The sequence below is a fragment of the Eucyclogobius newberryi genome, unplaced genomic scaffold (assembly GCF_026437365.1).
Source record: "Eucyclogobius newberryi isolate DKJ021-1_F unplaced genomic scaffold, fEucNew1.0.hap1 SCAF_10, whole genome shotgun sequence".
Lineage (NCBI taxonomy): Eukaryota > Metazoa > Chordata > Actinopteri > Gobiiformes > Gobiidae > Eucyclogobius > Eucyclogobius newberryi.
Window position 1 is genome coordinate 22,191,828 of NW_027315724.1, and position 62,026 is coordinate 22,253,853.

At 42.0% G+C, this 62,026-nt stretch overlaps 4 protein-coding genes across 9 annotated transcripts; all 4 read right to left on the reverse strand.

Moving 5' to 3' along the window:
• Positions 1-578: 578 nt before the first annotated feature.
• arhgef12a (Rho guanine nucleotide exchange factor (GEF) 12a) lies at positions 579-26,146 on the reverse strand. 4 transcript variants are annotated; one of them, XM_072463004.1, is made up of 41 exons: positions 25,994-26,146; positions 14,693-14,713; positions 13,811-13,902; positions 12,850-12,915; positions 11,201-11,299; positions 10,221-10,270; positions 10,037-10,094; positions 9,776-9,948; positions 9,621-9,698; positions 9,368-9,487; positions 9,014-9,121; positions 8,767-8,898; positions 8,565-8,666; positions 8,343-8,453; positions 8,156-8,254; positions 8,030-8,072; positions 7,679-7,784; positions 7,461-7,598; positions 7,354-7,386; positions 6,838-6,952; positions 6,655-6,757; positions 6,380-6,571; positions 6,170-6,308; positions 6,055-6,087; positions 5,821-5,966; positions 5,582-5,728; positions 5,384-5,469; positions 4,908-5,033; positions 4,708-4,822; positions 3,923-4,023; positions 3,758-3,835; positions 3,578-3,653; positions 3,325-3,492; positions 3,111-3,198; positions 2,953-3,030; positions 2,783-2,877; positions 2,492-2,686; positions 2,176-2,406; positions 1,836-2,053; positions 1,702-1,768; positions 579-1,630 (listed from the first exon to the last, which is right to left on the reverse strand). In XM_072463004.1, the coding sequence occupies exons 1-41, from the start codon at positions 26,023-26,025 to the stop codon at positions 1,620-1,622; spliced, it is 4,269 nt and encodes a 1,422-aa protein (XP_072319105.1). In that variant the 5' UTR covers positions 26,026-26,146; the 3' UTR covers positions 579-1,619. The 4 variants fall into 4 exon arrangements, with proteins under 4 accessions (XP_072319105.1, XP_072319097.1, XP_072319089.1 ...); XM_072462996.1 differs by having other exon boundaries at positions 995-1,630; positions 1,836-2,056; positions 12,850-12,912; positions 25,994-26,145; XM_072462988.1 differs by having other exon boundaries at positions 995-1,630; positions 1,836-2,056; positions 25,994-26,145.
• Positions 26,147-28,621: 2,475 nt separating this feature from the next.
• On the reverse strand, positions 28,622-29,876 carry tlcd5a (TLC domain containing 5a). The gene is made up of 3 exons (XM_072463025.1): positions 29,709-29,876; positions 29,428-29,631; positions 28,622-29,231 (listed from the first exon to the last, which is right to left on the reverse strand). The coding sequence occupies exons 2-3, from the start codon at positions 29,621-29,623 to the stop codon at positions 28,711-28,713; spliced, it is 717 nt and encodes a 238-aa protein (XP_072319126.1). The 5' UTR covers positions 29,624-29,631; positions 29,709-29,876; the 3' UTR covers positions 28,622-28,710.
• A 1,566-nt stretch (positions 29,877-31,442) lies between these two features.
• On the reverse strand, positions 31,443-41,840 carry oafa (OAF homolog a (Drosophila)). Its single transcript, XM_072463038.1, has 4 exons — positions 41,253-41,840; positions 33,814-33,948; positions 33,557-33,737; positions 31,443-32,759 (listed from the first exon to the last, which is right to left on the reverse strand). The coding sequence occupies exons 1-4, from the start codon at positions 41,484-41,486 to the stop codon at positions 32,485-32,487; spliced, it is 825 nt and encodes a 274-aa protein (XP_072319139.1). The 5' UTR covers positions 41,487-41,840; the 3' UTR covers positions 31,443-32,484.
• A 10,781-nt stretch (positions 41,841-52,621) lies between these two features.
• Positions 52,622-60,353, reverse strand: pde9ac (phosphodiesterase 9ac). 3 transcript variants are annotated; one of them, XM_072463055.1, is made up of 20 exons: positions 60,072-60,353; positions 59,766-59,916; positions 57,214-57,284; positions 57,055-57,132; positions 56,614-56,657; positions 56,496-56,550; positions 56,249-56,319; positions 56,077-56,164; positions 55,928-56,006; positions 55,775-55,849; positions 55,624-55,710; positions 55,435-55,539; positions 55,273-55,355; positions 54,869-55,025; positions 54,670-54,783; positions 54,425-54,529; positions 54,214-54,342; positions 54,054-54,149; positions 53,312-53,386; positions 52,622-52,942 (listed from the first exon to the last, which is right to left on the reverse strand). In XM_072463055.1, exons 2-19 carry the CDS (start codon positions 59,832-59,834, stop codon positions 53,342-53,344), a joined length of 1,551 nt encoding a protein of 516 aa, XP_072319156.1. In that variant the 5' UTR covers positions 59,835-59,916; positions 60,072-60,353; the 3' UTR covers positions 52,622-52,942; positions 53,312-53,341. The 3 variants fall into 3 exon arrangements, with proteins under 3 accessions (XP_072319156.1, XP_072319150.1, XP_072319165.1); XM_072463049.1 differs by having other exon boundaries at positions 53,312-53,392; XM_072463064.1 differs by lacking the exon at positions 53,312-53,386 and having other exon boundaries at positions 60,072-60,352.
• Positions 60,354-62,026: the final 1,673 nt, after the last annotated feature.

The following is a 62,026-nucleotide window of genomic DNA, read 5'->3' on the forward strand; positions in this document are numbered from 1 at the left end:
ATTTAAATGTATGATGGACAACCGCTGGCAAAGGAGAGAGGCAAAAAGCACTGCAGATTTATGACGCACAGCTACTTTAAATCCTGCAGTTTTATTACCAAATACATAATGTGTACTCTTAATTAAGGAGCACATTATTTACTGTGTTGGACAAGAACAAACACTCGTGATGAAGGAATTTCTGCAATCATTCTGAATAATGTCAAGATTGTGAAACTAGGGAATTTTCTGATTTTCATTACAAGGGCATTTAACAGCAACATCGACCTGTTCTACTCGTATATCCAAACTGGAACATTCTTATGCCAGTAAAAGGGAGACTGAAGAACTGGCGGCTCCATCTTGGGTCAAGCATTTAGGCGTCCTTGAAGATTTTCACATAAACTTATAATAACTGCCCTTCAATCATTTTTCCATTAACAAACTAGCCATTCAATAAGTGCCGAGCATTTAAGTGATTTAATTGTGTTTTACTGCTGCTGGAATGTGAGAGTGATGATCCGGAGGACCTGTGATAAATCTTATTCCGAGTGTCTCAAGGGAAGAAAAAAAAACAAGAACATTTTCCAACATATTTATTAAATTCCAACTTGATCATTATACAGTATATGTTGAACTTCATGACATTATTAGAATATCAAGCAGTCGGATCAGCGTCGCAGACAGAAGCAAAAAGCAGCAGCGTTTCTGTCAGGAGCAGATATACTCTTGTAGCGAGCGGTGGGTGGGGGGGGCAGAGAGGGGCAGGTTACTGGAGGCAGGCTGAGGAACGCATGACATACAGAGTGAAAGGAGAGAGAGGATAAATAAGCGAGCCACTGGGCTGAGCTGGCGGAGAGAGGGTGACACCCAGATATGTCCTCACACGGGGTGGGGGGGAAAGAGAAGGACAATTACACGCAAAGGATGACGGGAGGAAATGAAACGGGACCAGGTCTGAGCTCGCAGACTCTTCTCAAGACTCTTCATTCTAGTGAGCGCCGCACCCACGATTCATAACGACTCGTGGGCTCGAGCGCGGTGGGTGTCGACGCGTTAAGAGCTCTGTCGCCAGCGTGTTTTCTGGCCTCTAAAGTCTCGGTATATTCCTGCTATTTGTACACCATCCCATAGGACAGGAAAAGCAGCCAAAAATGCTAACACCGTGGGCTAAAGCATTCAAGCAATATGGGAAAAACACTTAAAAAATGAAAAGAAAAAAATAAATACATCTTGGGATAAAAAAAAAAAATCTTAATACATTATCTTAAAATTTCCTTTTCTTGTCTTGTGTTCATATATATATTTTCTTAAACACACAGCTTTGTACATTTTGGTATAAGTTCTTTCTTCAAGGGAGTTTGGAGGGAAGGGCAGAGGGGTAAAGGTTCGGGACAGTCCCACTTCCCTGATTGCCTTGTGCTGAAGGAGCGAAGAACCAGCGTCCGAACGGTGGTCCCTCTTCTCAATAGTTTCTACTCGCACGCGTGTCTCTCGGTCACCGTGGCGACCGCGATGGAAACAAGGGGCTCAGCGGTGAGAGGACGAGCTCAACCGAGGTCCAAAAAAGTCCAGGACACATGAAGCAGTAACGGACTACAAAGTCAATATTTCCTCTTTGGGATCAGCTGGAACGTGGACTATCTTTTATCTGAAAGAGGAAATGGCCCGGTCAGTCCGAGGCGCAACATTCAGTTTGTTAAATGAAAGGTTTAATGTTACCTTTGTTTCCGTCTGTATCAGCAGTGGACCTTCGCTGTATTAAGTCGTTGTACTTTGCTTCAACCTCCTAAAAACATATTTAAAAATCAGTTCTAAGTCAAAACTGAGGAGGGGTAAATTAGTCCGGCTGTTACCTTAAGGTAGTTGAGGTTAGTCTGAAGATTTCTTAGGTGAGACAGGACTTGTCTACTAAAAGAAGAGAGGCTGCCGGCCTGGGACGCGGAGGAAAACCTTAAATTGATGCCAGAATCAGCCGTGCACCCCCTCAGTGGCTTCCCTGCAGTTGATGCCAAGATGTCATCGTCTGTGTTGCTCTCCCCTGGGCCAACATAGCCTTCAAGGACCAAATATCCTGCTATGAGAATCACAAAAAGACACTTTCTACTAAATCTGCAGAGGCAGTTCCAGAACAGCGGGACGCAGCCGCAAAGCACAGTGGGAAGCAAACTTCACTGAGCTGTCGGCGACACTCACCATAATCTTCAGGAGAATCGAAGAAGCCAGTGTCTCCGGAGCCCAGGTCCTGAGTGGGGTCATCACTGCTCTTCTTTTCAGCGCCATTGTGCACAATCCCTCGAGCGCGGCTGTCCACAGATGTCCTCAAAGACGTCGTCCTGAGGATCCGAGCTCCTGACGAGCGCTTGGTTCTCTCACAAGCTTCTTGGGACATGAGCTGTGTCACCAACACCTGCTTTAAAGCCGCCACTGCAAGAAACAGAATAAATATGAGAAAGACTAATATTTTTCTTTATTTTTCAAATGAAATTATTATATGACCATATGATCTTACGTGTTTTCAGTGCTTCGTCAGCTTTAGAAGGAAAAGGATTAAACAAGTCTCCTTCTTGGCTTTCCTCCGACACTTGGAAATGAAGGTCTGTGTCCTCAAATCCTTCTTCTTCCTCAGTCTTTGCTACTTCAAATGGATTATTCTCAGAAAAGGAACTCTGAACAGCACTCCCAGTCAACGGGCTGCTCTCTTTTTCTAAGGATGAAGAGACGTTGGAAGAAATAATGACTCAAATTGAGAGTGGATCAGAGTCTTTCTAAGCAACACAAAGGCAATAATGATGTAGTTTACCTGTGGACTGAGTGCTTCCGGTAGATGTGCGGTCTGCATCTCTGCCTAGTCTGGAAACACCTGCTGGAATGATTTCGACGCCATCTCGCTCCCCACTGAGACGAAGCAAAGCGATGATCAGAACCACATGGCTTTTATTCATTCATGTGAGTGTAATAAGAGTCACATACTCTGCCTGGGGTAAAGGTATGACGTTATGAGGTTTGACTTTCATGGCTTCAGCTCGTTGGCTGATCAATCGTTGCCACCTTGAAAGAGAAAACACCCAACAGTTAGTCAATACCACATTACACAGTGTTATGGGATGTCACATCATATGTCAATTTACGTTCGCTGGTCGGAGACTGTGGGTGCCATCAGCTCATAAATCTGGGCTCCGTTGTCAGACATTGACAAGACAAAGAAAGACTTATTGTCTGGAAGAAAGAAGGACACATCTTAGTTAACAGGGGACATAAATGATTATTCTTCATTGTATGCGGATGATTCTCATCATGATGATCAACACAAATGCAGAACATTGAGTGCAGTTGTGAACTGACCTGTGGCCACTGAGCGCACCAGCACAGTGCTGAGCTTGATAATGGGACTGAAGATATGTTTAGTATCTGCTGTTCCAGCCAGGTTTTTACTGTGACACTTAAGGATGAGGCGTTCATCTTGTTTTTGCAGCAAAACAAGAATGTCCTCCAGCAGAAGAGTGTACAGCTCTGAAAAGGAACAGAAATGTCACACTGGGCAAGTAAAAACTAAGACTGTAAATGTTTTGTGTTGAATGAAAAACAGGGTTTAAACCTATTGTTTTGTCCTTGTTCACTTTCCAGGACAATGGTCCCTCATGTACCAACATCTTCTTTGTAAGATCCAGGTTCTAGAAAAACAAAACAAGGATAAAATGGCAGTTCACGGATTCCTCTTCTACATGTACTTCAAAGTGCGTACAGTCACAGTATATTGCGATGTAACAGCACTCACCTTTAGCTCCATGATCATGGGGTTGTCTGTTTGCTTTAGCGAGGAGAGATCCAATCTTCTTTGGTAGTCCTCCAATCTCTGAAGAGTGGTAGAAAGTGCTTCATGAAATTACTTAGCAGAGGTTGGGTGACAGAAAGAGTAACAAATATGTAGTAAAAGATATACCTGTTTGTCCTCAGATTCCTTTACAGCCTGGTTGACATGATTGAGAATCTTTCTACAGCAATCTGCCGCCTGCTTCACTTTGTCCTTTTCCGCTGGATTATCTGTAACACATAAATACATTCAAGAAGATGCACAACCCGCTTTAACCAGAGGGGGTTTAAAGCTTCTCCTTTAATATGCACACCATCGTTTACAAAAATGATGATAAAGCAGAGGGTTGTGATCTTAGAATAGCTGGTTATACTTTATTCCTCGTGTGTCTCTCGTCACGAGTCGAAACCCAGTCGAGGGTAAAAAGATGAACCGAGTAATGGCAGGGACATTTCTCCAAATGTGCATTACCACTTCGTGAGGATCATTAGAGTCCTAATTACTTTTAATAACTCTTTATTGCCTGAAACGCTAAAAGTAGCATTAAAAACAGCTTCACCCTTTTGTAGAAACAGTTGCATCATTTAAACCGTTTAGACATCATTTGTAATGGTCCTAAAGGCAAATTAAATACCGTATTTTCTGGACTATATTTTTTCTTAGTTTTGGCCGGGGTGCGACAACTTATACTTATTATTTTCACACTTGCAACCTTATTTCATACTCCAGTGCAACTTATACGTGTTTTTTTCTTCTCCATGATGCATTTTTTGGCTGGTGCGACTTATAGTCTGGAAAATACCGCACTATATATATTGTAAGTGGATGAGCAAGTCATTCACACATCTCTTAATTGTAATAATACCGTTTCATCTTTAAATAACAGTAGAGGGAAGCGCGTTCTTTCACTGCACCTGTGTACTTTGCGATGTTGTCCAGCAGCAGTGGGTACTTGGTGAGCCTCAGCATCTCCACAGGTATAATGTCTTTGAGTTGAAGTCTGCGACACAGCCGGTTACTCTCTGCCTCCTGACGACGGAGAAAAAAATCTGTATTCACGCCCACAACGACATCAAACTCATAATGAATATAGACTAGGTCACGGCAGACGCACCTGGATGAATGAGGTGAAGCGAGAGTCCTTCTTCTGTCGGGTTTTGATGATTTCTAAAGCGAAGGGCTGGTTACTGCAGAAAGTCCCCACGGCCTGCTTGATCTTTTCTTCTTCTCCACTGCTAAACTGTACAATCCAAAGTAAGAGATTTGGTTTAAGGCAAGTAAATCAGCAGGACGCAACATTTACTTCAACACAAGAGCTGCATCTTTACAAAGAATTAAATTAGAAAGACAAAAGAAGGTTAATTCAAGTGAACAATGTGGCTTATTTGCTGTCAGAACGAAAGAAAGTAGATGCAGCATTGAAACTATCTCTCCTACTATATTTTTCAGCAAAGCGCAGCATATTTGGTAAAGTTCAATAACTTGGGAGCACAATATATTTTTCTGCCCCATCAGTCATCTTGAAATCCATTCAATATAAGAAAATGCATGAGAAGGGAAATACAATTTTGGCCTGAAAATTGTACTCACCCAAGAGAGCAAGTCATCTCCTATCTGATCAATTACAGAAGACTCATTTCTCTTCCTAACGGCTGCCATGTGCTCCAGGATCGAAACTGAAATGTAAAGATACAGAATCACTGCAGAATAGTACGGCATCAAACAGACTAACAGTTAATTTGTTTCAGTGAATAGTTAGTTTCAGGTTGCAGCAGTGTGGCAGTGTACCATGCAACTGAAGAATCTCTTCTAGATTGGTAAAGATGTTCTTGATGTCAGCCGGGGGCAAAATGGCCTCCTTGGTAAGTTTTTGATAGAAGACGTGGTCCAGAACCTTCAGCATCCTCACATGTGCACGCTCAGTTTGGAACAATTCTTAAATAACAAACACAAACACAAGATTAGTCATAATTTTGGTAACCAGAAAGAAATAACTGGGTAGATACGGTAATGCTTTTGCTTTTCACCATTGATAACTTCTTGTCTCTTGATTTCATGAGGCCTGAGGCCAGCCAGGACCTCACGTCCCACGAGCTGCTGCCAGTTCAGAGGGTCATGTTCCGAGTCTGTTCCTTGGTCGTCTTCGCTCTGGACATCACCAAGTCCCTCCAGCCTACAGACAAAAACAGCCACGGTCTCATTGTAGCCCCTTTATATTGCTCCATTCGGTCTAAAACATGAGCAGCACCACATATTCTCACCTCCTCAGTGCTTTTGGTGTGCCATCATGTAATCTACAATGATAAAAAGATAAGAAGTATAAAAAAAACACATTACAGATAAAAGGATAACATTTATATTTAAAACAAAGGACACCTGTCACTCTCTCTGTCATCTTCCTGCAGTTGGTCCAGGTTGTACAGGTCAATCTGTGAGGCAGGATAGGTCAACCCATCCAGAGGGTCAGACTGGAGCCCATCGCTCAGCCTCGAGGGACCCGAGGTTGGAGTACCACCTAAGAAGGGTGAACATTATTTAATAGTCCTCATGTTTTGGTCTGAGAGACTAGAACAAAAGAGAACATACTTATGTCGGTGTCTTTGCTCGTGTCCGAAGCGGTGCTACCTGGAGACGAGGTTAAGGCCGAGTGAACGAGCTCGGGGCCCTCGCTCGATTGGCTCACTCGGAGACGCCCACCCTCTGTGTGCTCACTCGCACCGAGAATAGGCTGAGACAACTGCTTCTGAGGCTTGGGGCGGCCGTCCAGAGCTTTCCCCACTGGAATCAGGAATTACCATCGAAATGTTAGAAGAAATGCTTTGTTTCAGTTTCTGCATTCTTGTTCTGGGTTCTGAACTGACCCGAGGCTGCTTCAATGCGACTGGGCCGGCGCTGGGGTCCAAGGATGCTGGGGAATCTTTTCTTCACCTTCTCCTCTCCTTCCTTTTCAGGCTTAATACTTCTCTATAAGACAGAAATATCACACGTTTGAAGTAGATGGAAATTATAATAAAAGGCAATTTTACTTCAAATAAAAAGTATACCTTAATTTTTGGGAGAAAATTTATCCGAACCCATTTGGATTCCAGATTGCGGGGCTCCTTGACCCTCACACCAAGGTGCTTCATGTATGTATAGATAACATACTGCATTGTATTGCTAAAGGCAAACAAACACACTCTCATTGCAAAGTGCCCGTATAGAGACTTGTGCCATATGTCATATTAGCCCTTTTCAGTTTCTCCACGAACCATCTGGACGATACTGCAGCATATGGCATTTCAAACGGCACTATCTCAGTTCTAAATTATTGATTACAAACACAATGCCTAAATGAGGTTTGTAGGGGAGTGTGTTCCAAGAGTTAATCAAAAACCACGGTGGCAATATTCCTCATTAAAATATGCCCTAATTGGCAGACAAATACATCATTTTAATTCAATAATACTCTGGAAGCCATTTGTATACGTATGGAGATAATAAATGGGGCAAACAATCCCTCAAACCCTCTACAAAGTAACTCAATTACACAACAATTATATCAAATTAACATTTCCTACCATTTCTCTTCCTCTGTATTCTGAGTACTTAAACTGCAATCAAAAGAACACAGCTATGAGCATCAAAGCAACACAACACACCAGGATAGTTTGGTCACATTACTTACAGGATATCATCGATCTTTGCGATGATGTTTTCGGCGTACGATCGTTCTCGCTCTTGAGTCACTCGGTCTCTGGTTTTCTCTTGGTCCAATCTCGACAATTCGCTTTCGGCCACCGTCAAACCCATGCTACGTTTCTGCCTGCAATTCCAATGAGGTCAAAAATGATTCACGGCGCGTTCTTTAAAAACAACAGTGATGTGTGTCGTCATTACGTTTACCTGAAATCTTCCAAGTTCCTCTGAATGTCAGGGACTAAGGAGTCTTGTAAGGTTTGAACATGTTGTCTGTTTATTTCCTCGGGGATCAGTTCTGTCCGCCTTCGGTCTGCGGGGGGGGAAAACAACAGTCACTTACACGTTGCCCCGAGTATTTAAAGGATTATGGTAAGTGCTGACTGTGTGCCATTTAAAAAACCACCAGAGCATATGATTTTTAAAACTGTTTCGTGCATGGCTGATCGAGATATTAACCTGAGGGGGATTATGTACAGCAGGATGATGATAATAATAATAATAATATTAATAATAATAAAAAAACACATGCAATAGTAGCAGAAGCCCAGTGCGTACCAAGATCAGAAGATATCGATTCTGGAACTGGGACTTTAAGATTCTGTAAAAAGAAAGAAATGTTGTAAATACATTCCTGCAAACAGCAAAGAAAAGTGCTTGTTTTATGACGAGATCGATGCTTACAGCTCCCCTGTCGATGAAAAAGCTGTGGAGGTCCATAAACACTCGTCTGGTCTCTTTGGAGTTGGTTTGTTTATACAAGTCGGCGTAGAGGTAGCACAGCTGTGTAGTCAAAATCCACGTTAGGAGTTATACGCAGTTTGGCACATTGTACATCTTAAGAATGATTAAAAAAAAATAATAATCTTACAACGGGGGCGGGGTCGAACTGAGAAATGACATGGTGCAAAAACACTGCGAGGTGAGCGGGACAAGACTTGAGCTGCTCGATGCTATTAAAGCTGTTACACTGGCCATTTATCTGTGAGAAAACACAGGATCGATTAGTTTGTTTGCTTATTACGATCCATACAATGTTAAGACAATAACACGGATCAGCTATAGTGTAAATACAAATATGATTTCTCTCTACCTGCTCGTGGTCTGAATCAAAATAGCCATCCTCAGCTCCAATAATCTGTGAGACGAGACGAGAAGACGGGGGACTGCTGACTGTTGTTGGAGACACCGAGTCCTGAGAGACAAAAGAGGATGGTCATTTCACTTCAAAGACAAATATTACTTTCTTCTTTCAATTTCACTGTAATATTTCAGCAAGAGAGAGCAAAATGTACCAAATCAGTAGCGTCTTCTGCCTCGGGGGAGTGGCAGGAGTTGAAGCTGTTGCGTGGTGTGCTCTTTGGACTGGGACAGAAGGGCTCCCTGGGACGCTGTGGCTCTGGAGACCCAGGCCCACACGCTAGAGTCTGGAAAAGACAACAAGGTCCAATAAGCGACATGCACATACACAACAGATTAGAGACAAACATTTTAGATGGAAGAGCCACTCATGAGGGACAGAATTAGGACGTAAGAGCTTACAGGAGTGCTTCTCCACGGCACGTCTGAGCTATGGTCTCCTTTGGAGGTGAATATGTGCTCTGTCTCCAATGTACTAATGTCATCTGCTTCTCCACTTGGAACAGCCTCCTGAAGTTAATGTAAGTATATGAGCAAACAGAAAATGTTTTCATGAAAATATGAATGTATAACCATAAAACAAACTGTATCACAGACACAAAGAGATGTTTCCCACTGCATTAGCATAATCCTCTGAGGAAGATTATTGTTTGTCTGGGACAAAGCCTTTGTCCTCTACATAATCAAACTATTCTGAAATCACTTTTATTCGACACAGTATTTGTAGTCTACATACAAACTTGTCCGGTCATTTACCTGTGTTGTACCAGAGGCTTTGAAGAGCTGACCCTGCAGCTGAGGAATGTGTTTTTTAGCTTCATGGATATCTTTCAGTAGTTTAGGGGAGGGGTTCCTGCTGTACTCTTCCTTCATAGCCTGCAGACAAAACAATGACCGTGTAAAATAGAATTATTAAGATTAATATAGCCCTTTTTCCTAAACTAAAAGGGCCACAGCAAGTGTGTTCAATGAAACTGAAATAGCAAAAAATAATGTTTGTGATGCTAACCTGCAGTTCTTGCTGCTCTTTTGAGAGCATTCGAGGCAAAATGTCACACCTCTGGTTCAAAGGACTGCTATGTTCATCCTGTGGTAAAAATACATGCTGTAAACAATGGTAAATATTAAATGGAATAGTTATGAGGTAAGTGCGGTGAAGAGTACCCATTGTGGCTGTGAATAGGAGTGTCGATCCTGAGGACTGTACGGTCGCTCTGAGGCTGGAGAGTTTGGAGAGGAAATACTGACACCCAACATCTCTGACTCCGCCTCAGAGAGAGGGATCTGAGGGAGCCCCGGAGGGCGCCCCAATACTGTGAGGGCCACATATGAGCCGGCTGCACACACCAGAACAGGTCAGCTCATTATATTCTTTGGCTCTCTTCATTCAAACAGCAATGTGAAAGGATACAAGGTTATACTTACATTTGATAAGTTTTACTACTTCGATATGATTAGAATGTGTAACAAGGGTCCCATTGACCTGAAAAACAAGCACATATTTGTGACGCTTCCTTTTAGACAGGAACAGAGTGTGAGAAGCATGGCTGGCCAAAAGGGGGCAGCATACAGCCTTGGAAATCTCTACAACAGCAGAAAAGGGCAATACCTTAATAATTCTGTCTCCTGTCTGCACACCTGCCCGCATTGCAGCCCCATCTAGCAAAAGTACAAACAAACAAACAAACCTCTGAATGACGTAATAAGCAAGGGAAATACATGGAATATATGGACCATCAGGGAAAAACACACAGGTCAGAGCTGATGTTCAGAAAGTGTGATTTTTCCATTCTAAAGAACACGGGCTGACACACCAGATGTTGCAAAATGACTATTTGAGTTCTATTTTGAAAGACCATAACAGTGGTTATATTACGAGAAGGACCTGTTTCACAGCTCCACCCCAAACAAAAGGATTTAGGCCGTAGACAGGTCATTATAGGATCCCAGTCTAGAAGAAGTCTGCAGTCACAAGCAGAGAATATGAAGCCAATATCAGTGTCTGTCAGCTGTATTTATGTGGTGAACATGCAGTACGATTAAAGACTTGGTGTGCAATATTGTAACTTACGATTTGCTATTTTCCCCTAAAACGCCAGACTAAAATGATCCGCGTTTCAAACTGAAGTTGGTCTTGAATCATTTGGTGTACAAACAATAGGCTGGATTCTTTGTGAAGCTGACCCGCTGCTGTTTTGGCCTCTGATAACTGATCTACTCTGATTTCGTTGGTAAATATAAAGAGCAGTAAAAGCCGGTGTCTGGAGGATGGTCGGATTGACACTAGTTTGGGCATTTGTTGGGTTTTTGACAATTCCTCTTTTATAATTAAAGCAAATTTGACCAGAAATGAGTCCAGTCCTATTAAACTATTTTGAATTTTAGAGTTATTTAGTTTTATTCATTGAAAACAAGAGGGTTACAGCTTTCATTTTATATCCAACATGTTCAGCAGCTTGATAGTTCCCGTTTAGCAGATGGTGGACAAAAAGGAATACATTAAGAAAAAACGGGGCCATTGCATTGTAACAGGTTTGGATCTACTTTGAATAATTCAACTTTTACAGCATCTACTGTTATAACGTTTACCTTCTTTGACGAGTTGCACGAACACTGGGTTGTCGCCGCTGACCGTGAGCCCGAAGCCATTTTCATCTTTCTGAATGATCACACATCGGTGAACCAAACCTGAAATGAAGATACAGGACTATGTTGAACTGTGGCCGCTCTTGTTCTTCCAACACGCACATCGACAGCTTTTCAAAAATATGTTGAACGTCTGATACGGCAGATGTGTCTCATTTAAACTTCAAACTACTGCTTTGTTTGACTCGACAGCATTTTTGTTAACCAGCCCAATGAAGCATAACCTGACTGGATAAGGTGACTAATCTGATGTTGTTTTTGTGTTCAGTGCATTGTCAAGCGGAGGTGAGTGGATCAATCGGCCGGGGTAGACGGGGGATGAGGAGAGCAAAGACCAGAAGCCAATACATGCAGACGGTTAGAGAGGGGCCGAAGGGGGGGAGGGGATTTAGGGAAAGAGCTGGTGGGACGGGGGAGGGGAGCCGGGGAGAGAATTAGGGGCATCAGGGTGACAGATGAAGCCACAGGGGTTCATGAAGTGGTGTGAATTTGCCTCTAAGGAGAAGGATGGCGTTGGGCCCGTTTTAGAATCCGGGAGAGGGCAGGCGATGAACCATGAGCAGTGTTGAAAGAGCCCAGATCAGGTTAATCCATCTACTAAGCTAATGTATAATTCAAAGCTTTCAAAGATCTATAATCAGCCCTCTTTGATATATCCTCTCCGGAAACTGACCTTTAATACTCATTAAATAGTCTTAGACCAGCAATTACGAATGCAGAGAGGTCGTTCGGGTTGGAGTTATTTCCTCACTTTAAAGTTTCTTTAATGAGTTTTTGTTACGGCTTCACCACCCGCTGCAGTCCAAGCAAAACGTATCAGAAAATATTATCTAGATAAACTTTGTTCCAGACGGTGGCTAGAATATCAGCTTTAAAATCTGTGTGACTAAGACGGATGTATCTGTTTGGCCACCGTCAGCAGGTGAAGTAAACAATCGGCCCCTGGGTCAGGTGACATCTCGGGTTGCATCACGTTATTTTTGTTACACCATAGGATTTTAGGCTCAATACAAACAACTATCAATATAAAAGAAGCAGTGATTCCCATATTGTGCATTGTGACCGCACAGGAATCAATTCTTTATGAAACAGATTTACATTTAAGTGACTAAACTTTGATTTCTTTGTTTGAGAGGAGAATGCAATAAAGTTTGCCCGTCACAATAACAAATAAGTGATGCCGTATTTTCCGGAGTATAAGTCGCACCAGCCAAAAAATGCATTATAGAGAAGAAAAAAACATAAAAGTTGCACTGGAGTATGAAATGCGGTTGCAAGTGTGAAAATAACAATTAATATCACACATAAGTTGCTCTGGAGTATAAGTATATAAGCATAAATATAAGTATAAAGTATAAGTCGCACACCGGCCAAAACTATGAAAAAAAGTGCGACATATAGTCCGGAAAATACGGTATATTGCTGCAGGAAAATCTTATAATGAAACCCCCAAAGTATTGGTCATCTTCTGTATATTGAACTTTTGAAATGGTAATTGTTGTCTTTTTAAAAAGTCAGGCCTTTAGTTTGGACGGTCACAGCGGGGTTTTGAAGAGCATGTAAAGTGCAGTTGTCACAGCAGCCATTCTTACCACAGGACTCAGGCTTCCCCTCTGCTAGCACACTGCTGCTGCCACTCTTCTGCACCACCAAAGCTTCTGCTCACAGCCCCCCACCACGCAGACCCCCGAGCGCAGACAACAGACAAGCGGACGCACACGGACGCAACGACACAAACCGATGAAAGGAAACAAACAAACAAGACAGAAGAGAGAAAATCATAAAAGGAGAACATCATGGGAAAGAAATTTAAAACCGACACAACAGATTTTGATCACAATAAGTTTGGACGGGCAGGAGCAAAGCCTCAAGTGTCACCTCCGCTCCTGAAGGTGTCACTTGTCAGGACTTTACAGAGAAACGTTGGTCAAATTAAAGTTAATTTTAGTGATTCAAAGTTTGAAAAAATATATACAGCTCATGCCCATCTATAGTAACAATCACAAAATGATAATTCATGAACAAAGTAAAGAAATGTTTCATGCAAAAGCAGCACACACCATGCAGACAATGACATGCAGAAGGAAGTTTGAACTGAAGTTTGGTTTCATGTGGCAGGAGGAAACTTCAGAATGATCTTCCTGCAGCTACATTTTACACACGTCTTGTCTTGGTGCCGTGTCATGCCCACAACATGACACAGAACACAGGATTTCTATTGTTATGGAGACAGAAGCTTAGCCCTCCCTCACATCTCATGCAGCAAGATGTGTTGCCATGACACTAGTCTGCTGAACTTTTCAATGTTAATCCAAATCTGTCAGTCTGCACATAAAGTGAAAATGTGCACCGCTTGTCAGGCAAAATCAAAATCTGTTTTTTAGGACAAATATGTGACATTATGAAGTTCATCGGCATCATGAGGGGAAACGAGGACTTTGTATTTTTGTACCACATTTGCCACAGCAGTTAGAAATATTAAGAGTCCATCCCGACAGACAGACATAAGCGATAAGAAGACATGTGATGGAAACAGATGTCAGTGATAAGTACCTGTAGGGTCATAGTCATTGCAGGACAGAGAGGTTTTGTCACTTTTTAGTTTCTTGTCGGGAGGAGGATCCTTGGAGAGAATGCTGCTGGTTCTAGAGGAAGAAAACAAATGAACATCAAGATCCTGTTTAATACACTGTAGCATAAAAACCTTGAATCCATTTATTTTTGCCTTCGTCACAACAGACACAGATACAGACAATGTGGTTCTCAAATGTTACACACAAGACCATATCTGGCTTTTTAAGTACCACCAGATCTAACCCCAATCAGATCCTAATTAGAGCTAAACATGGGCTGAAATGTGACAAATAAAAACAGTTCTAGAATAAATAGGACAACCCAATTGAGAAAATGTGGCGAAAGAAAGACAAAATATAAAATTACAAAGGGCCCATCAGTAGTGCTCATGCACACAGTCTGAGGAACATTGAACGTCTGCTGAAAGTATGAATGAAGGGGCGGTGTGTGTCAGTCAGAGCGTTTGGAGGGGCTTCCCTGAGTGTCCCATGAGCGGGGGCCAGTGAATGGACACTACTCTGAGTGTGACAGAGGCAGACAGAGGCCTGAACCTCCAACTCTGTGCGGCTGCCACTGCTCACGCTGGCCCCGAAGTGAGAGAGCGCACTTCTGTTCACAGTGAAAGGCCGCGATGGGCTGCCCTTAGAAGAGGGAACCCTTTGTCCCCCCCTGTGTGCGTGTTTGAGTGCATGTTGTGTGTGCATGTTGTGTGTGTGTGTGTGTGTGTGTGTGTATGTTGTGGGTGTGTTTGGTGCAGACTCTGTGAGGATGCCTGTGTGCACTCCAGACCGCGGCTGCTGAAATATGACCTCATCGGGCACAATAATGCAAACAAAGAAATACAGTAAGTGAGTATCGTACCTGTTTGCTTTCTTGGGAAACCTAAGAAGAACACAAACAATGGTTACACATACTCCACTTCAAGCAAAACCATTTTTTGATATAAATGGACAAAGAATACTGTGGACATGATTTGTGTTGAATAAAGGCATTTTCTTCTGTGCCTCAAAGAGTGATAAACAGTATAATCCTGTTCACACATGAGAGTACTTCAGCAGCAGATTAAAGCCTTTTCAGGTCAAACACCCCCTGCCTGGAGGATCCCAGCTCTGCGTACTTCTCTGCGTACTTGTACTTCTCTGCGGACTTCTCTGCGGACTTCTCTGCGGACTTCTCTGCGGACTTCTCTGCGGACTTCTCTGCGGACTTCTCTGCGGACTTCTCTGCGGACTTCTCTGCGGACTTCTCTGCGGACTTCTCTGCGGACTTCTCTGCGTACTTCTCTGCGTACTTCTCTGCGTACTTCTCTGCGTACTTCTCTGCGTACTTCTCTGCGTACTTCTCTGCGTACTTCTCTGCGTACTTCTCTGCGTACTTCTCTGCGTACTTCTCTGCGTACTTCTCTGCGTACTTCTCTGCGTACTTCTCTGCGTACTTCTCTGCGTACTTCTCTGCGTACTTCTCTGCGTACTTCTCTGCTAGAGCTGGGTTTCGATTCAAATTTCAAGAATCGATTCCGATTTTTACGTTTCAAAATCGTTTTTTTCCGATTTCGCTCCGATTTCGATCTGATTTCCGATTCGATCCGATCCGGGGGTTAATGTTATTAAAAATGAAAAATGTATTTGAACCGTTTCCTTCACTTCATGACTGTGTAGAGAAGCAACATATTAAAACTAGTATTATATCAATATTAAACAGCAAATCTTACAAGTATTGGTAGTTACTGATGGAAGACTGATGAAAAGGTTAAGGGTCAATCTACCTTCAAGAAAGATAATTCAGGACAATAAATGGAGGACATCATTGAGGTGACTACATCTGCAACAGTGGATTCCTACTGGGACACTAACCACTGCATTATTATTATGCTTGAAAATAATTAAGAATTCACCCAAAAGCGGTTGCTACAAAAAGCATTTTTATTTTAAAACTGCTCACACACTGCCAGTACTGAAACTGGAATAGTTTTTTTTTTTATTATATTTTTTTTTTGAAAATGTGAATCGATTAAAAATCGGAAAATAGATTTTTTTCAACCCAGCACTATTCTCTGCGTACTTCTCTGCGTACTTCTCTGCGTACTTCTCTGCGTACTTCTCTGCGTACTTCTCTGCGTACTTCTCTGCGTACTTCTCTGCGTACTTCTCTGCGTACTTCTCTGCGTACTTCTCTGCGTACTTCTCTGCGTACTTCTCTGCGTACTTCTCTGCGTACTTCTCTGCGTACTGGTACTGGTTGTCTTGATTTCGTCTTACAGACGTAGAGCAAGTGGCCTCCAGAATACCCTTCATTGGCTCCTCCACAAACATTTGTATTCTGTGATTTCATTTATGTTGCTGAATACAAAATACTTGCACTATACAAATGTAGTTAGATTCCCCAAAGCAAGATTTTCATTGATGCACCGCTTAAACTCAACTCAATCTTCCAGTTTGTATAATATTTTACACAAATTGACTTTGAAAACACTCTTTGTGAAACCAATATGGCAGAGGCTTTTATTTATCTGTCTGTCCAAGCAGCAAATACAGGCTTAATCCCCGTGAGCAGAGTTTCACAGATTAGTTGAATAATGCCAGTGTCAATGTTTACAGCATCACAGACTATGACAACAGATGATGTGATTAAACCAGCAGCAGCAACAAGGACACGGCCAAGGCACGCAGATTTAAAACACAATAAAAGTATTAAAACAATCAAAAAGAAATATGCTTCTGCCATGATAGAAGGGCAATTAAATTATGACCCATTTTAAATATATTAAGCCACATTTTCCATTGAATGCATGTTGTTCCATTGCAAATCATTTAGATTTTACGGTGTTCCATAAATCCATTCATTTAACAAATACTAGATTAGATTTGAATGAGGTAAATTTTTCCTTTTGATGTTATAAATAATGTCACTCACAGATAAATGCTCTGTTTAACCGTTGTAACCTCAGAAAATAAAAGATATTACCGTATTTTCCGGACTATAAGTCACACCTTTTTTCATAGTTTTGACCGGGTGTGACTTATATTTATAACTATATACTTGTAGGTGATATTGTCATTGTCACTACATTTCATACTCCAGTGCAACTTATATATATTTTTTTTTTCTTCTCCATTCTGCATTTTTTGGCTGGTGCGACTTATACTCAGGAAAATATGGTACTTAGAAAAATGAGGTAAAATTTTCCTTTTGATGTTATAAATAATGTCACTCACAGATAAATGCTCTGTTTAACCGTAGAAAATAAAAGATATTACTGTATTTTCCGGACTATGTAACATATTTTTTTTTTCTTCTCCATTATGCATTTTTTAGATGGTGCGACTAATACTACGGAAAATATGGTACTTAGAACTTCCCCTTGTGGCACTACTTTCTGCACGGTGGCATGTTCTTTAAACCTCATCTCTTGCAGGCAGTTCTGTCCACTCCACGCTGGACTGCACTTTCAGAACTCCCGTTGTCTGTAATGGGGAAGTCTCACGACTAGAGTCCACATGAACTCTCTTTCTCCTGGCGACAGTGTGTTCCATTCAGAGCTGAGCGGGGCCAGCTGAAAGGCCCGTTTATAGAAATGCCTCCGACTGTAATAAGTTCCAGAGGCCGAAAGAGAGGGGGAAAAAAAAACTAGCTCCAAGTAGCTCACTCCCTTGAAACCTCTGAATTAGAGATGGAAAGTTTAGCACATGAACATGCAGTACAACGCCGAGGTGGGACGCAAGGTTGACCTGAGCAAAGGAGAAAAGCTGGTGCTGCTGGACATGGCAGGGTGACTGGCAGGATGACGCCATAAAACAACAAGGCAACATGAGTGCTACTTGTAAGAGGACAGAAAAAAACACCGAATACCATATTTTTCGGAGTACAAGTCGCCAAAAAATGCACAATAGAGAAGAAAAAAAGCATATATAAGTCGCACTGGAGTATGAAATGCGGTTGGAAGTGTGAAAATAACAACTAAGATCACATATAAGTTGCTCCGGAGTATAAGTATGGGTCACACCCCGGACAAAACTATGAAAAAAGGTGCGAAAATACGGTAACGTCACACTGTCGGCATTGTTAGAACACAGGCTGTAGGTCAATACACTATTGGTAAGTCTTCTATTACTTTATCGCAAAAGCCACACAATAGGGACGTCGTCCTTTAGTCGATTAATCGGTTGGAGACTTAGCCCACCCACATTTTTATAACCCAGACAAAGGATTTGATTAGGATTCTAAGGATTTTTATGGCCTACGGCAAAGGGAGAAAGCATGGACATGGAGTCAATGGTGGTTAGAGTTTTGATAGTCATCGTACAGTTTAATCTGCCCTTTAATTTACGAAGATGCTATTTTCTAGTACTTCTTTTTATTAGCCTTATTCCAGAAGTCCGTCTGACCTCCGCTGTTCCACGCAATCCTCTTTCAGGTTGTATTAGTTCACACAAGGCTGCCGATCAAGAGAAAATAAGTTCTACACAAACTAAAAAGTTGTTTCAAGGCCGGCCATAAAGTCGGTGCATTGTTGAGTCTTTCGTCACGTGAACGTTGAACATTTCACACGCATCAATCTGCTTTAGAGCGTATTTGGGATAAGGTGGATAAAGGATTTCTTTAGTCGACTACAGCCCCACTAGACTGCAACTTTAGTGTAATATCAGGCTTGTCAAATCATTATATTTGAGCCTGTGGATGTATTAACCACATTTAGTCACACACTCTTATGCTACGCCACGAGGGGGGCGGGGCTTATGAGAAGAGGTGGAGAGCACAGGTTTACTTTATGGTGTTGTTTTAAACAGTAATAGTGTAATAGTTCTCTTACTTGAGTCAAAGTTTTCTTCCCGTTGTGAAATGACTGGGTTTCTTGCACTGCTCCTTCAGAGATTTGGGCAGCCTATTTATTATTGTATTATTATTTATTTATATCAGTCAGGTGGTAGTTTGGAACAAAAATGTTGGAGGTAAAAGTTACTTGTCGTAGACCTCTAGACCAATGAACAGAATTCACAAACATTGGAACTTGCTTTGGTGATTCAATAAAAAGGTGTCATTATCCAATTTTTATTTGTCAATAACTATAGTGTAAATTAGATGAGCTTTGGTCTTCATTTACTCTGTGGTTGCTAGGTAACGGTTATGAAATTACTTTTATCTATACTATGTCACATCTGCTGCCCAAGTCCAACCAGGAAGTGGAATTATAAACTTCCATCAACATCGTTACTACAACTTGTCATCTGTACACTCAACGTGACAAGGGAAGACAGAGCGAGATACCGTATTTTCCAGACTATAAGTGGCACCTTTTTCATAGTTTTGGCCAGGGTGCGACTTATACTTCTATTTATACTCCGGAGCGACTTATGTGATATTATTTGTTATATTCACACTTGCAATCGCATTTCATACTCCAGTGCAACTTATACATGTTTTTTTTCTTCTCTATTATGCATTTTTTGGCTGATGCGACTTATACTACGGTGCGACTAATAGTCCGGAAAATACGGTATATTCTAATGCTGTTTTCACCGAAAATACACCTTGAAATGACCCATTTTGCCCAATGGGACTATGCCCTTTGAATAATAAAAACATAAATAAACATAACTGCCTAGTTTCATGCACACGTTTGAGTTATCCTGCCAAGCAATGTCATCTTGTAGTAATGTCATAGTCCACAGACCTATAGCCAACTCAGTCAACTTTAACAGCAGCAGATACTGTTTTGAACTCGCTTCTGGTTCTGTAGTGTCGCAGGTACGTTCAAAACTTAACTCTTTGACAGTATAATCTCCACTGTACTCCAGAACAATCACAACACCTTTTCTGTCCGGCTGAAATAGATAATTTATTGTCCCGGCGACAATTGATCAACTCCGTAACACGTCCTTGAGATTCAGACAAAATGGGACAATAAATCCATTTGTAGAGGACGGGAAGAGAAATGGATTGACACTTTGGAATAAAGCGACAGTGCATAAGAAGGCACTGCATTCGTCAACTCCGGGTCAATTTTACAATACCAGTGATCAGAGGTGATTTGCAGACCATCGTCGTCTCCGACTCCTCAGACAAGACTCGAGACCACTTCCTGGATGAAGTCGATCCGCTCAGAGGGAAAGAAAGGGAGGGACGGCAGAAGGGTGGGATAGGTTGGGAGGGAAGGGCTGCACTCGAGCGAGCCTGGGCTTGAATGCTCCATTGAGGTTTGGTGTTTTGATGGAAAACTGTGGCAGAGCTGAGCCAACTGTAGCAGTGGCAGTGGGAGAAGCACGGTCCAAACCCGGGTTTTCGGGACAAATCATAACTCACTTTAGTCGATATGAAGAGACAAGACACTGAAACAGAACAGCGGGACATATAGGAAGCACTCGAGGCTATTTTTAGTTCCTCTCTTTTGAAAAAAAATCGACCAAATAGGAGAAGTAAAAGTCAAGTCAAGTGAGTGAAAACATGACTAACACGACGCAAATGGGCCAACAAAAGGAGACTGTCTTCTGTAGATCTAATTACATAACAAGTGTTGTAGCACCAGGCGGGGAACCAGTGCTCCCTGAGAGGTTGAGAGGTGGGGCCCGTCTGAAAATAAAAAGAGGACTCACTGAGCAGGGTGTTGCCCCGGGGCTCCTGCGCACAGAAGACTGAGGTGTGTTTCATTGCAGGGTGAATGACCTTGCACAGGGCGATTCTCACATGTTGGAAAAGTTGAAATCGTGCAAAAATCACAGAGTCAACATTCGAGAGGGACGAGCTATCGGAATATGCAATAAAGTGTTGTTTTTGAAGATGAATAAAGTAGTTAATATCTTCTGTACGGAAAAAGTAAAGACCATATTACAGGCGGGTTTGAGCTGATACGATTACAACATTTGGGATCGGCAATCGGTTCCAAATAAATAATAAATTTTTTCCCTGATGTCTTGTCCTCAAGTTCTGAATGAATAACAATAGAAATAGAATAGTACAGAGATGGAACAACTACTTGATCTGAAAAATGTCATGATAAAACACTATCAAACTGACTTAAATTTTATGTTACATGTACATGTTTGTGACTAAGTTACAGACAAAACCAGCGTGTTGGCATCAGTATTGGTAACGTAACGTGTTCGTTTTGTGCACCCATCTAATCTAAAAGTATCTAGTACTAGTTACTTTTTCAAATGAGTAATGCGTTCATTTTGGTTACGTCATCATCTCTCAATCTCGGCGTGTTGTGAGCATGCGCACTGCACAACTAGTGACAGGGAGGCTCGTCCTCACGCCAAAGAGAAATAAACCTTCAGATGCACGTTTTGAAAAGCTCTTTATCCTTTGTTACAACCACTATTTTGTAGTAAATGTGGAGTAACAGTGATGTGGGGAGTTTGATTTAAATAAACTACAGAGCTAAAAAAAAAAAGCGTGTTTTGTTGCGCGTCAGTGCTCTTACTAATTCACTAATTTGGTTTCAGCGATGTTTTTCATTGCTTGAGGACAGGCTTATACGTGCTTATTATATGGCATTCTACTGTGGTAATCTGTCAATATAAAAGATAAATAACGCTCAGTCAATTGCATTTATTGTGCTTGTTTATTTTATACTATAAATGTTACTTTGTTCAGCAATGCAAAGGGATAGTCTGCAAACAATATTGGTTATACAATAATGTTGATTGGTATTGCAAGCGTACTCTCTAATGCATTCTTTTTTCTTTTCTTTTTAACAAAGTAGAGCATTAACCTGACCTTTTTAATGCCTCCCATAAAAAAGAAAAAACAAATAAACAAGTAATCAAAAGGAAGAGCAAGTCGCACAACAGTCATTCATGTTAGCTCTGGTCTAGCATGTCCCTAGAGACAGAGAACAAACTCCTCTTTTATCTAATCTACAAATACCCGAGTCACAGAAAACACAACTGCAATGATGACAACACCATTTATACTCACAAAAACAAAGAGAGTTCACTACCCACACTAGAAAAGTCTGTACTCTCAGTACTTCCAGTTGTAGACAGCACTCACAGCGAGTATTAAACATGAGGGTGAGTTGGGGATAAGAGACTCTACTGCAGCTATGGCTCCAGAGCTTCTTCCCCAGGGGAAAACACTGCCCTTTCTGCCCCAATAAACCTCATCAGGATTCCTGACAGAAGGCCGGGATAGACATTTCTTCATGCTATGCTGCCGTCTGCCTACGATCACTCACCTCTGGCAAAGAAAGCTACAGACGAGGTGGTTAGCCGAGCTCCGTCAGGTCATGAGCCAAGCCAAAGCATTGAAACAACACGGTCTAGTCCAGTCAACCAATTTCATTTCTGAATAAACCTTAACTGAACTATTCACAGGTTTCAAAACATGCACTGAGACGTCTCTTTCCCTCACTTTTTCTCGGTATAACGTTAAACACATACTTTGAAGACGTACAACTACAGAAGATGGGAGTAAATACATGTTTTAAACCACCATTGAAAGTAACAATATTTCTTAGACAAAGCAGGAATAGAACCATATATGACACAGAAAATGTGTACATTTACTGTACTAAATCAGGCGAGACTCAAAGGCTGCACTTAAGCTGCAGCTGGAGTTGAATTTTTTTGTCAAACGTTTGATTTAGAAATCGATTAATTGAAAGAATCACTAAATTAATTGCTGAGCAAAATAGATGTTTGAGATTTGAATAAAAGAGACATCAACCATAGTTCCCAGTTTACATGCATTTTGAAAATCCAGATAAAATAGAAGGAGGAGAGTAAACTGGTTTTCCTGATGTGCATGGAAACGTGGGGATTGTTTGGTTTTATTTAGTGTTCTGACTGAGACAACAAAACATTACTTCAGCATTATTTTCCAACATTTTCACATCTTTTAGAACAAAAAATTGCAGTTAAGTTTAACCATCAACTTGACTCCTCCTCCACAATAAAACTGTTGGTTAATCTCTGAATCAGCAGAAATAGTCAGCGAGACTAATCAAATTGTGGCGTTGCTCACATGTCTGTGTTGCACCAGTGTCTTCTGTCTCCAGGAAAAGCCTCCTGTGCAGCAGTTACGCAATGACATGAATAAGCAGTGCATTTACATACATTAACATACTCAATTAGATGAGTCTAATTCAGTGTACACTTGATAGAACAGCCAGTTTAGAATGAAAAACAAAACCGAGGTAAAAATAATACAGGGATTTTGAGTTGGCCTCAAAGGTTACAAAACTCGACTTGGACAAGTGAGGACATGACACTTGAGGAGACGGCTCCCTTGGCCTGTTTATTCTTTTTACTGTTGTAGTGTTCGTGTCTTTTGTGAAGTGAAAGTAATGTCAGGGCCCTGAAGCTCTCTCAGCTCAGGCAAAGATCGTAGAGGACGGCTTCAAGGATCAGCATCAGAGGAACGAGTTAGAGAGCACAACTCGCCCCAGCAAAGCCCACAGTCCCACTCTCTGTGGCCACTTGCACTGGGCTTTTCCATCTCTGCCTCTACATCGTCTCCACTTGATATGGAAAGTCATTTATTACAACACAAAGACAGCAACTCTTTAATGTACGAGTGTGTATGCCTGGAACAGCCAATCCAAAGGCTGAATGGAACTACCAGTGATGCAGAGTGCATAGACAGGCGCTGACCATAGTGAACATGGGAGAGTTGGTATGTGCCTGACAAAGTCGCATGTCGGTGCAAGGCTCCCTTCATTTATAATCCTGAAATAAACAACTTCACATTCATTCAGATGCACAGGCCATCACATCCACACAAGATTAAATGTATACTGAAAAGTACAAAGCGTGACCTTATACCTCAGATTTAATTGGAGGTAGTATTTAGTTTGAAATCACTTAGCATGTTTAGTCCAAGAGTTGAAGCTGTGCGTGCCTTGGGAAATATGGCATGATTTCTATAGACGTAGGATCAGGCAGATTACGCAGCATTAACTATCTTATGGCACACCACATTATATCATCAGAACGACTGAATGACTGAACGTCTGCCTTGGAGTCATCTCTTACTCAGCAAATGGAGTCGATTACTACTGCAGCTGGCTAAACTCAAATCAGTTCCCTCTCAGAGCCCCTTTAATGTGCTTTAAACACATTAACAGTAGCTGACACGGCACACTGCCCCATCACCGCCTTAATGGGGAGGAGGGTTTAGTGTGGACACAAACTATTTACCATGGGAAATTCCTATTGTAATTGTACTAATTTAAGAGAGATGCCGTCGTATATAGTGATGAATGTGACATGTAAACTATAGAATATTAAATCAACTTACTACAGATGATTTAACAAAGAAGTTTAGTGTATGGTGCAGGAGACGAGAGCGTGAGCTGTCAGAAGCACTCACGGGTACATTTATCATATGAAAACTAATTAGACTGCAGATGCAACGAGGAGACACTGTGGACTTTTCTGCATTGGCCCCTCAACATTCAGTCAAAATACTACTGCGACTGACAACTAATACTTTGGCAGAATAGACTTGGCCAAACTGACAGTCCATATGAATTGATACAGCAGTTTACTCCCACCGAAAGCTATTGTTTACTATTAGTGATGTCACGAGCACCACTTCCCGGGAGGGCCTCCGGGGGTTTGGGGCCGAACGCTGGTGGGGTTAGGAGAAAAAAAAAGCGTGGACATCAGCAAATCTCTGTGACAAAGCGCTAACAGCACACTAAACTGACCCAGCGGCTGGCGACCCAACCCCATGACTGCTGGACACTCTCTCCTGAAAACAAAACACTCTGAAAGCAAAGCTAAGGGCAGTGAATTACACACTCCCTTAAAGCACTGCTCCAATCGATATCCTTATTATGTCCAACCTGCAGTGAGCAAGAAGCATCAAACTGTGGATGCAATATAACAATGTGTCAGGTACAAACAAATAATTCAAGGTTAAAACACAATTGAGATGTATTTAATTATGTATAGCTTTTATTTTGTTTAAGTTTAATGTTCAGTCAAAAGTAATTCTGAAACGTGTGAAAATAAGATGTTATAATAAAAATGCAGCTGTGATTAGCTATAACAATGATCATCCATGAAAGACATCCAAAATGTCATGAAAGAGACATGTGAGGTGGACTGTTAGTTTTAAGGCATGGACTTGCCCATTTGTTGTGCTAATTCTAACCTAAAAAAACATAGTAAATACCAGTAGTAGCATGCTGGCAGCTGGTGCCAGTCACTGCTGCCATCCTGGGCGTGGGGGAGGGGTGCAGCCTCCAGCTTAAATCCTGGCCATACGGATATTCAATTTTTCTAACCGTGTCCTGCAAGTGTCCACATTATAGGCCTGCTCCATGGATATGTGGGCTCCAGGTGTTAGTGTCTGACTAATGCTGATGTCACCCATCACTTTGACAGCCAGACAGGAACCAGAGCACCATAAATGTACCAATATTTAGAGACAAAAATGATATGACTTATTATCAATACAGTGGCCTGCTCTACATTAGGCAAGTATAATATTAAATATGACTTATAGTATCTATAGCAATGACTTTTAGATATCCACAGCCCTGTTTCACTACAAACCTGTAAGATCTCATCATCATCAGTGCAGTTCCCTCATTGCACTAAATTGTTCAAACAAAGATTTATGCATTTCCTTTTACTTTGGGCCAAACTAAAGATCAGCCCAAGCTGGAACTTTAAGGCAGATAATATAATATCTATAATAACTAAAACTACTCCAAATATTGTTCAATATAAGAGCCCATCACAACACAATCTACATATCCACCTGGACTCTTTAGGCTACAGTTCGGAGTGTGATGCCACGATAAGGTGATTACCTGACTAGCTTAAGGTTTAGTGTAAATCCAGAGATCGCTTTAATAGGTGTAGTGGAAGGTTAGAGTTTAAGTTGGAGGATTAGGAGTAATAGTGATGTCGAAACTGTTCTTGGGCTCACAGATGACTGTTGCCTGCCACACAAACAGAAGCAGACCTCCTCAGTCCCTGGACAATTGCTACTTAACGGTCTCTTGCTCTCACTGACATCAGGCCTGCAGACTGCTGCGGGGTAATGACAATGTACTGCACAGTTATGACCAAGCAAATCCCCCGGACACAGTGCAGCATGTGTCGGTGTGTTCTCCCCTCTCTGGATCAAGGCGAATGAAGTGTTGTGTTGAGCAGACATGGGTGTGTTTGGGTGTAAAAAGGAGGCTGAAGGCTGCTGGTACATTACCTGTCCGTGAAGCTGGACTGTGTGTCACTCATTGGGCTTCCGGTTCTAGATTTGCAGTAAATTATATCCGATTAACATTTTCCATATGTGCTGAGGAGATGACTGTGCGCGTGCTTCTGTTGCATCCGCTTTGGAAGGTGGTGATAAGAGTGGAGCAGATACTGGCTGCAGAATACTGCCAAGGCACGTCCAAATACCTGAAGTACAAATACTGACTACATGCACTCCTCCGAGCGATGAGGTTTAGTACAACACTGATGGTAAACAGCGCGGGCCTGGGCCGCTGTGGCCGTGGTCCCCGAAGGAGACGAGTGTCCGGCTCTGGACACAGCGGACAGAGGGACAAATACACGTCTTCCGCGGAGACAAGTTGCGTTGCTGCATGTATGGGCTCCTTGTATGAAGCGCGTCCCCAGTCCTCAGCACCAGTCCCCAGTCCTCAGCACCAGTCCCCAGTCCTCAGCACCAGTCCTCAGCACCAGTCCTCAGCACCAGTCCTCAGCACCAGTCCCCAGTCCTCAGCACCAGTCCCCTGTCCTCAGCACCGGTCCCCTGTCCTCAGCACCGGTCCTCAGCACCAGTCCCCTGTCCTCAGCACCAGTCCCCTGTCCTCAGCACCAGTCCCCTGTCCTCAGCACCAGTCCCCAGTCTTCTGCACGTCCAAGTCTTCTGCACGACCAAGTCCTCAGCACGTCTCACAGTCCTCTGCACGTCCCCGGTCCTCTGCACGTCCCAAGTCCTCTGCACGTCCCAAGTCCTCTGCACGTCTCCCTGTCCTCTCCGCGCAGTGTCAACAGACTAGTACATCTCTGCCCGGTGTCCTCGCAGCAGAACGGAGGTCTCAGGTCCCGCACTGTGGTCCCCCGGTCCCACAAATGTCTCTGTGTCTGCGGACGAGCTCCCCGTGACCAAGAGTCGCGGCTCCCAAATCTGCGCCGTAAAACCGAATGTTACAACAGCGTCAACACAAACGGCGACGATCAAACGGCGAGAGGAGACACGGCGGAATAAAACACACCGATGTCTTTGACTACAATCGTTGTCCCCACGGGCTGGCAAATCTCAGCAGCAGCAGCAGCAGCAGCAGCTAACAAAACAGACGAGCTCTTGACAAAAACTTTGCTTCGTGTGCTCTTGTTTCGAGTGCCAACTAAGCAAACTCGCATTCTCAACAAAGAGCCGGACAATGACCCAAAAAAAGAAGAAGAAGCATATATCCAATACTACATCGACGTGAGCTGGACGGCGATGAAGCTCCGTGGGAAAGTCTCCTCGAAGACACGGGTCCAGCGGGAGCGTTAGCACAGCGCAGCTCTTCCCCCTGACTCCATGTTTCCATCCACAATCGAGTGTTTTTCTCTCGGTACAATTCCCGTTGGATGGAACGCGGGGGCTAGCGGCGGCTAACTGGGCAAAAAAAAAAAAAGTAACCGACCGAGCTCCGCGACGCCCCGAAGAACCCGCAAACGCGCACGAAACACCGGGGCGAACACTGGCTAGCGTTTTTTCTTCCCCCCCGACGCGTCGAGTGCGTAGATAAGACGCGGAGACGCACTGGAAAAGCCCGCTTGACTATCCACGGCTAGCAACGCCCTAGCAGCAGCAGCTAGCAGCCTCAAACACTGACCACTTCCGCCGGGAGAATGGGACAAAACTCCCCGTTTCTGCCCCAACAAGGCGGACTAATGTTGCATAAAATGTGGCGAGAGGCGCATACACGCACCCCGCGGCTATTCACGATGTCGCCATAAACACACGGAGCCCGGCGTGTCACTTTATAAACTTTATATTTTCATTTTGCTTGTTTTTTAAATGTGTGCGAGAACCTTGGATGTGACATTACAACGTGCGTCAATGAAGTAGAAAAGATGCGCGGCTCCATCGCGTCGCTATAAGACAGAATCTGTGTTGACACGTTTAAGGCTGTGATAATCGTAGAGTGTTGCGTGACGGATGGTGACATAAAGAAGACGTTTCAGGGCATCAGTCTCCATATATTATACATTATTCCGTCATATTTACCGTTGCTTAAACTTATTGCCGTCTGGCGTTTAACCGCTATAGTTACAATGGCACCATCGTGTGGACAGTCAACGTCATTGCAAGTTTGTTTGTCCGTCGAGGATTTGATCATTATATTTAAAACACAACGCATACAAAACATAAGAGTTGAGTCATAATAATAATGAGTAATTATATGTAAACACGTTTAATTTGAATATATCTATATGTTGTATTCTTATGTCTAGAGAAGCTAAATTAGATATGTCATTTTCAGAATTCATCCCACATACACTCAATATACTTAAGACTTAAATGCCTGCTAAAATCATAACCGGCCAAGAGTTTAAAAAAAACTCTATGTTTCGACCATTGTTAGATATTCAGAGATGTTTAGCAACAAATTGCCGACTGATATTTCATGAAAAAATCTATCAGAAATAGACAGGACAGAAATAGAAAAAACAATTGACCTGAGTTTCAGACTTAAAAAATCCCTACATGTTTTATGTAACTATGGCACTGTGCCATATGCTTTAGCACCTGAGTCCAGTAAACATGAGCTTCCAGTCAATATTTACATATTTGATTAGTGCACATTCATATTAAGTGGAAAAACTACAATACATTAGCTTTATTAAAATACTGAAAAACTGGAAACCAATGTGAATACAAATATTATTTTGAAAACTAAGAAAATTGAATTACATTTTCTACTAGTCCCTTTTCTCATTAACGCCATTAACTGCTATAGTTCTTCGGTGTTTTTGCCAGTTGGTGGTCTTCCTAATGACAAATCGAACAATGTCCACCATGAATACCCAGGACATTGCATACATGGCCACGCCCCCACACTTAATAAAGAATCTTGGCCTTGGTGAGATCAGTTCACAGTACAGCATTGTACCTCCTACAAAGATGCGCATTACAACAAACAGGAGAACAAACAGTGTGTCCACAATGTCTCCGAGAACAGTCTTATGGTGTCCAGTCTGTTTCAGGAACCAGCGTGTCTGCAAAAGAGGGTTTGTGATTTCACTTCCAAAGATCACCGCGCAGGACTCAATGCCAGACTCCCCCAACCACAAGGTGAAAAGGATTCCCAGGATGCTCACGGTGTGATGAGCGAGCATAACTGGACCTTCTGTGCAGAAGTAGACACACCAGGCCATGTCGAATATAAAGTAACCCAGGCTGACCACCAAGGCACTTATCTGTAGAGGCGTATTCAGGGTTCCTGTGATACAGAGCAGACACATGGTGTGAGTTTGTTGTTCAAATATATATGATGCAACACATTGGCCCAAGACAAATTCCCCTATTTGGGACAGTAAAGTATCTTAACAAATGTATGCAACAATATTATTAGTCTTTAATTAAAGCAACTAACATATAGGCATATATGTTTATTAGAGTAGATGAAAGTCTCTTACCTGGGTCATCAAATGGCCACGGTCCATCCACATAGCCTATGTATGTGGTGATGCATATTGCAGAAATGCCATGCAACAGGGTCACAAGACGACAATTCCATTCATAGCTACGCAATCTATTAATCCTACATAGGGCAAAGTATAGGCCAGTCCAACCACAAAGGCACAGAGAGGCAGAGGCCACAATAACACCCATTGTCTTTTCTATAAGCAAAAATAAAACAAGCAATTATAACAAATATAATCAATGCTAGAAAATGTTTCTGTATAATATCCCTTACAGAAGTGAAGAAAAAGACTAGTGAGGTCCAAAGACATGGACTGTACAGTCCTTTGTAAGAGAACAATCGGTCTTACAGTTGTGCAGCTGAGGAGCTGGTGGGATGAGGAGCTGGTGGGGTGGGGAGCTGGTGGGGCGGGGAGCTGGAGGAGTAAGGGGCTAGTGGGGTGAGGGGCTAGTGGGGTGAGGAGCTGGTGGGACGAGGAGCTGGTGGGGTGAGGGGCCAGTGGGGCGAGGGGCTAGCAGGGCGAGTGGCTAGCGGGGCGAGGGGCTAGCGGGGCAGGGAGCTGGTGGGATGAGGAGCTGGTGGGGCTGGGAGCTGGTGGGGCGAGGGCCTAGTGGGGCGAGGAGCTGGAGGAGTAAGGAGCTGGTGGGGCAGGGAGCTGGTGGGGTGAGGAGCTGGAGCTGGTGGGACAGTGAGCTGGTGGGGAGGGGCTGGTGGGGTGAGGAGCTGGAGGAGTAAGGAGCTGGTGGGGCAGGGAGCTGGTGGGGTGAGGAGCTGGAGCTGGTGGGACAGTGAGCTGGTGGGGAGGGGCTGGTGGGGTGAGGAGCTGGAGGAGTAAGGAGCTGGTGGGGCAGGGAGCTGGTGGGGTGAGGAGCTGGAGGGACAGTGAGCTGGTGGGGAGGGGCTGGTGGGGTGAGGAGCTGGAGGAGTAAGGAGCTGGTGGGGCAGGGAGCTGGTGGGGTGAGGAGCTGGAGCTGGTGGGACAGTGAGCTGGTGGGGAGGGGCTGGTGGGGTGAGGAGCTGGAGGAGTAAGGGGCTAGTGGGGCGAGGGGCTAGTGGGGCGAGGGGCTAGCGGGGCAGGGAGCTGGTGGGGCGAGGAGCTGGTGGGACAGGGAGCTGGTGGGGCGAGGGGCTAGTGGGGCGAGGAGCTGGAGGAGTAAGGAGCTGGTGGGATGGACTTATCCTCCTGTAAAACACAAACATGTTGAATGTTCAGGAGTAACTTAGAATTATACTAAGTACAAAGGGATTACCTTAATGTTAATCAGAAAATACCACCATCATGATCTGAAACAAAGACTATTCGTGATGTGAAAAAATAACACATTAGTTCAAATGCTTATTTATTCGGTAATGAGCGTTATTAAAAGGCCTAAACAGACTTCATACGTCAGCAAATATCTGTTGACAATAGGTCCCATTGTAACTAACGTTACCGCTAACTGAACCGTTAGCCTGCTCAAATAGAGTAAAAAACAAGACACTTTCTCTACACAAATGTACTGCGTGTTTCCCCGCCACGCGCGTATTCATCCTGGTTTCATCCTTGTTTCATCCTATGCAAAAGGCCATCGCTGTTGTTATTCTTCTTCTAATCTTAGCCTCGCCATCCTCGGCAGCATCATCCTACATTACATTCATCCTACATTACATTCATTCGTTCCTAAAGCCATTTCAACGCAAATAAATACAGACCGAGCTACACGTTCAAACAAACAGTTTAGACTAGATCCGTACCAAAAATCCCACGATGATAGAAAAAGACCATTTCCATCTCGTGCGTTCTCTCGTTGTTTTGTTGCATTTTCAGCTGCTGCCGCAGAGCGCCCCCGTGTGGTGAACATGGGTTATTTCTCATTTACGGGAGACGAACGTAAGAATATAATTATTCCCAGAATGATTCAGATAATAACTTATGGATGCCATCTCTCACAGTTATCAAATACCTTTAGACACGGAGCAGGAACAATATTATTGTTGCGTCTGTAGAAATAAACAAGCAACGCTGTGTAGTGCAGAGAAAGCCTTTATTAAAGTTCTCATGTAACTCCTCATGGCTTTCAAATACTTATAAAAATAACCTATGTTAAAAGTATCCTATAATGTATATCAAGGACATGAAAGGATATGTTAAGGCACTTGTGTATCAAATAAAATGTTTCATTTGGTTAGGAGTACTCATTACAATACAAATTAAAAAGGATCATAGAGGTAAGGCACGTGTAATGGAAAAATGCTATAGACTGGTTTGGTCCCACACAAGTTAAAAAGACATGACCCCAGAAAAAACAGGTTTGGGGCTTAACTGCTCCAACCACATGATGGCAGCACAGGTAAACAGAGGCTAGAGATCCTTAGAAAAGCCCAGTTCAATCTCAAAACCCCTTTTGAAAACAGCTTTGGTATAGTTGACAGTATGGACCACTCAAAGAGAATTTGACAGTGAGGTTGTGTAATCAAAATATATAGTTAGGCCTACAATGTAACATCACACATTTGACAAGGCTTTACTTAAACCTTCATTCAAGTGATGAATGCCATATTTTAGCAGTTAAGTTATATGCTGTAATCACTTTTTTCCCAAAAGACCACCACAACACAACTATAAAAACACAGTTCTCCATAATTTCATTTTGCAAATCAAAATAAATAGAAGCAGAAAATGTTTTGCATCAGTTGAAATCAGTCTATGAACATAGTTCTGTAGAAACTGACCCGCCATCCCCGTTTCCACGGTTCAAAATGATGTAATTAGAGTCCCATTTGTTATGTTGAACGAAATTGGTGTTCAGGGCCGTGCATAAAGTAATCTGTCTGGACAGTTATTGTGATCAGCACGTGAACCATATGCTCATCCAAGAAAATCACACCAAAGTCACAGTGATTAAGTCCTTTTCCAAGGCTTTTGCAGATTTTATAGATGCACATTTTAATCTGATTTGGACCACTACTTTTAGACAGAATTTTGGAAATATCAAATCTTCCAACCAGAGACAGCCCTGTATTCCTTGGATGGAAGAACGTCATTGTCTGCAAGTTTCCAGTAGCACTGCTAGGTCTCCTCATCCCAGAGACAAAGCTGTTTTTGGGGAACAAAGTAAGTGAAATGGTAACCCTTGCTGCAGCTCTTGATGCCACACTTGTAGGAGGATCCCTTTCCAACTGAATCCCGGCTCCGGCAATACTTCAGTAAACAGGGATACCACTCCAGACGCAGGTTGTAAGTGCACAGACACGGCTGCCACAAGTCTTTAGCAGAGTGGCAAGGCTGCAAGCTGGGCCGTTCTGTCGTCTGGGGTAATACTTCAAACATGGACCCATCTATTCCTAAAAACAGGATGGAATAGGAAAACACTTACTACAAACAAAGGTGTTTCCAAAGCAGTGAACTCAGTAATGAACTTAAGCACAATGGGCATAGAAAACAGCTAAAGAGAGGAAGGTTGGGAGGTAAAGGGGAATCTTTGTTATGCAAAGAAGATGCTTGTGTGATTCCCTCCAATGATAATGGTCTGGGGGGTTCACTTAACCGTGACCATCAACATTGTTTTCTCTAGAACTGCGCTGTCAATGGACAAAAGTCCTGCTATATAGATTTTCTCCAGACTCATTTTGGAATCAATGGTATAAAGATATTGGGCACTAAACAAATGATGATTATGTGTTGTCTAGTAAGCCCTACTGGGGTTTGAAAATGTAGTATACCACTATAAAGAAATATTGTATTCTTGTAGATTAGCAGCGTGCAGTGTCATATTGTGATTCATATTTAGAAAGCATGTGCAAACTTGCTTTTGCAAAAGTTGGGACAAGTAACAAAATGTATTTATTTCTCGAGTCAAACTGTTACAAAGTGTCTATACTATTCTCTCATTTAGAATCGGATGATTGCAGATCGTCTCAAAAATGTGGGATGGTGCAACAGAAAGACATTGACATAAAACTACCGAGTGGTGCATCGTGAAGACAAATTGGCAATATATTATGGAAACAAATTGGATTTGGGTTTCGATTACAGGAAAGCACATCTCAAGCTCGACAGCTGTTGTATAGTCTAGTTCATTTTTTGGGGGAAAAGGGTTTAGCAGAAAGTGGATGGTACGTTTACAAAATGCCTCACTGACCTTTTTCCAGCCAGTATTTGACATCTGCCTCCCTGGTATAAATGGCTTCCCGGGCCTCGCTGCACATGTTGTGTATGTGTGAGCTCAGTTGCCAGGCCCGACTCAGATTCACTGCCGCGCTCATTGTGAGTTGCTCGAGTCCCCTCCGCTCCTCTGCCAAACGGATCGCCAGAGGATTTTTCTACAAAAAAATGTTTCTCAGATAAGCACAAAAGGGAGTACACTTCTTTATCAAATACACAGCTATTACTTTGTACCTGTCTCAGACGGGCCATGGACTCGCTGGGGATGATCTCATTGCGGTTGAGTCGGGTCACAAAGCATAGAGCCTGGTACTGGTTCTGTCCTCGTTCAAGCTCCCCAAGGATCAGCGCACGGAAAATCTTTATATCCTGCAATGCAAAACGAGGGCGAAAATGGTTGAAAACAGAAGTCACAGAGGAAAGGGTTTTCAATCTGGGTTTTAAAATAGTTCATTGAAATACTCCTCCAGGTTGAAAGCTGACGCAGACACTAATTCAACAAATGTCAAAGTTGTTTAAACAGCAATTCTTTTAAAGCCAAATGAGGCATGTGTGCATCCTCATCTGACAGTCTGTGTACACTGTCTGCTCCTTTTATGTAGACCTGTCCATTTTGAAGTTCACATTCAAGTCAAATACAGCTTAAACTCAGATATGTGGAAATGTGGTCGTTGGAAAATATGATAGTCGAGAATTTGGGACAAAAAAAAAAGGCACTTGTTGGATTTGGCAAGTGTGTGAGGGGAGCACGCAGCAAAGCCAAAAGCTGTAAACGATGAGTGTTATTGTGCATGGAGCAAAGTATGATGGGAAGCCTCCAGCAGCTGTGTGAAGTAGAGACCTGTCTTATTTATTCATCAGACACCCACCCCCCGATTTTAGGATAGAGTTTGAGCTCAGACAAACACCCCTCCTCCACTTTTCACATAGACGTCCGAAGCCAGAGGGGCGCTCGCTCTTCAAGGGCCAGCAGCCGTGTAGCATATATAAACACTATGGAGATAACCTCGCTGAGCCCCCAGTTCGTACGGACAAAAGAGGAAAGAGCCGTATGACCCGCTTCCCTCGTGTTGACGCTGTGTGGATCTTTATGGAGCACTTTGAGCGACCAGGGTGCCCCATCCTGAATGCCACTTTTGTCTGTGAAAAGGGGTTTCTGGCAAGCGTACAGAACAAGCATGGCTATTACACAAGACAATCACGCAACAGTGTTTGACCTTTGGAAAGAAAATACTGAGCAAATATAGATATTAGTTCTACACATGGAACAGACTTGACAAAAAAGGTATAAAGATGAGCTGGAAAGTGAAAAGGGTACTGCACATCAAAGTTTGAGAAGATGACATCCTCTGGGCTTTGAGCCAATTCCTTCAAGCTCAGGTCATTGGAAATTAGATGTTTAAAAAAGGTGCAACTACCTTAATATTACTGTAGAAAACTTGTTTGGGTGGCTAAGATTATTCAAATGTATTATGCAAGTTCAAATGTTCAGAGACACAATGCAGATACTCCAGGACCTCCCATATCACACACACACGTGAAGCTCGGTGAGACACTATGTATATACTCGAGTGTTTATACAAAGAAAGACAGGGGGAGGAAGTCATTTGTGCAGGCCACGTGGGTTTGCCCCAAGGCTCTAACGAGTAATTATAGAGAAGCCAGGCAGCTCCACCAACTTTCAACCATGTTGGGCATGACTTAACGCCAAAGGTTTTGCTTATGCAGCAGTCTTATTAATGTATATAGTATATTTAACTGGAACGGACGACAAAACTAAATTGCAGTTATTGTTCTTTGCCTCATTGCTGCCAGGATAAGCAAAGTTTCTTCTCAGAGAATCAACAATCTTGGCTTCCAATACTGAAGGCATTAGATCTATTTATTCTCACTTTCCTGCTCTAGTGCAAATACACACATTGGAAGGTGTATTTTCTTGGAGACAAAAAGCAATAATTAAATATGCAATGTCATTAACCTACTGAACATCTTATTGAGGGCACTATTAGAAAAGGGCAGATTTTGTAATAATAAGTCTGGAAAGTTTGTTTCTTAATAGAGGGTGCTGCTGTACAGCTTTGGTAAGAAAAAGCTGTACTTAAGAGAAGCCTAAATTAAGCAAAATCTAAAAGTGCATTACCACAAACATGCACAAGATTAACGGTCTGCGAACGGACTTTCACAGAAAATAGCAGGTATGGGCATTAAGACGTGAAAGAGTGACATTTCCATGGCTTGTAATCCCAGAATCAAAGTGCAGCCTGGAGTTTTTCCACAGCAGTCCAGTGTAAATGTCAGCTTTGTTATAAATAATCTACACAAGTACTGATTCCCCAGCATCGCCCCGCAACACCCAGGTCCTGGTACATTTGAACATAAACTACACAAACCAGCTCCATTCATACTGCCCGACTAGTGGCTCATACTCCGGACTTGTTTAACAGCAAGTGTATTTGACTGGTAACGTTTGGTGAAGCACATTATTCGAGGTGCACAAAAGCCCTTTCATGTACTCAAAGGGGGCCATTTACAGTGAGCCTTCTCAAGACTGTTGCTCTAACCAATTTTAACGGGCTGTCAAATAAAAAGTACAGATGACCATACAAAACATAATTTAGATTTGTTTTAACTGTGCCTGCCCAATTACAGGCAAATTAAATCAAACAAAGAACACATGCAGCCGTCGATCACACTTTATAAACTTTTATATATAAGATGTAATACAAAGTTCTTTACGGTCCATTAAAAAAAAAAAAAAATCCCACATGCCCTTCCACCCATCCACAACTCCCTGACCTCACAGTCATCAAATGCACAGGCACACACCGGCACACACTCAAAAATAATACATGAGGCGGAGTACAGATGAACCAGTTCAGAAAGCACCATCAGTGTCAATGTGGGTCGATCCCACCCGGTCTCTTTATAAGCCTACCATTTCAACCCGACGGAGTGATGCACGCAACAGCAATCACTTTACATACCTGTTGCATAAAAAGTCAAAACAAAAACACTTATTTTATCATACATAAATAATTGTATAAACATAAAGAGCTAATTTCTCAAAGGAGGAAGTCATTGTGTAACTTTAGGTCCCCTTCTATATTACTCCAAGTATTTGGGCTTGTTTGCTTGGCTGCACAAGTCAAAAGCACAGGTGTAGGCCAGGATTAAAGATCAGGGAGACAGAGCGACAGCTAAAGAAAAACACAAAAAGGGGCAGAAGCAAAGCTTGTGTGCTGAGAAATGCTTGAGTTGCAGCTAATTACAGAGTCTCCAGAGGCAGGAATGCGGAGTCACATTTGGGGCTCTAGTCACACCTGGCTGTCCAAAGAGAAACCCAATTAGTAAACGGTGACAGTGAATGTTCCATGAAAACAAGAGGCCAGTTAGAACAGTGTTGGTCAGGTGATTTTTAATGTCCAACTTAGGACAAACATACAATTAAATTAAAGTAGCACAGAAAACAGGTCTGCGTCCATTTCATGTTTACAGAGACAGCAGTGAAGAGGAAATGAGCCGAATGCAGACAGTAACAGTGAGGGAAAGGAAGCTGATATGGTCCACTAAATAAGACTAATTTAGCCCGTCGCCACAACTTTAATATCCGCTTTGCCTGGACACACAAACTGCTAGCCTAAGATTTACAGGCCAATCTGAAATGAAAGATGATGAGCTGAAACTGTAGAATCAGTCTGCCCAGGTCCTCTTTGTGCTTTTAACACTTTTTCTTCAGACTGACAGAAGTATGAGACGCTTCTATATACTGAAGAGAACAAAGGCCTACGCCTACAGTAACAACATACTGCTAGGTCCACCTAAAAGGTGTTAACTTGTGGACAAGAGAACGAGTAGACTGTATAATTATATGGCAAACAAAAGCCATCTTAAATTATGCACCTTCGCATCTCAAAATGATAACAGCTATGCACAGTGAAGCCACAATAACAGTCTTCTTCTCTGTTTAGTTTATGCAGCATTGACTGTGGGAATAGGAAGTTCTCCCTTTATCAGGCGCGTTAGAGACGGACATCTGGCCTGCTGGAGAGAGGAGGAGAGCGGATAAAGACATCAACAAGGGCAGGGGGGAAAGAGAGGGCAAAGGGGCCCTGCTCTGGCCCTCAAGAGCCACTACAAGGCCATGCAATATGACTTTAGAAGCACAGGGGACAAAGGTGGCTTTGGGAGGGACTTTAAAGAGTGTGTTCATGTGAAACACGTTATAAAAAAAGTTGAATTTTTCAGATTTTGATAAAGTAAAAAAAAAACCATGTACAATTACTACATTATCCATTACATTGTGCACTATTTTAGGCAAAATGTAATGTTAGCGCAAAACAATGAGGAGAAATAAAAACTCCAAGCATCTCGGCCAAATCAAGACAATTGTCATCTCCTCCAATGACCTGGACAAACTTCATAATATTCTTTAATAAAGTTGAGTCATTACGAAAGACATTTTGAGAAAACAAATGTGAGAAAACATTTTTATAAACTGAAAGCAAATGTACGAGGCGGATCGTGCCTCAGTAAACATTGAGTCAACTGTTATTTTAACATTAACATTATTAAAGACGGTGATTGAATGTTGAGACAAAAAAAACTTAGCAACAAACAGCTTCTATTGGCAAACATTAGGATCCCTCTCATAGAAAAAACAAATTCCTTGGCCTCAACAGGAATAAGATTTACTCATCCTCCTTGTCCTGGGCTCGGAAAATCTCAGTGTTTATCAAAAAGTGTCAGATTATAACTGAATATTAAAGATTAGGTAGCATAGATAGCGTGCAATCCCCACCATAACTTTGACATTGCAACTGAGGGTGTGTGGAGCGTTCTCAGAGCAGGTTTACAGCTGGGCGTGTCCATAAACCTACTGTGCTTTGAAGACAATTGGAATATACACTAGAGTCAATTATCCTCCAGCCAAAACGGCCCCTGGCTGAAACCCGATCTGTTTTCAAACTAAACAAAATTAAAAGGGTGTATAAAACTTGAAGCATCTATTCATTCCGTTGTTACTATTCCCAAACCATTTCATCTGATCGGGTTCAACGGTTTTCCCCTTTACTAGACCTCAACATAGCCCTTCCCACACAAAGTAACGTTGAATTAGGACCATAAATCTATAAAAATCTAAATTTAATAAGCTTTGTATGAAAACCAAAATCCTTTATGTCACTTGCATTCTTGCACAGATCAAGGTCTCCAGTTTGACAGTAAGGAAATAACATCTTAATTGGCCTTATCAATCCCCACATCTGACATCCATAAAGAGCTGAACACTGGGAAATGAATCAAAGAGGAGTTTGTCTTTTGTTCGAGGAACTTCGTAAATACTGGTATGAGATGTAAACAGTCGATGTGGACGGTACAACAAAGAGACAGCCAACATCAACAAGAAGCACATGTCCCCCAGATTTCATTCATACAAGGTCACGGGCCGTATTGGACGAGTCAAGTAGTCGTACCTTGGAGGGAGCGGCATTATTAGGCCGTATAATGATATCAACGGCAAATTTTGATCAACCTACTTACAATATCCAATACTGCACTTTTAAGTAAGACTAGCATCAATAATTCCGAATTCTTGTGCAGAGATACCACGATTGGATTAGGAACCCAAAAAAAAGAAGCAATCTTTAAGTTATTCTTTTGGGAGAATCGCATTGATTTACAACTGATTGAATTTCCCGCTCTTATCCTGAAATTCAGCCCAACTTTTCTTATCAGAACACCGTACCCTTCATAGAGCCAAGTCAAATAATTCACTTCTACTACTAACCCTGTGTCTTTTACCCGCGGGAAGTTCAAAGGCAGCTCGGACAGGCCCCTCATCATCACCAACTCTCTAGTGCGTTGCCCTGTTAAAACGTTTCACTCTCCTCGCGCGTTCATCTGGACTGTACATTCATGGCGGCTGAAGTGACAGCTCATCCAACTTTCCAGAAATCCCTGTGATACTGCAACAAGAGCTGAATAAGAACCACATGGAGGAAGAAGGCGAGGAGCGAGGAGCAGGGGGCCGGGCGGGCGAGTGTAAGGGGGAGGCAGACCTATGAGTGGAACAGATAAATCAGGCAGCGGAAAAGTTAAGTGACCGGAGAGCTTCACTCGCTTGTGTTCATATAAACTTTACCACATGTGCGTTTGGATGATGACACAGACACAGACACACAGACAGACAGACAGACAGACAGACAGACAGACAGAGTATAAGTATAAAAGTCGCAACCCGGCCAAAACTATGAAAAAAAGGTGTGACTTATAGTCTGGAAAATACGGTATATAAAATCAATATAACTTACAGGCTTACGGTACAGACAAGTCAAAACTGCTTCGACTAAAGTAGGAAAAAGAAGTAGTAGGTTGCAATAAACTTAACGCGTGTGAAAAATAGTCTTTATTGGCCCCTCCTTGCAGTCGCACCGTAGGATTCTTCATTATGGTGGTGGTACCAGTGATTGAGGGTGGCGGCCTCTTCTCTTTCAACTCTAAATTAGCTGTTTTGGTTAGTGGAGCAGACGTGCGGATCAAAAAGGTCAGACGTGCCCACTTAATCCTGGTAAATCTCCCCCCCGCCCGCCCGCCACATCTCGTCAGGCTGTCAGCTTCTGTGTGACAGCACCCATCACAGCCACATGCCTCCGTAGTGTGCACCGCTGGGACCCTCCCCTCGCTCCCTTTAAAGCTCCTGCTTACAGAGCTCAAGTAGATAGTATAAGCAAATAAGAAATGGTCTCATATTTCAGGAAAAGCATTAAAGTGGTGCAGTTGAAAGGATGCATGGTAGTCTACTTTTAGAAAAAAAAATGCTAAAAATGGCAGGCTATGCAGTGTCTGGTTGGGCCATAAGCGGTGGGTTCTGTGGACTCAGATATGTGCAGCTGTCTTGACCTCTGCAACACTGGCACATGGTAAAAAAAAGGCAGATACATGTTACATTGGTTAAAAGATTGGGCTTTGAGAGTGTTTGCAATAGTTCCTCCACTGTCAATCACTTCCTATTATCACGAAATGGGAACTCATTTGTAGTCAGTAGCTGCGGACAGAATCGAAAGTTTTATTCTTAGGTTTTTGGAACCACCACTTCCTTCCCAGATGTCCCCCATGATGAAGAGAGGCCAAAGAGTATGACCAGCCTCCTCTTATTTACCCCAGGGTCCCTTGTGATGGTAACTTCATTTATTTATTTTCAAGCTTGGCCCTAAAAGGTCAAAAAGGCCCAATCAACGTCAATTGATTACAAAAAAAGAGCTATCACAGAAGTTAATTTAGTTTTACTTTGGATAGGATACTTTAGACATGTGAATGAAGTAGCATATATGAATAATGGACAGTTTGTTTCTATTTGAACTTATTTAATTATTTTCAAGCTTGGCCCTAAAGGTCAAAAGGGCCCAATCAAGGTCAATTAATAAAAAAAAAAATGTTAAAAGTTTATTTAGTTTTACTTTGGGTAGGACACACGTGAATCATGTAGAAATATATGAATAATGGACAGTTTGTTTCTCTTTTCTGTTTGCATTGCTTTCCTCCCACCTCCTGCGAACCAGCCTCAGTCCTTCTTGCGCAACAACAGCGGTTTAGGATTAAGTTTGTATTGATTTACTTTCTCGTACGCGTGTGAATCGTTCCCGGGACCGTCCCAAACCCGCTCCACGGGACCTCACCTGCTTGAAGTCCACCACGAACGTGACCAGCGTCCCGTCGCCCTGCTTGAACTCCAGCGATATAGAGTCCCGCTCGCCGTCCGCCTCCAGGACCTCCTCCGTGATCAGCCCGTCCGCCAGCCGGACCCGGACCCTCAGCTCCGAGCCGGGGACCACCGGCACCACCACCACCGCCGCGGAGAGCCACAGCACTACGGCGAAGAGTCGCGTCAGTTCCCGAGCGACTCCGAACATCCCCGAAGATTCGACGCGGGACCCCACAGCGGAAAAACAGGAGCCCAAGTCCACGCGCGCGCGCTCATATCCCCTGACCGGCCCCCGAGGTGAAGCATGAAGTCTTTTCTCTCATAGTTCATGCCCCAGAAAGAGTTGCGGGACCTTTCAGAGCGCGCGTGTCCCGGCGCCTCTCGCGCTCCGCGCTCGGGCCGCGGCGGAGGAGCGCGCGCTGACTCTCATTCTGCTTTTGTTGATGTCCCCGTCTTCACTTTGCCCCGTCTTCTGTCGGCTCGCGCTGTCCCGTCACTTCCGATCCGTTGGTGTCCCACTGCCCGCTTGGCCTCCAAACTTTCCCCCTCCTGTAGCGCGCGGACTGGTGAGTGCGCTGATTGTAGTAAACTCTTAAAGGCACCGCAGCCTCGGAGTGTGCCCATCCCCCTAGGCCTCATGTGATCCACCCCCTACACCGCCCCTGGGCCCCCTACGCCGCTCCTGGGAACCAACAACCGGCACCAACGCGTTATTAGGCACCGTCCGGTCTGAGATGGGACCTACCTGTTTAAATGTATAAAGGTCCTTTGTTCCAGAGCAGCCTGCAGCTTTAAAGAACAAACAAACACCAAAAAACAATAAAGATATGCTTGGAAACCTGTCATTAGTTAGAACTGATTGGGCAAATAGACCTAAAACTACTATGTAAATCTATTTGAGAATTGATTTGTGTGCTCTTTATACTGTAGGCCGCAGGTCACTAATAGACGGACTCCGGTCCAGATTTGCTCCTGAACACCGGAGGAACACAGGAGCCTGACCCGCACCACAAGCGTCAGATCACAACATCAGATCACAGCGCGGTTTGAGGACGCTTTAACAGCAGAAGATCAGTCTGTGTGTTTTATTCTGACAAAAGAAAGAAGTGCAGCGCTGAATGATCAAAGAGTTCACTTTGCTACACTTAACTTTACTGCTCTTTAGAGAAATGAGAGGAATGTAAAGGACATCATTAGGCTATTTGATACAAAATAAAATTAGTTGCTAGTAGGCCTAGGCTTAATGATTTCCAACCCCACACAAGTATAGGCTTCATTCATTTACTTGACTTAAGCCTGATGTGCTGTCATCTTACTACACTCACACAGAGCCTAATCTTTTAGCAATAAACATTTCCCCAGTGATTGGTGCCTTATCTTTGCAGCTGGAAGCTACATAATCCACCCTACCTTTTGATCACTTGAGCCTTAATCACGAAAATGAAATCATTACCTGCATGTTCTGTTGCTCCGTAACCGGCCCTTCATTTGTTTATTAGTTTAGAGATGAATCACAAACTGGAATTTACCCTGTTGAAATGCTCCAGGAAATGACTGACTTTGACGACATCATCGTAGAAGCTTCAACAGAAAGAGTCACACACCCTAAATGCGAACGTAGTTTGAGTTGTGTTGGACCAAAGATGTGTTGAGCTCCACTCAAGGCCAAAACAAACAGAGCTCCATAAAGCAGTGCAAATACTGTTAGCCAGAGCTGAAACTAAGATGGAGCCTGTTACCAAAGGCCGTTCAAACAGTACTTTATGTCAAGCTACAACTTACTAGAGGCAGGTAAACATGTTACTACCTTTAAGTTTAAAAAACACACAAATAATGTATTCATTACTGACCAGATGACAACAAACAATGAAACAATAATGCAGAGTACTTTTCTGTATGTATTTTTTACTCAAATAGATAGAGTAGCTTTTATTTTCATTGTCATTTCATTGTGCTTTGTTGTAACCAGACACACGTACAGATGAGAGTGTAAACATGGAGTGACAAATGCAGCACAGGCACAAGCCTGCAGTGTACATTGGGTTTAATATTAACCATGGCTGTCCTAACGCTGTCAATGAACTGACCAATGTCCCAAAAGGCCTATAGTATCACAAAAATAGCCTTTTACTCATTCTGACATATTTACAGAAATGTTAATTACTATGAATTGTCCTTGATGTAAATAAATACAAAAATAAATGCATTTCAAATCAATATTTATGAAGTTGTGAAAAGTTGATTATTACCCCAGTTATGTTATTGAATGTAAGATTTTGTTGAACATTTCCCCAAAAATGGTAAATGTCACTTTGTGTTGCTGACGGCTCCAAGATGCAAATGCTTCATTCAAATCATGTGTTTGTGTGTTAACCTCAGTTTGTAACAACTCAATGCAAAAAAGGGGAAAGGACTGTTAAATCTGTTACATATAAATAGTTCCTGATTCACAGCGACAAAGCCAGAATATGCAGGCCATCAAAAACAAACTTCTGGTGTATGAAGCTCTGTCAGGCACAAGGCAGAGTGCTGCGGTCAAATGTGTGTTTATGTAAAAAGAGAGGATCAACTCAAGCTGTTCTGCAGGCTCTGGTCAACTCGCTCTGACTCCCTTTTTCATTGTTGTTGCTTTCTGTGTGTTGGGTCAGCTCTTCACTTTAGGCTGAGTGGGGGGAGATCCTCTTACACATGTGGGGCCAGACGAGCCTTTCTGGAGCACAGGCTCAGATGGAGGAAAAGACAGAGTGGAAGTGGCCCGCACAAGCAGCAGACTGTATACTTCATGATATAGCTGTACGAGCAAATGAAACAAGTGAGAGTTCAATGTCATTTGACTTGAACCTTTAATGGGAGCGTGACCTTGCAGTCTTGTGGCGACATACTTTAAAGTACCAGTCAGGGCAAAACATGTCATTGGGAAATACTAACTTGGAAAACACGTCGTTGTAGGGACAGGTTAGGACATGAGATCAGTGGGACAACCAGTTAGTCACTCACTTTCACAGCAAAATACGCAAATGATCTTCCATTTGAACAACTTGACGAGCCTATGCAACGCGGTAATTACTGCGTTGCCTTGACTTCTCATTTCTGGGGGGGGAAAAACACGTGGGAAGACAGATCCCATGGTCATGGAAAAGATGCCAGTGTGTTTGAGAAGGGTCAAATCGTTGGCATCAAGCAGAGAAAACATCTAAGGAGAAGCAGAGACTAATCTACTAGATCTGAACTCCAGAGATGAGCTGGAGAAGGCTTTGTGCAGTGGTCACTCTCTCACATTATCAATATGATATGACACTGTGGGACATGCCAGCAGAAAGTCTCAAAACAAAGGATTACTCTTCTATACAATCCCTAAAGACCCTGTTTGTGGTCAGATATGTATTACTGTGGTCAGAGGGGACCAGTGGACTTACAGAAACTCCTCCAGAGAGTGCTGAGCTGTTTGTTTCAGGTAGTTAGCAGCTGACTAAGGCTAGTTTACATATTGGCTCTTCAAATAAACTTACATATAAACCTACTAACACCTTCTTACAGACAGTTTTAACAGGCCTAAAGTCCAACTGTCTGTGTGTTGTATTTTAGGATCAAAAACAAAGCTCTTGAAAGCTTTGAGGACTTGTCCGGTGCAGAGGGCTTGTGGACGAGGAAGAGCAGATGTAAATCTGCAAAGGTTTCTTCAAACAAGTTGTTGCTGCTTTTAACTGTCAGTGAACAGCTGCAGTAGATGAGGATCAAAGCCCAAAAGTTCTGTCTTCTTGAACTATCAACCCTTTTCATTTGGAATGTTATGCTCTGTTTTCATGACATCTAACAGCGAGAGGCAACAGCATGTGGTGACGTCTTCAAAATGACAGAAACCCATGGACACTAGATCTTGATGAAAACATCATAACATCATGATTGATAATAATGATAATAACATTGAAACTTATTGAAACAATGCCACAGCAAATGCATGCTGTGATCAAAGCTAAAGACAGTCCAACTAAATATTAGAGCGTGTGACTTTTTGGGTCAGGCAGTGTATTGTGAACATTCATTTGCAAATCTACTCACTGGGCAATCTGGCTTTACCTATATGATCCCAAATAGCAAATAGTAGTTGTCAAGCTTCTTGTTGAATGAATATTATTGGAAAATTGCAGCTATCGTTTCCTGTATAGTGTTAATCACTATACTATTGTCCAGATGTTTTTTTATGTCACAATTTTCCCGAGGAAGTGAGTGTGCTTTACAAGTAAAAGCTACCCACAAACCTTTTCCCTATCCCACCACCAAATCACCCACATTACAAAAGAATTCCACGGAAAATCCCATAAAGTTAATAACAGAGCTGGGAGTAATATGGGGAGAATAGGTGGGGGAAAACCTCTTTTGAATGGTAAAAATAAATAAACATGTTTGGGCCTATAGCTTGCAGCATTAAAGGGAACGTTCTCCTGGCAGAGCACCAACAGCAGATGAAAGACAATCCCACCTTAAACACAGGCGTAAGAAGGTATCATTTATCCTATCTCTGCTATGGGAGATCACACTTGTTATGATCTGGGAGTCAAGGTGGGGCAAGTGCATTGAAAAGCATATGCTAAATAGCTAATGCTTTGTATATGTGCCGTGTGCATCATGGGTAATTACAGGGCTTCTGGTACACACCTGGTAAATCTCCCTTTATAGTCGTGCATTCAGGTCTGATTTAAAAGCTCTGTGGAGGCGGACAAAGAGTGTAGTGTATGTGTGTATGTTGTGTGTATGGGAACGTTCTGAGTCAAGGTGGAGGAGGACCAGAGCATCAGACTGTGTTGATCCAAGTCTTTTGAGAAGATTCCCAAACATCTGTTTAAGATTGAGGCAAAATCTCCTCTTATTTAATTATTAAAATCCTCCGTGAGCCGGGTTTAAATCGCTGCTAATTCTTTGTGCCGTGTAATGAAATCACTCTTAGTCACTCAGAGCTCAGGTTCATTGATGTAACTAAGCAGTTATACCAGAGCCAACCAGTCTTTGTGAGAGGAAATGTCTGGGATCATTAATAATAAACAGATTTCATTGGCTTGTGAGCTTTTAACTGTTTGAAGCAGTGTTTTAAGATACAACATCAAAACTGCAATGCATATCTTGTTCAAACATTCTATATCTCAGTAAAAGGCCGTTAGAAAAGGGTTATCATGTTTGTTAAAGGAACAACATGGTCAATATTTAGTCCTGCTTTAGTCCTGCTTTAGTTCTGCTTAAGACCTGCTTTAGTCCTGCTTTAGACCTGCTTTAGTCCTGCTTTAGTCCTGCTTTAGTTCTGCTTTAGTCCAGCTTTAGTCCTGCTTTAGTCCTGCTTTAGTCCTGCTTTAGTCCTGCTTTAGTCCTGCTTTAGTCCTGCTTTAGACCTGCTTTAGTCCTGCTTTAGTCCTGCTTAAGACCTGCTTTAGTCCTGCTTTAGCCCTGCTTTAGTCCTGCTTTAGACCTGCTTTAGTCCTGCTTAAGACCTGCTTTAGTCCTGCTTTAGTCCAGCTTTAGACCTGCTTTAGACCTGCTTTAGTCCAGCTTTAGACCTGCTTTAGACCTGCTTTAGTCCTGATTTAGACCTGCTTTAGTCCTGATTTAGACCTGCTTTAGTCCTGCTTTAGACCTGCTTTAGACCTGCTTTAGTCCTGCTTTAGTCCTGATTTAGACCTGCTTTAGTCCTGCTTTAGACCTGCTTTAGACCTGCTTTAGTTCTGCTTTAGTCCTGCTTTAGACCTGCTTTAGTCCAGCTTTAGACCTGCTTTAGACCTGCTTTAGTCCTGCTTTAGTCCTGATTTAGACCTGCTTTAGTCCTGCTTTAGACCTGCTTTAGACCTGCTTTAGTTCTGCTTTAGACCTGCTTTAGACCTGCTTTAGTTCTGCTTTAGACCTGCTGTAGTCCTGCTTTAGTTCTGCTTTAGACCTGCTTTAGTTCTGCTTTAGTCCTGCTTTAATCCTGCTTTAGTCCAGCTTTAGACCTGCTTTAGTCCTGCTTTAGTCCTGCTTTAGTTCTGCTTTAGTCCTGCTTTAGTCCTGCTTTAGTCCTGCTTTAGTTCTGCTTTAGTCCTGTTTTAGTCCTGCTTTAGTCCTGCTTTAGTTCTGCTTTAGACCTGCTTTAGTCCTGCTTTAGTCCTGCTTTAGTCCTGTTTTAGTCCTGCTTTAGTTCTGCTTTAGTCCTGCTTTAGACCTGCTTTAGTCCTGCTTTAGTCATGTTTTAGTCCTGCTTCAGTTCTGCTTTAGTTCTGCTTTAGTCCTGTTTTAGTCCTGCTTTAGTCCTGCTTTAGTTCTGCTTTAGTCTTGCTTTAGTCCTGCTTTAGTCCTGTTTTAGTCCTGCTTTAGTTCTGCTTTAGTCCTGCTTTAGACCTGCTTTAGTCCTGCTTCAGTCCTGTTTTAGTCCTGCTTTAATCCTGCTTTAATCCTGCTTTAGTCCTGCTTTAGACCTGCTTTAGTCCTGCTTTAGTCCTGCTTTAGTTCTGCTTTAGTCCTGCTTTAGTCCTGCTTTAGTCCTGCTTTAGTCCTGCTTTAGTCCTGCTTTAGTTCTGCTTTAGTTCTGCTTTAGTTCTGCTTTAGTCCTGCTTTAGTCCTGCTTTAGTTCTGCTTTAGTCCTGCTTTAGTCCTGCTTTAGTCCTGCTTTAGTTCTGCTTTAGTCCTGCTTTAGTCCTGCTTTAGTCCTGCTTTAGACCTGCTTTAGTCCTGCTTAAGACCTGCTTTAGTCCTGCTTTAGTCCTGCTTTAGTCCTGCTTTAGTCCTGCTTTAGTCCTGCTTCAGTTCTGCTTTAGACCTGCTTTAGTCCTGCTTTAGTCCTGCTTTAGTTCTGCTTTAGTCCTGCTTTAATCCTGCTTTAGTTCTGCTTTAGTTCTGCTTTAGTCCTGCTTTAGTTCTGCTTTAGTCCTGCTTTAGTCCTGCTTCAGTTCTGCTTTAGTCCTGCTTTAGTTCTGCTTTAGTTCTGCTTTAGTCCTGCTTTAGTCCTGCTGTAGTTCTGCTTTAGTCCTGCTTTAGTCCTGCTTTAGTCCTGCTTCAGTTCTGCTTTAGTCCTGCTTTAGTCCTGCTTCAGTTCTGCTTTAGTCCTGCTTTAGTTCTGCTTTAGTTCTGCTTTAGTCCTGCTTTAGTCCTGCTGTAGTTCTGCTTTAGTCCTGCTTTAGTCCTGCTTTAGTTCTGCTTTAGTCCTGCTTTAGTCCTGCTGTAGTTCTGCTTTAGACCTGCTTTAGTCCTGCTTCAGTTCTGCTTTAGTCCTGCTTTATTAACTAAGACACAGGTATAATTATGCTTGTTTTACAACAACAACATGGGTTTAAAATATTCCTTCTTGCCTGTAAAATATCTCAGATTGCAAAGTAAGAACTGCAGATGTTTCAGTGAAGTGTTCAACTTTAAATAAGAGTGCTACACATAATTAAAACGTCCAAACCCGTCCCTTTAAAATGGTTTAGGACATCACCAGTCGGATTACAAAATGAAGGGCCCCATCCTGCTGTGATAATGATGAGGAATAAACCACAGCCCAGATCCACCTCTGCAGTGGAGATTGGTGCAGGGTTGTCTTTCTGGCACGGGTCTCTGTGTGACCATACCGACACAGCACATCCATCTGTCGTTAGGGCCCCTGGCTGCTCCAACAGGCTTGCCAGTCACACAGATAAGTGTCCAACGTGATTGCAGTGTGCCCTTACAGTCACGACACAGCCCCTGAAACCATGCCAACGCACAATCTAGATGCACGCTCCAGATTAGCACGCTCTAATCAAACTGGTGAGGCCCTCTGCTAACTGAGGCCCTCAGCTGAATAATATAGGCTGTTTTATGTGCTGTTTTTAGCTAGAAGACGTTTAATCTGATGTGTGTTGTTGTTGTTGTTGTTGTTGTTGTTGGAAACAGTGAAACAGGGTTTTATGACATGAGCCTGGTGCTATAACTTTAAATGGCACAGCAGAGTATACGCTCTATAAAAGTGGGTTTGAAATTGGATGCGAAATCTCACCATGTGGGAAGAAAACAGGCATATTTTCTTCTACTGCATTTCACATAAAAGGCAAATGCAAAAGATGTGTATTATTTATTTATTTCTGCTTGTTTTATTTAGTCTTTTTAATTCAGTCAATCCTTTTAATTGCATTTGTTTTAGGGACTGATTTGACTGTACATTGTTGTATGTATTGCTCACTACGTTTTTTGTGTTTTAATCGTTTTATTCTGTGTTTTGTGAAGCACTTTGTGACTTCTGTCTGTGAAAGGGGCTATACAAATAAAATTTGCTTACTCACTTACTTACTTTTAAGGCATTCAATTGAGTTATTTTGCTTGCAATAAAGTTTGTACTCACAGTTTGCGTAAAAAAACTTTATTGTAGTATTTTGTAGAACGTTTTTAGCTGTGCTTTTTAGTTGTGCAATGTAATAATCATCATCATCATCATCATCAACAAAACAATGGTATTTTTAAGACTAGTTTAAAGCCTTGTTTATAGCGTTGTGAAGGTGTGTTGCCCCAAGGTGACGTGTGAACACAAGTCACGACTCCCATCAGATTTGATTGTACAGCTCGCCATGAAACAATATTTTGACAGGAAGAGAAATGTATTTGCTTTGCCGCTTTGCCATTAGCTGTGATTTACTCCAGCGCTTTATTGTTCTCCCCGTCAGAAGCTCTTTAGTGCGCCATTCCAAAACGTAAGGTGAGAATTTAGGGTGGTGAACTTTGACCTCGTGGGTTTCTCTGCCGGGGTGTGAGTGTTTTCGGTAAATCCGTGCTCAGGACGCTGGTCAAACAAGGCCCTGAGCATTCCTGTGTGCGTCAGGGGTAACAGCAAAACGGGACGTCCTGCGTGGGCCGTCGCACAAGTATGTGAGCCGACCGTGCAGCCGTGCAAAGGTGACGGTCGTCTGGTCACCGGTGACTCATTCTTCACACCAATACTACTATTCCTCAGATATTATATCGTCCAACAGGGTTTTATTGCATAATGGTATTCCTCTTTTTTTAGAATTCTAGATATTTATTTTTAGATACAATGACATAAGAATAAGTAGTGTTCACGATTCATCCTTTTGACATTTGTACTCACTGAATTTAGGCTTTTATTCAATTTACTGACATAAAATAAACAAAGTAAGGAAGCAGTTAAGTTTAAATTGGTTTAAAATTGTATTATATAAGAAGATTTAGTTTATTTATTTTGTTTAATCGTATGAAGAGCAAAAGCAGTACTAATATTTGTCAGACTAATGAGCAGTGAGTTGACCTGTGAGTTCAGATGTGGAAACGGAAGGTCCACTCTTGCAACCGTTTTCATTACATTCTATTTATGTGTCAGATTAACGGTCATTTGGCTCGCGGGGCAGTGTTTGGGTGCTGTAGTTCCTCTATTAGCTTCAGCATAAAATAAGAAGCAGATTCATGGATGATGCAGCTATAAAGTACTGAGCTAGTTTAAGAGTATTTATTTCACAACACATGTTTTGAATTTTCACCTGGTTCCCATAAAAGTAGGCCATGGATCACACACACACACACACACACACACATGAAATGCTGGGAGGAATTCGCCACTGTGCGCCGTGAACTCGAGAAGCGGTCAGTACATGAGAAAACGAAGGAAGCAGGAAAGAATGAGGAGTAGTGAAGGCATGACATTTTTCTGGCTAACTACATTTCAGTCTGCTAATGAGCACACACAAGCAGGCGATAAGCCCAACATTTCCAGACAAGACTCCGAAGTGTACTTCAACAGACAAATGAGACGAGGACTTGGGATGGATTCATCATTTTTATCCAGTGAGAGGCTGCATGTGTTTTTCTTCACTTCTGAGATAAGCACGTCTGGCTTAATATCGGCCTTATCTTGAAAGCTGAGATAAGGAGTAAATAGAAGCATCTCACTGGCCTCTTAAAGCAAGAGGAAATATATTTAAAAACAAACAGTTGTGGACTGTTTCGTCTATAGGTCTAACAAATTTAATTCCCTATGAGAACTATTGGAAAACAGAAATATAACTGGTCTTGTCCTAACATGCTGTCTCTTTGAAGCCTTTGTTTGAGGATTGGCCCCACAAACTCTTTGCTCAGTGGCAATAACATCAACTTATAATGTGAAAATGTATGTCAAATGCCACTTTTGGTCAAGGAAGATTGTTGTCTTTGTTGTTTTTGTCATGAATCAATTTGAGGCATTTGTGAAAGAAAAGCTGAAGTGTTTGTTTTTACACCAGTGGCCACTAATCATAAAGATTCCCATGAATTAATGCTTGAGATACAGGAAGCTAACACATGCCCATTGAATGAGGTGGGCATCTCCATAACAACAGCACAGAGTCAATGAAAAGTCTCCCGTGTCTTCCCTGGAATAGATTACAGGCCAAACCTTGGAGTGAATGACACTATTCAGGTGCCACTCCTTCCTTTTACAGCCTTTTATCAAACAGTCTTTGTGAAGGAAACATTTACCACCATCCACTGTCACACGAGCTGTTAATCAGTCAGTCCAATTAAACATGAGCAGTAGATCTGAAATATGAAGTAAATTACACATTACTATTTACTTTTTATTCAAGATGCTCTCATAAAATACATTATTGCAGTATTGTGCACACACATACAAACATGACCGAGTAAAAACATCGCTGTGCTAAGGTGAACAAGCTAGTCACATTTCCCATCAAACAAAGCCCATAACCTGATAATGCCGCGTGTGAGTCATGTTTTGTGACATCGCACCAGCTTCATTCACTCGTTGTCGGTGGTAACAGGTAAGATGTGGCCAACATGTGAGGCAACAGTAACTGCAACGCGCAGCCAAAAACACAATGATAAAAACAGTGCAGAATCGCTCAGGGGAAACCACCCAGCAGTTACATTGCTCCAAGGCACCCGGCCGTTAGAGGGGCGTGCTGCAAACCCCAAATAATGGCACCTTTGGGTGGTACACCATTAGATGACTCTGGGTTCATTTCAACACATGGTGGTATTTAAGCCCTGGAGACAAACATGTAGCAATAAACGCTATATCAATCAAGAGAGATATGACACACAAGTTATGATGTTAACAACAGTATTGCTCGTTTCAGTTCTTTTGTTGCAATTTTCCTTCCTGCAACATCGACACAAAAAGGTTTGGGTATTTTTCATACTGTTGCCATTATGTCATATTAGTTAAATAGGGCCATAGATGTGAGTCGTTGAGTTTGAGTATCGATATATTCAAATAATGCACTTTATACGTTATTGTCTGTTGTGCGCAAAACAAAACTGTCTGCATTTATCTTTGGAAGCGACCTCACAGCGACCTATTACGTACTGCTAACCCCCCCTCCCCCCTTTGGTCTGAATAATTTACCATCAAATCTATCATCTACAAATACATGACCATCCGAGTGAAATCTGTCTGTGGATGACCGGACCTTTTTTTGGAACTTTTCTGTGCTATAAAACAAACAGAGACAGCAGGAACACCATAAATATAGAGGCCAACAGGTCGCTCTCTGTTACATCCAGTGCAAAAGTCTAAGTCAAAGTTCAAGACATGCCACCTTGATGCCTAACTTTAGTTCAGTATGTAGCCAAGCAGTCTCTCGTTGCACACCCCTGCTCCGCTCGCCATCTTCACCACGTAGAGCACAAAGCCGCCGACTCCCGACATCTCAATCACTTCTTCAGGGCTTTGACAAAAGATCCCTGCAAACAGAACGAGGCGGTCCGGATGAGACGGCAGGCGGAGCTGGAGATAGAACTTTCACAAACCAAAACCTATATGTGTTGTATGTTGAAATGGTTAGTAAGTGCGAGGAAACGAGGTAGTAATACTGTAATTTGTCACTCTGGAGAGGCATGCTAATCAATACGTTTCACCACTTTGGTTCTTCCTTGTCGGTGATTTGCGAAACAAGAATTAAAAAGAAAATCTGTGAATGATTGATATTGTGTGCTTGTGAATCCAAAGTGATGAAAGTGGCTTGGGTAAAGGAGCGTAGACAGAGGGAGGCAGAGAAAGCACTCATAAGTGACTCTTAAAGCACAACAACGCTTACTGAGGCTTTTACTTACACATGTACAACTGCACTCACTCACTGCAGTTTACTTCTTCTTCCCGCCTAATGACATATTTTCTGCTTTTTTCTTCTGTGCCTCATCGAACAAAAGACACAGCTTTATGTTAGCAAGCGCTATATTGAACAAATACAAGCACACATCAATAATTCTGTGTGTGTTTTTGTGATTGTTTCTATTTAATACGGACACTTGTTTTTTATTGTTACGTTGAACATTATTTTATATTTACAATCTATGTAGCTCACTTTGCAAATTAACTATACGACAGTATTTCTATTCACTGATATGGATCACAGAATGTGTTTGTTAGACCTGATATTAAACAGTAAAAAGAAGCGGAATTTTAATTTATGCTGAAACTAATTTCAAATGAATCATTTTGTGGCAGTATTGTTTATCATAATCAAAACCTGCCATAAAAGTTGTAACGTGTTTTGTCTATTAAGAGTTTGAGTGGGAGAAGGGAAACCCAGACCTCCTTCTCCCTAGACACCTCCCCCACAAGCACAAACTCAATGCATATGAACATGAACTCCGAAGCCTGAGAAATTACAGCATGTCACTTTGTTCCACAGTAAGCAGTTGTTGCCTACAGACAAGATTATAATCTGTTTAGTCATAAATTAATTCAAAGCTTTTTTTGGTCATATATGAAAGAAATTAAGTCTTAACTACATGAAAGTGCAAAAAAACACATGAGAACAGGACGTGTTTATAGGTGAAGAGTAGGCTCTACCTCTGTCATGGCATCATCGATCTGTTTCAGCTCTTCATAATGATCACGAGAGTCTCTCAGAGGCTGAACCATGATCTCTTCAATCTGCGGGAAAAGCTGGACAAAACAAGAAATTACTATTCAAAAATGGTGTGCATGCTATGTTCTCTGTAGACAATACCTTCATGACGGTCTCAAACATTGGGATTAGAACAAATTTGATGAATCCAATTTGAGCTGTGGGTTTGGTGACTTTGTCTCTGTCCATAAATGGCGCCACAGGGAGGCCCTCCGTCTTCTCCCTGTCACTCTGTGAGACAATGGGCAAAAAAGTCAGTTTACACTTTTAGTTCTTTTAAGCTACAATTAAAAAGATAATCATTTCTTTGTACCTGCATAAAATACTCCTGCAAAAGACAATCCACCCAGGGCTCAGCGACCTCTGTGGGCCTGACCTCATTGGAAATATCACAGCACTTGATCAAAACCATCTTGAGCTGAAATCATTAGACAAAACTGAGTACAACATATGCACTTTACCGACTGCTGCCCTTCCCCGACAACACTAACACAGTGTGTACGGCCTCTGTAGAATAGAGTGCTTGTATTATAGACACTGGTGAACTGTGGTACTCACACATGTCATATGCTCTTCATTGGTGAAGTCAAAGTTGTCCACTTTCTGCTTGAAGGAGTCTAGTATCTCTCCATGTCTGGCCATGTCAGTAGCTAGTATCAGTGTTATAATGGCCTGTGAGTTTAGAGGAACACCACATTTAAAGTAGTAGCAGTAGACTTTAGTGAAATTCATAGTGTGTGTTCTGTGAACATGTCACCTGTCGAATCTGTTTGTAGGCCTCGGTATCCACATTTGCAAAGATGTTGCACTCAGGTAAAGAGAAGATCTGAAAAGCTACAGCACAGTGGTGGTTCTCCAGAGGTGAGATGTCATTGTAGCGCACTGCCAGCTCTGTGCGTGCATTGATTTGGTACCTAGCAGATTGGACGCATGGCTCAATGGTTAAATCCTTTAAAAATATATAGTAATGAAGCATCACTGCTGATAAGATACGCCTTAACTTGCCCAAATATCCATTCACTTATGGCATCCTGCCCTGAATGTTTGCATACCTGAGCTCTACATTTCATTGACAACAATGTTGTGCAAAGGATGTCAAAACACTCAGGGGTCAGTGGGCATGAGCGTGTGTCAACACAAAGAGACAGGAGGAAGTCTTACGTGTTGTTGTAGCCGGGGTGGTCCAGGTCATGACAAACAGCAGCTGTCATGAGAATGCCCATGTCCGTAAGAGTCAATTTCTCCTGGACAATTAACACAGAAAGGGAAAAGTCAAGCCAAAAGCATGTTACACTGTCAGTGGTTTGTAAAAGTCGAGGTTACCTGGAGATCGCAAAGGTGAATCATGCCATACATCATCTGACTAACACAGAAGCAATGACGGAAATTGTGAAAGGGATTGCTGCGGTAGTTCTCCTGAATTCCCAGCTGTAAAAATGTATTTATTGTAGGTCTTTTGTCATTTATTTATTTTCAATATATAAATATACATATGTTTGTTTTGTTTTTTACCAGCCAACGCTTTAGCGTGATGGGATTCATGTTGAACTCCCTCACAAGTCCCAGGTCATGATACATGTACTCCAGACAGCTCAGCATCTGTAGCAGAACATCAACTTCACAATTGTTTCGATACAATTCAAAATCATGTCATTCTGAAAACCTCATTGTGTTCCCAGTGCCACACATCAAATGTAGGCTTCTTCAGAGCCTCTATTGTCTCCTGAGACAGAGTGTACTAAAAGCAGACGGAAATTGTGTTTTAGATACTGCAACAGTAATGTAATTTTAGCAAAGTATACAATCTGAAAAGGACCTTTGGATAATTAGGGACATCTCGCCGAGGAGTGACCTTTTTGCCATCATCAAAATTGTATTTGCATGGACAGTTCACTCTAGAACGAAAAACAGACAGATAAATAAACATGATTATTCTAAATATATTGGGCTTAATGTTTATCTCACCTTCCACCACCTGTAGAACTCATCTCGTCTCGTAACTTCTTCAAATCATTTTTACATTTCTCAATCTCTACAACTTTAAGGCCTTCCACTGAAACAAAGAACACAGGTTTGTTAAGGATAGGCCAGATCTAACATAACCTCCCAAGTATTTAGTACACAAGCCGGCACATACGCTCCACTCTCTTCTCAAGCATGGCCAGCCTGTTGGTGACTTCGGTTTTCAGTTCATTAATGCGGAAGGCCCTGTGAGAGAAACGCAGCTGATTGCATGCAGTGACAGGAGCGGGACACTTGAGGCACAGTAACGTGTGGGAGATGGAGCTGAATGGATTATGTGTGGATGTTTTGAAACGCTGGCCAGTGTCAGGTATGAGGGTGAGGTATGTGAGAAAGAGGGAGGACGGTAAGGCAGATCTTACCTGCTGAACTGCTCTGCCACCTGAGACAACACGTTCTGAAACATGTCCTCTTTCTCTGTAGGCACACAAAATACCATTATACACAGTTCATGTATAAGGCCTGGCATATGAATGTTACCTCCGATTTGACCAATGGACAGTGGGACCACTTTGTACATTGAGCTGTAGGGAATTGCTTTATTATTTATCAAATTTTAAAGTATACAAAAATATCTGTTTATTCATTATTCCTAATTATTAACACACAATATCGTTCATATGTGTTCCCTCATGTGCCAACAGTATAAACCCAAATAGTAACATAAATTTACAATAATGGAAATGTGTTTTAATGCCTTTTTTTTTTTTAATCTGTGGGGCGATTTAGAAAAGCCCAACCAGGGACAGAAGTTGAAAATTAGCTCTGGCTATAAACTTTGTGTGCATCACATCGGCTGCAAGCTTTGTTTCTAACTATGTATGATTGCATAGTCACTGTCAAATAAATAAAACAACAACAAAAAACAACAACAACAACAACAACTTCATAATACATAATAATGAGAGACGAAATCCTTACTTAGGAGAGTTTGCGGGCATAGTGGGGTCTATAGACACCAGGGCACCCTCCGGGTCGACCACCATGATGGCTGTGTTCCTGTGAGCGGAGGGCGAGAGATGCAGGGGGATTACATTCAAATCACAACTCAAAGTGTCACATTCAAAGTGAGACACAAACCTGGGGATGTTGGAGGAGGAACACAGCAGCTCTTTGATGTCACATGGACTGCAGTGTTTACTGAACACCACCTGCACAACACAACAGTTCTTCATTTTGTACACACAAGAGGAAAGTAGCAATAAGATATTTCCTTTATCATCTCTAGTGCAGATGAATAAATGAGAGCTTTTTTCTGTCAAATCAATTAATGTCCATTTCTATTTAAAAAACGCCACAAATACTGCCACTGCAATACTGACTTAACCATGTGCAATACTGTCATATTCATGTGCAATACTGACTTAACCATGTGCAATACCATCATATTCATGTGCAATATTGACTTAACCATGTGCAATACCATCATATTCATGTGCAATACTGACTTAACCATGTGCAATACCGTCATATTCATATGCAATACTGACTTAACCATGTGCAATACCGTCATATTCATGTGCAATTACTGTCATACTCACAAGCAACTAAGGCCATATTCATGTGCATATAACTGATACAAATAAGAGTGTTTACTTGCCATTAGTATTATTTAGTCTTATGCTAGCTATTTTTACTTTACTTTATTTTCTTATTATTTTATTTTATTTTTATTATTATCTGTATCTTTATCTCTATCTTTTTATTCTATTTTATTTATTCTTTTTCCTCCATTCCCTATTAAGATATGGGAGGAGTTTTGTTATAAGAGTTTTTTGCTTTGTTTATAAGAGTTCTTCTATTAAGAGTGTTTTTTTATTAAGTTATCTGTCCTTCCCCCTGTATCTACTGCGTTGTAGCACCAAAATGTCCCCATGTGTGGACAATAAAGGAATATCTTATCTTAAATATTTATAAGATTCACTATAGTATTACAACGTGTGTCTAGGTTTTACATTATCAATACAGTTGTCATTTGCAATATTATCTTTTGACTTGTTAAAATTGAACATTGACATATTTATAATCATAGTAAAGACACGTGTATGTGCACAAATATAAGTATTTGTTTACTCCAGTAGCAAGATGAGCAAAAACACGATCATCCCAAACCTAGGCTACGCAAACAGTGGGCGCATGGCAACTTGTCCACAGAAGATAAGTGATAACAAGGATGTTCTGGTGCGCCATTGTCCACAAACAGGCTGCGTCTTGAAGGAGGCAGGTGTAGCAGACAAACACACCACCTCTTGAGTTCGACATGTGTCACCACCAGCTCCTACACTTGAGGCTGTTTACTTCATCACGAGCGCTGGACCTCACATTTACAGTTCATCCAAGTTGTGCAAAGTCAAACCCTGTCTGTCGCATGCGTTTGGGCTGATTGTGGTTCTTTGCTGGTTGTTGAGGTGAATTTAAAGGTCACGTTACGCAGCAAAGTGTGATGAGTGTGAGCTCCTGTCACTATCACCTGCAGCCACATAGTCAGCTTTATTCAGAGTAGCTTTAGCATGAGGGGACGCTTGTTTGAAGTGATTTAATAACAGTTCTCTGGGTGTGTTCCATATCATTTGCGATATATTATGCTGTTGCTGCTATTGGTTTCATGCTAGAGAATTAGCCAATTATATGTATAATTGTATATTGGGAGCAACTATAAAAGTTAATTAATTACTACAATACTATCAGTGTCACTCAGTTCAAGTAAAAGGTTTTATTTACATTATTTTCCTAAAAAAAGTAAGTTTAAGAATATGCAGCATAAAAGTATGTTATTCCAAACAAAGTAAATTGTACAGTCCATACATTTTTGTGCAATGCTTTATTCTAAACCATTTTTTATAGATTATATTAATATTGTGTCATTATGATGATGGATAATCCCGTAAGAAAATGAGACATTCCTTTTTGTCAATATCGCACATCCCTATGCCACACTTAAACTTTGTTCAGCTTTTTCTACAATAATGATACAAGTGAATAATAAAACACATGAATCTACAAAAGCTAATAATGGTTTTCTCAACATACAAAAGTTGCTTGACAGTTTGGTGAATTAGTCGTTCACACTAGAGCTTGGTACTTTCATAGAAACTGACTGCTTTTTATTTGTTCTCATTAATGTATGTATAAATTGCTTTCAATATTAATTTCCTGTCCTGAAGCATACAGACTCATTGCCATTTCAGACTCATTTCTGACAAAAAAACTGTCAAATTTCTTCCAAAGTCTGAACTCCAAACTTTATGTAAAAAGAAAAGTGTCTAGGAACTTTCTTGGCCAATATGGTGTAACACAAAAGCTTCTGTAGATCTCTTGATTATAATACACCAACAAACTATTGATGATTAGAAAAGACTGAATCTTGATCTCGATTAAGATTGTAAAATTGTAGAGCCCTACCTACAACAGGTGAAAGTGTCTTGCACACGGACACAACAACGGTATCAAATCTGTATCAATTTGAATAGTGTCTCTACTATTAGCTAAAGCTGCTCATGTGCAATACATTTAATCCATATTTTTGTTTCTATCAAAGACATGTACCTTGTGCCACATGTGTTGTACTTTTTGTGTATATGTGAGCAACTGGTTAAAATGTTACCAACATTATGAGTTTAAACATTACCCACCTTTTGCACTTTTCCATCCACATCCAGGAAGATGGTCTTGGGGGCATAGGAGGACGAGCTGGAGCCCATGTTGACCTCCCTCCCCTCTCTTACTTGACCTTGGTGTGCAGCACTGAACCTCGTCCAACCTCAAGCGCGTTTTCCTTTTGTCCTATTTTCAGACAACATTAGACTTGTAAATTTTTTACAACAACAATAACTGTCAATAAAGTCTTACCACAGCGACGTACTTTGTTTTTCTTCTTGAATATAGATCAAATATAGACAGTCATACAACATAAAGTTTGCTAAATGACCATAACTTACAGCGGTGCAGCTTCCTCTGTTGGCGGGGCAGGTACTGTCCCGGGTGCTGGGGATGCAGCCTATCGTGCACCTATGGGGGAGAGACGGAGACAGAGGGGGAGAGAGGAGAGAGGGCTGAGAGGTAAGCTTGTGAGTGATGGAGGAGGAGATAGAGGCTGCACTATGGAGTACTATCAGGTTGCCAAGGGACAGTTTCTATGGAGAATTAAAAAGACAAGACTATTTGAAGAGGGGCATTGCTTTTACGTGTAGCCACAGACCAATTACCTCTGGGTCTAGTTCAATCAGTTACAGGACAGTGCTAAATTGATGGTAATTTATACTGCTTGTACTGACATTTTGACCCTTCTTAATGGTAAAAGTGCAATCTATTCTTGCAACTGCAGGAAAAAACAAACTGATTAGGACTCTCAAAATGTAGAAAGAATCCTACAACAGAAGTCCACTCTGATGAAACAAGGGTCCTTTGCGCTGAATGTAGTCGTGGTTCTTCAGTGATGGTTGGACACGTGTGTACATTGTGTTCGTGTCGTGTTCACGTCGAGTTCATTCATGTTCGCCGTTGTCGGGAGTGGAGCAGATGGTTTGGTCAGATGAGTTCAGCAGAAGAACTCTTAAAGACATTTTGGATGGAGTGTATTTTCGTCAGCACTTCTTAAAACAACGGCAGTGATGAAATAAACATATGCCATGACGTACACATGGAGGCTTGCTGCTCGGCCTCTCCGTGGTCTGGTTCTTTATGTAAAGGTACGTTTTTGTGATTCTTCGTGGCACTTTTTCTTATTCAGCCGTGCAAGTCTCCCATTAGACACATTATTGGAATGTGTTTTCCTAAAATAAGAGGAGATGACCTATTGTTTAGGATTGAACTGTTGTGAATTGTTAACTGTCTTCAAAATAAGAATGACTTGTAAGGAGCTTTCAGATGAAAATGGCCTATTAGGATGATGATCTCAGTGTCAGTGTGAGCAGGATATGAGTAAGAAGGCATGGGTGGTAGGATTGTGGTATTAATTAGAGACTAGAGGCATCGTATAAGCATCATCTGTGGACCTTTACACCTAATTTCTGCAGACGCACACTCCGTCATCCCTTGAGCTTAATTACTGCGACGTGCTACTCTCTACATGGGACATAAAACACAATCAAATCAATAAAAGATTTACAAAATGTCCTGCTTGGTCTGGTAAAAGAATAAAATGTGTCCTGCAAATGTATTCATATGCCAATGTACACTTAATCATTCAAAAGATTAAAGACAGCAGATCAAAACAAGCTGCTTTGATGGGGACGGCTCGTCTCACGTCTCAGTAGAAGGTGCATCTGTGGATTGAAACGAAAAAATTAAACGGTGCATATTTTAATGACAAAGGCATACATCTGCAATGCTGAAAGGTCTCCATTATCTCGCTAATGACGTGGAACACACCAGTGTCTCTGTGTGACACAGACTCTGCCTGCAACCTTCCCAAACAGAAAAGGAAAGGTTTTAATCGTGCTTTTAATGTAAGAAAAAAGAAACAAAGATGAAAGGCACAGACTTTGGGTAACAATTATATCATTATTATTTGATATAAAACGGGAGAGATTTAATAACATTTAATTGTATGAAAGAAATAATACATATTTGAATTACACAAAGAATAACTATTGACTAAACTTTGCAATCTGGTTCCCTCTAGTGGACATTTTAAGTAATGAATACAAGAAACACTCAAGATTGCCGGGCTGACTGAAAATAACAGACAATTAGATTTCATCCAACAATATTTAATACTTACTGTGACAATGTTCTGTTTCTTGAGCAGGTCCAGCTCCTCAGCAGACATTAGTTTTGTGCTGATGCTACCGTGTGACTTCAAAACTACTAATGCAGGTTTAATAATTACATAATAGTCTATTGTGTAATTATTAAATCTGCATTAATAGAAATCCCATCCTGCAGGGTTGGG

Bases quoted from the DNA above. Each gene is read 5' to 3' on its own strand.
- tlcd5a (XM_072463025.1), bottom strand. From the start codon at position 29,623: ATGGGTGTTATTGTGGCCTCTGCCTCTCTGTGCCTTTGTGGTTGGACT. The intron at 29,232-29,427 runs GTAAGAGACTTT...TCTGTATCACAG, and splicing joins GTGGCCATTTGATGACCCAG to GAACCCTGAATACGCCTCTA.
- arhgef12a (XM_072462988.1), bottom strand. From the start codon at position 26,025: ATGAGTGACACACAGTCCAGCTTCACGGACAG. The intron at 3,493-3,577 runs GTTTAAACCCTG...GTTCCTTTTCAG, and splicing joins GAACAAGGACAAAACAATAG to AGCTGTACACTCTTCTGCTG. The intron at 2,057-2,175 runs GTGAGTGTCGCC...TGATTCTCATAG, and splicing joins CGATTCTCCTGAAGATTATG to CAGGATATTTGGTCCTTGAA.
- pde9ac (XM_072463049.1), bottom strand. From the start codon at position 59,834: ATGGGCTCCAGCTCGTCCTCCTATGCCCCCAAGACCATCTTCCTGGAT. The intron at 56,551-56,613 runs GTAACATTCATA...GTGTGCCTACAG, and splicing joins GTCCATTGGTCAAATCGGAG to AGAAAGAGGACATGTTTCAG. The intron at 55,850-55,927 runs GTCCTTTTCAGA...GTCTGCTTTTAG, and splicing joins ATGTCCCTAATTATCCAAAG to TACACTCTGTCTCAGGAGAC.
- oafa (XM_072463038.1), bottom strand. From the start codon at position 41,486: ATGTTCGGAGTCGCTCGGGAACTGACGCGACTCTTCGCCGTAGTGCTG. The intron at 33,738-33,813 runs GTACAAAGTAAT...ATTTTTTTGTAG, and splicing joins CCATGGCCCGTCTGAGACAG to AAAAATCCTCTGGCGATCCG. The intron at 32,760-33,556 runs GTCAGTGAGGCA...TCCTGTTTTTAG, and splicing joins CAAATACTGGCTGGAAAAAG to GAATAGATGGGTCCATGTTT.